Here is a 72,089-nt window from a genome sequence, read left to right as displayed (position 1 = left end):
CGTAGCCGATGCATGTCCCAGACATGTCTTAAACTGGCTTATGTCTCCAGGCCCAAGCATGTCCCAAACATGTCTTGCACTAGCACTCGTCTCAATGCCGATGCCATGTCCCAAACATGGTCTTACACTGCCTCTCATAATGTGGTTGATGCATGTCCCAGACATGTCTTACACTAGCTCACACAAGTGACCCAAATGTCATGGCATGAATATCTGATTTATGTCCTAAGGTTCAATCGGGAATTCTACTATCTCTATTCTTATCACATTTTCTCATTTCCACAATCAAGAAATTTATGCTATAGTAATTTAAATACAAATAAAATACATATAGTAGTAATGTAGTTGTACTATTTACAAGCAACTTACCTTGGATTACAGAATGTGGCAACTAGTCGATTTAGTCGATTTGCTTGGCTTTCCCCCAGTCTAAATTTGGATTCGGTATTTCTTGATCTATAATAGCAAAATGAACTTATTTAGACTCTAAATAAAATTAGGCAATCAAAATTTCACTTCTTCGGTGAAATGACCATTTTGCCCCTAGACTTTGACAAAATAACCATTTTACCCCTAGGTTCGAAAATCTATTTTTATCGAATTTCTTCGCATCTTAAGCTTATCCGAACCTTTTTTACTCTTATAGAAACTCCAAATTCCCACTATTTCACATATTTAACATCTATTTTACAACTTATGCAAAATGGTCCTTTTAGGTGTTTTCATGAAAAATCCTTTCACAAAAGTTGTTTATCACCCAACTAAGCTTCATATTCTTCCATAAAATTTCAGAAAACACCCTAAATTATCTCATGGAAAAACCCTATACTTCCAACCATTTTTCAAAATAGTCCCCTCATTTGAAAGCTTATGATATAAGGGTTCTAAAAATGCAAAAATCATCAACAAAGGGTATGAAAATCACTTACTTGTGAGAGGAATAAGTTGCTGAAATTTTTGAAGCTTAAAACCCTTAACAATGGCTGAAAAATCGATGGAAATGAAGAGAGAATGAAAGAAAAAGATGATAGCTAGGCTTAGGTATTATTATATTACACCTTATGTCATAAAAATTACCTAATGTTGACTTTTCCACATTTTATCTCCATGGCCAGCCAAGCTATCACAGTAGAGTCTAATTGCCCTTTAAAGACCCCAAATATTTATTCTCTAGCTATTTGACACCTTTAGCTATCAATATAGGACTTTTGCATTTTATGCGATTTAGTCCTTTCTCGCAATTGGACTCGCAAACGTTAAAATTACTTCACCAAATTTTTCATGCACTATTAAAAACATGCTGTAACATCTAAATAATTATAAAATAATTTATTCGGCTCTGGATTTGTGGTCCCGAGACCACTATTCCGACTAGCCCCAAATTCGGGCTGTTACACCTTATATATTAACAATATTATGAAAAATTCTTCTTGGGCATCATTGTACATTGTATTGATGACTTGGTGATAATCCTTCACTTGCTTGGTGATTTCCACCTATTGGGCCATTTTAACACTATCAAGCTTACTAAGAGGGCCTTCTACCTTATCTAAGGCTTCATTTATCTTCTTTAACCCCTCAACTTCTTAGCAAAATGTAGCCGTTTTCCCTTTAATGTTGTCACCTTCTATTTAGTAGTTTTTTCTCCCCCCTAAAAAAAACTTTGACCTTTTTTTGTTAAGTAGCCAGCTCTATCCCCAACTCCACCATGATCATATTCTCTGTTGCTAGTTTCCCAATGAGATCAACAAAAAAAGCTAATTTGGCCTTTAAGATCCTTGCAGTCATAGGGTCTTCCTAAAGCTTGGCATAGGATTTCTCTTGTTCTTTAAAAATTAGTTTTAACTTTTAGATGATGGTTATCAAACGCAAAAAGTACCATCAAAGCCTTAGACAATAAAAAAACTCTCACTCGTACCAAGGTTCTGTCGGGCTAGCGACCAAAGTTCCTCAATCTCAATTTTTCTATCATTATTCACCAGATTTTAATTATGATGATAGGATCCAAAGAAAACTTATTAGTACAAAAATGCCTATATTAGGGAAAAGGCACCTTAAAATCCTTCTTCCTTAACTTCTTCTTCTTCTTCTTTTGGCCTTGTAAACTTCCAACTACTATCAAAGTCTTTATGGCACTTTTAACGTAATTGGACCCTGGGATAGCTACAAGGAGCAAAAATTGAGGAGAGGGGAGAAGAAATTTGAGCAGTTGATATAGTGATGCTAGAAAGAGAGTTTTCAGACATGGAAGTCAATGTTCCTATGTTGGTGTAGTAATGTAATAACCTTAACAAACTTTTTTTCCTCTTCAAGGATCTAGCCCTTTAATCATCCAATTATGCCAAAATTTTATGCTAGTTAAACCTACAAGAAGCCATTCCTACAAAGAGAGTATAAAAGGGATGAGTTTATCATAGATAAAAGCTACTATTGTAGTTTAAACATTAGATTTCCCAGTTTTTAAGGATTTCTTCAAAATATCAGTAGTTAAAGAACCCATGCCCTTACTAGCATGTAAAGAGTCACCTCTAGATCTGTATAATTATAAATTTCCTAGTATGAATCATTTTACCCATCAATAAGAGGACATATCTAAGACATTAACTTAATTTTAGCTAACCTATTTGTTTTGGGGATGCTAGTGGAAATAACCGAAAGTGCCAAGCTAGCCACATTTTTTTAAGGTCTTTTGCAAACTAAGGTCAAATATTTTACTTTTAAAGGAAGCTTATATTGGGACATTTACAATTCCCCTTTGCTTTTTGGAGGCCATCCTTTGTAGACCTTTAGGCTCTTCCTCTCTATCTATTAGCATCCTACCCAACTCATTAGTAACTCCCAAGAGCCAACCTTTAGTTTTTGCGGGCCACACCATTAAGTTTATTTGGTATTTGAAACATTTAACATTAGTAGGAACTACGTTATTGTGACTATTTCCCTCAAAACAATGAACCTAAATGAGGTTTAGACCCAATAGCTTGGAAACAGAAAAATAATAACCCTATTTATAGTGATTAAACTAATATATGGAAACCTCATCCTCTAGGTTTGGTCTCTAGGTTAGCTTCTAAGTACTGGACTTCTTCCACACCATTGGGTAGGAGAAGACACCTAGTTAGTCTTCTACATAAATGTATTAGCCTTTCTCTTAGTGCTAGTTATTTGCGTACCAATAATGGATACACCAATGCCTTTATTTTTTTTAAATAGTAGTCTCTACTGGCTCTACTTATGGGAGAATTGCTCAAAATAAAGATTCTTAAAGCCACTAAAGCGTGGCTTGTAACACCCCTTACCCGTATCCGACAATGGGACAGATTTCATGGCGTTACTGGACTTAAACATAAACATTCATACAAAATCGGGTCATAATATTTTTCATTCAAATTGATTTCATTCATACATATACAAATTGTCCCTTATATGGGCCTACGAGGCCCAAATCGTAGGTGGGAGTGGTTCGGGACTAAATCGAAAACTTTTGGAACCTTTTCAACACTTAGAAAATTTTCTTGTTTTGGATAGTCAAACGCTCGTGTGGGTATGCCATGTGGTCACACATGCTCGTGTGGCTTGAGACACACCCGTGCCCTTAGCCCGTGTAAGTATCTAACTATGACATCATCAAGCAAATAAGGTCACACAGCCAAGTCATATGCCAGTTTACTTAGGCCGTGTGGTGGATTAAATTCCAAAAATTAAGTGCAGACTTCACATGGCCTAGGCAAACGCTCATGTCCTAAGGCCGTGTCATTCACACGTCTGTGTCTCTGCCCATGTGTTTACTACTGCGCATTCTATTTTGCATAATTAGGGTGCAGGGGACACACGGCCGAATCACATGCCCATGGGGCAGACCATGTGTCACACACGACCTAGACACATGCCCGTGTGTCTAACTGTATGGATAATTTCTAGGCTATTTTCCAAGCCATTTGCCACCCTTAAGCACTCACATACTTAAATCCACTTCATAACATACAATATGGGACATTTAGTCACTTAAGCACACACACTCATGGCTAAATTATTACTTAAAAATGGCAACATATCATCTATCCCAACTATCCTGCTTTCATTTGGCATTCCACACCAATTTCATATTTGTTTGTCATCCTTGCTAACTTATTATCAAGTTATACATTTGTACCACATCTATTGCTTACACATTAACCATATTTCATACACTTAACATACATGCCATCCATCACACTCATTAACCATAAGCAACTATAGCCACATTAAAGCATAAACACATTTGCATGCGTGCATCAATATATACAAAACAATCATAATACCATCATGAGCCAACATATTTGGCTTATTAATATGACACAAAACAAAAAGACCAAGTTTCTATACATGACATATCCAAAATAATGAAACTAACTATACCTAAATGTTTAATTGATAGTGTGATTGTGTCTCCGACGTCCTCTAATTCCCGAGCTGACTTGGTGGAACTATAAGAGATGGAAAGGAAAGGGGGTAAGCATAAAGCTTAGTAAGTTCACATGCAAATAAAATGCAACTTACACAAGTAATAATCATATATATATATATATATCATATAATGAACATAATCTTGCATTTTATCAATTCTTATAAATTTATTCTTCTCATATACATATACACATGTTCTTAACACGAGCTTATCGTATTTCATGTCATTCACATGAGTTTGATGTACATACCGGTGCCCACTTACACATAATAACTTACTTTCTTGTCATAATGCAATTGTCAAGATTACTCATTGAATTTCTCTTGAACCACCTGTTGGACACTCGGAATACTATTGGATACATCGGAAGCTTGCACCTAAGTGCCTCATATGTAGCCATTGCTACTTCATATCTCAGATCACATGTTGCTCGTTTACGAGCTACTTACGGGTCTGCTCGTGCAAGCTGTCAGGTATCCACAACACATGCCGGACGACCTCGCCATTAATAGCATATACAAGACTAGTACCCAGACTACAAAACATGTGTCATACATATTATGAACTCAGACCATAACTCAATGAGTTCGGATATCACATATATCATGAACTCAGACACAACTCAATGAGTTCAGATTGCATAATTCCTAGTGACATGCCACTTGTATCCTAAACTATTCCTAAGGTTCAAACGGGTTTCTTCGATACCACATTTCCATTGAGCTTGCTCGTAATATCAATTCCAATACTCATAGCAATAGTCACATACTCATGGAATAGTCAAAGCATCAATCATGATAATATTTAGGCAATAAACACGTGATACAACATCATATCAATTATGTAAGTACTTACCATACATGAAATATTAAAGCATTTAAAGTATGGTACATGTTGCATAATTTTGCAAATGAACTTACCTCGATATAGAATGATAGAAACGAGCCTAATCCTCGTAAACTTTGTTTTTCCTTCGATCAAGACCCAAATCATGTTTTTCTTGATCTATAATGTCAAATTTAACTCGTTCAATACACACATTAATCATATCGACTCATAACACAAGCTTAGGTAAAATTACCTTTTTACCCCTAACTTTTCACTTATTTACACTTTAGGCCCTAGGCTCGTAAAATGAAATGCATGCAATTTCTTGGTTACCCAAGCCTAATCGATTCATATTCCATCTCATATCACCCCATATTTTCCTTTATTTCACATTTCTACTACTCATTTTCACACTTTTACGAATTCCTTTTTAGGTGTTTTCACTAAAAATCACTTAGCAAAAGATTTTTATCACACATCAAACATTTATATTCCTCCATTAAACATCAAAATACAACCATTTCACACATGGGTAAATTTTCATACATGAACCCTAGCTCAAAATAATGGTAGAAATAGCTAGATCGATTGATGACAACTTCAAAAATGTAAAGAACATTAAAAACGGGGCTAGTGAGCACTTACAATTGAGCTTGAAAAATGAACAAAACCCTAGCTACGGCTCCTTAAAAATTTCGGCTAAGGTGGGAGAAGATGGACAAGATTTTTGCTGGATTTTTCCCTTTTTATTCTTTTATTAACCAAATGACCAAAATGCCCTTAAGGCATTTTTTCCTATTTTTCCTATACATGCCCATTGTTCTCCAAAATTTTAGAACTTGGTCTAATTGCTATTCAAGGACCTCTAATTAATAATCCAATACAATTTTATGCTTAAAGCTTCTAGAACACAAGTTTTGCAACTTATTCAATTTAGTCCCTAAAGTCAAATTGGACATCTTAGGCATAGAATTTCTTCATGAAAATCTTACACAAGTATGCAATCATATCATGGACCATCAAATAATCATAAAATAATTATTTCTATTTCAAATTTATGGTCTCGAAACCAATGTTTTGGATAGATCGTAATTCGGGATGTTACATGGCTTCTCCCTATTGATGCAATAGTCCAAAAAGAAAGCCACTAGTTGGAACCAAGAACCTCAAAACAATTGCCCTGATGATATATTGAATGAAGCCAAGACCCTTGTAAACCAAGGATGTAAGGGCAAGTAAAAACCCAACTCAAAAATATAGAAGGGCAAAAATATACCCATTCTATTACCTATCACATCACTTAATTAGTTTTCACTATTTCTGTTTGAGAATCTATATTAGAATTTAGGACCTTTGATCTCCCTCAACCTGAAAATTTGTGGAATGTCCTTTTCCATGGTAAAACAGAGAACTCGATCACTAACAATAGAAAAGATTCAAAGGATGACATATGTGTTGAGATCTAGTGCCCTAAGTGTAGTATTTTCGTTCATATGTACTCATATTTTTTTTTGAACTAATTGGTTTAATACATGTTTTTTAATTTCCCAAAATAAATTTTATTTATTAAATTAATTTAAATTAATTAAAATTTCCAATTAAATAAATTTCTCAACCCAATTGTAATTTTGTTAAAATAATGACAACTTTATTGTAAAAGAATCTATGAGAAAATATATTTAATTTCTACATTCAATGAATTTCATAATGACCAATTAATTTAATTTCATTTTGAACTTCAATTATTTAATTAAATAATGATTCAAAAAAACTTAAATTAATTCTTAGGTCTTTTCCATACTTAGTGAGAAACCACATTCATTTTCGAATGTAACCCATTTCTCTAACTTTATTATTTCTATCCATTTCTGTTCATTTTATTCAACATGCAATTCATTTATGGTTTCAAAAAGTTAGAAGAGGGATTGATTGGACATATGTGATTAGGGCTCAAATGATTTATAATTAAGGTTGTTATAATACTTTAATGGGATGACTTTATGACTAAATAATGTTGAAATTAATAGGTGAAAAGTCGAAACTTAATTACAAATTATTTGAGCCCTAATTATATATATCTAATCGATCCCTCCATTAGCTCGAGATAACCAGAAATGAATTGCATGTAAGAACCAATAATATGAAATGAATGAAAATGATGAAGTAAGAGGAATATATCACATGTATAGCTATCCGCAGTGAATGTGTTTTCTCACTAAGTTCAAGAGATGACTTAGTAATTAATTTAAGGTTTTTGAATTATTATTTAATTAATTATAATTAAATAATTGAAGTTCTAATATGGAATTAAATTCATTAGTCATTATGAATATGTTGAATAAGGAAATTGAATATATTTCCTTATAGATTCTATTACGATAAAATTATTTTGATGATATGAACATATATATGGGACGAGTATCATTTGGTAAGGGTACAAATGAGTAAGTTATGCTTGTAAGACTTTGATGATAATTAAGTTGAATTGCATGATGTTAATTGTATGATACATGTATGTTAATGTTTCCATTTTATTTACATGTGAACTTTCTAAGCTATCAAGCTTACTCCCTTTCCTTTCCCTTATTTTATAGTGTACCAAGCCAGTTCGATCGAGAATTCGTCAGAGATCCATTCAAAGTATCTACAACAATTATTTTGGTACCAATGATTTTAAGAACTTTAAGTTATGGCATGTATAGGGGACTTGGTTATTTTGTTATGTGTCATAAGTGATTTGGTCAAAAGAAATAGTTGTAATGGTTGATAATTCATTTTATAAGGCCATGAAAATTGGCTTATATTTGGTCATATTGGCCATTGATATATTCATTTTGATAATGTCTATCATGAATGTGAAGATGGCATGAATGGAAAAGAAAGCTATGTGATGTTTATGCATGATAGATGTTAGTACTTGTGTGATGTGATAATGTCTTAGTTGTGATGGTTTTGATGCTTGTATATGCTTGTATTGGTGTGGAGTGATGTTGTGTAGGTTGGTACAGGTAAGGATGACAAAATGGCTTGGTAAATAGCCTTATTATTGTCTACACGTGTAGATATACCTGCATGTGTCTAGGCCGTGTGTGACACATAGTCAACCCTTTTGGGCGTATGTTCTGACCGTGTGTCCCCTGTACCTTAGTTTTTCAACAGAATGTTCAGTATCGAGCACACGGGCATGAGACACGGCCGTGTGTCTCGGCTGTAAGAAGGACATGACCCCAGGACATGGGCGTGTGAAGTCTGCACATATTTTGTGAAAATTTATGAGAATAAATCGACTACATGGCCTAAGCACAAGAGCGTGTGCCTTGGCCATGTGACCACATTTTGTGCATGACATCATAAAGAGAGAGTTACAAGGGCTAGGGACACGGACGTGTCCCTTACCACACGATCGTGTGCCTTGGTTTACACGGGCGTGAGAACTTGTTTTCATGAAAAAATTTCTAAGTCTTCTAAATGTTCCCAAAGTTCTCGGTTTAGTCTCGAACCACTCCCAATGTATGTTTTAGGCCTCGCAAGCTCGTTTTAGGGACGATATGAATATATTAGAAAGGTTTTAATTTTTAATAGAAATTTATGTCTCGGTTTTGTATGATTACTTGTGTATAAGTCTGGTAATGCCTCGAACCTTATTCTAGCATCGAATACGGGTAAGGGGTGTTACATTTAGTGGTATCGGAGCTACAATCTAGTAGATTCTTGGACTAACATAGCGTGTATGCGAGTCTGGCTATACATGCCATAAATAAACTGTGATAGTGTGATGACTCTTGACAATTTTAAAATGTGTTTTCATATAGTAATGGATCCCGATCGAATGATGGTTGATGATATGGAAAGTAATGCATCAGCTCTCGCTCAAGGGGCAGTGCAGTCTAAAAATAGACCTCCCATGGTTAGTCAGGGAGGAGGAGAAGGGGCTAGGGAAGCTTTCCTACACATGATGAATGAATGGTATACGAAGTTCGTTCGAACGAATCCGAATGCTCAACCTCCTCCACCCCGACCTATTCCTCAACCAGTTCTAGTAGTATCTCAAGGTATGGACTTCATGAGATTGAATAGGCCTCCGGTTGATAAAATCTGAAAGCACGGAGCCGAAGAATTTCGAGCCAATGCTGATGATGATGCTGAAAAAACTGAGTTCTGGCTAGAGAATACTATAAGGGTATTTGATGAACTATTTTGTACACTTGATGAATGTCTGAAATGTATTATATCTTTATTAAGAGATACAGCTTATCACTGGTGGAATACACTTGTATTTGTGGTACCGCGAGATAGGGTCACGTGAGAATTCTTTCAAAAGGAGTTCAATAAGAAATATATTAGCCAGAGATTTATCGATCAGAAGCGTAAGAAATTCCTTCAGCTGAAGCAGGGTCGAATGTCAATTACTAAGTACGAAAGAGAGTTCATTAGACTCAGCAAGTATGCTAGAGAGTGTGTATACTCCAAGGCTATTATGTGTAAAAGATTTAGAGATGGGCTGAATGAGGATATTCGGCTATTGGTTAAAATCTTAGAACTGAAAGAATTTGTGATATTAGTTGATCGGGCCTGTAAAGCCGAAGAACTAAGTAAAGAGAAAAGAAAAGCCGAGTCTGAGGCTAGAGACACAAGAAAGAGGCTGATGAGTAAATCATTTCAATCCCAGTCAAAGAAATTTAGAGAAACGCATTCCCGCTCAAATGTATTAGTTGAGTATTCGTATGGAAATCGGGGAAAGTAATATTCAAGTTCTAAAGCCCCAGCTACATTCATGGCTAGTGTGGAAAATGTTCGATCTAATAGACCTGAATGTTAGCATTGTGGCAGACGTCACCCCAGTAAGTGCTGGATGAATGATCGTGCATGTTTCAAGTGTGGTTCTCAAGAACATTTTATCCGAGATTGCCTTGAGATGGTTGAAAAAGAAAAGTTTCAGAGTATGAAGACGAGTAATACTGCTTCTAGAGGGAGGCCACCAAGAAATACTGGGAATGGAACTAGCAGTAAAGGTGTGACGAAAGATACAGCAGTGAGATCCGAGGGTAGGGCTTCTGCTAGAGCCTATGCCATTCGTACTCACGAAAAGGTGACATCTCCTGATGTGATTACTGGTACTTTTTCTTTCTATGATACTAATGTTATTGCATTGATTGATCCTGGATCTACCCATTCTTATGTATGTGTACATTTGGTATCTAGTAACAATATGCCTATTGAGTCCACCCAGTTTATGATTAAAGTGTCAAACCCCTTAGGCAAGCACGTGTTAGTTGACAGGGTATGTAAGAATTGTCCTTTGATGATCAAAGGTCACTATTTTCCAGCTGAGTTGATGTTGTTACCATTAGATGAGTTTGATGTTGTATTGGGTATGAACTGGTTGACAGTGCACGATGCTATAGTGAATTGCAGACTGAAAATTATTGAATTGAAATGTGAAAATGGTGAAATTCTTCGGATTGATTCAAATGATCTGGGTAAATTACCAGTTATAATTTCTTTGATGTCTGCTCAGAGATAGGTGAGGAAATGTTGTGAGGCCTATCTTGCTTATGTTTTGAATATGAAATTGTCTAAAATGGAAATTGAATCAGTGCCTGTAGTTTGTGAATATCCGGATGTTTTTCTTGAAGAGTTACCAAGGTTACCTCCGATTAGAGAGGTTGAGTTAAGTATTGATTTAGTTCCCGAAACTACACCGATCTCGATAGCTCCTTATAGGATGGCTCTTACTGAATTAAAAGAATTGAAAGCTCAGTTGCAAGAATTGACAAATAAGAGTTTTGCAAGACCGAGTTATTCTCCCTAGGCTGCATCGGTATTATTTGTAAAGAAGAAAGGCGGTTCTATGAGACTTTGTATAGATTACCGACAGCTCAATAAAGTAACCATAAAGAACAAGTATCCATTGCTGAGAATAGATGACTTGTTTCATCAATTGAAAGGAGCAACCATATTTTCCAAGATTGATTTGAGATTTAGGTATTATCAGTTGAGAGTTAAAGAGTCAGATGTGCCAAAAACTACTTTTAGAACAAGGTACAGACACTATGAATTCCTTGTTATGCCATTCGGATTAACTAATGCTCCTGTTGTTTTTATAGACTTGATGAATCGGATCTTTAGACAATATTTGGACAAGTTTGTAGTTGTTTTCATTGATGATATTCTGATTTATTCTCGTGATGAGTCCGAGCATGCCGAGCATTTGAGAACTATTTTGCAAACTTTGAGAGACAAACGATTGTATGCTAAGTCTAGTAAAAGTGAGTTTCAGATTTTTGGGACACATTGTTTTAGGTGATGGTATTCGAGTGGATCCGAGTAAGATTTCAGCTATTGTTGAATGGAAACCGTCGAGGAATGTGTCTGAGGTTAAAATTTTTTTGGACTTAGCCAGATATTACCGACAGTTTGTTAAAGGATTTTTGATGATTGCTACTCCGATAACCAAATTGTTGCAAAAAGATGTCAAGTTTGAATTGTTTGAAAAATGTCAGCAAAGTTTTGAGCAGTTGAAAGCTTTATTGACCAAGGCACCGGTTTTAGTGCAACCTAAATCGGAAAAAGAGGTTGTGGTTTACAGTGACGCATCTTTGAATGTATTAGGATGTGTATTAATGCAAGAGGGCAAAGTGATAGCCTATGCCTCGAGGTAGTTGAAATCGCATGAGAAGAATTATCCAACTCATGATTTAAAATTGACTGTCATTGTGTTTGCTTTGAATATTTGGATACACCATTTGTACGGTGAAAAGTGTCATGTTTTTACTGATTACAAAAGCTTGAAGTATTTGATGACTCAAAAGGATCTGAACTTACGACAACAGAAATGGCTTGAGCTATTGAAAGATTACGAGTTGGTGATTGACTACCATCCTTAAAAGGCGAATGTAGTCGCTAATGTTTTGATTAGAAAATCTCTGTTTTCCTGTAGAGCTATGAATACGAGATTGACTTTATCCGAGAATTGTTCAATTTTAACTAAGTTGAGAGGTAGACCGATGTTTCATCAACAAATTTGTGAAGCTTAGAAATGTGACAGTGAATTGCAAACAAAAAGAGTTCAAAGTGAATTAGATGGTGATTCAGATTTTGAGATTGGTTCAGATGGTTATTTGATATTTCGGGATAAAAGCTGTGTACTGAAGAATGATGGGCTTATTCAGAAAATTTTTTATAAGGCACATAATGGTTGTTTGTCTATTCATCCGGGCAGTACGAAAATGTGTCATGATTTGAAGAGGTTGTATTGGTTCATCTAGGCAGTAAGAAAATGTGTCATGATTTGAAGAGGTTGTATTGGTGGTCGGGATTGAAAAGAGATATTGCTGAGTTTGTGTCGAAATATCTAATTTGTCAGCAAGTGAAAGCCGAACACCAAGTACCCTCGGACTTACTTTAACCTATGATGGTTCCCGAGTGGAAATGGGATAGAATCACGATGAATTTTGTGATGGGATTGTCTTTGACTCCGAAAAAGAAAGATGTCATTTGGGTTGTTGTTGATAGATTGACAAAGTCAGCTCATTTTATACCGGTACGTACCGATTATTTACTTAATAAGTTAGTTGAGTTATACATTGCAGAGATTGTGAAACTACATGGGGTGCCTATTTCGATTATTTTGGATAAAGATCCGAGGTTTACGTCGAGATTTCAAAAAAAGTTGCAAGAAGTTTTAGGTACAAAATTGAATTTTAGTACTGCTTTCCATCCGTAAACCGACGGTCAATCCGAGAGGGTAATTCAGATTCTTGATGACATGCTTCGATGTTGTGTGTTAGAATTTGAAGGTAGTTGGGAAAAGTACCTACCGTTGGTTGAATTTACCTACAACAATAGCTTTCAGTCGAGTATTAAGATGGCACTTTATGAAGCACTGTATGGCCGCAAGTGCCGAATGCCTTTGTATTGGACCGAGCTTAGTGAAAAACTGATCCACGGGTTGATTTGATTAGAGAAACCGAAGAAAAAGTGAAGGTAATCCGTGACTGCTTGAAATCAGCTTCAGATCGACAAAAGTCATATGCGGATTTGAAAACAAAAGAGATTGAGTTTCAAGTTGGGGATAAAGTATTACTAAAAGTATCTCCGTGGAAGAAAGTACTTAAATTTGGTCGTAAGGGCAAGTTGAGTCCACGTTTCATTAGGTCATATGAGGTTATTGAAAGAATAGGGCTAGTGGCTTATCGATTGGCTTTACCGAAAGAGTTGGAAATGATTCATAATGTGTTTTACATGTCAATGTTGCACCATTATTGGTCTAATCCTTCACATGTGATTTCTTCGACTGAGATTGAGATTCGACAAGATATGACATACGGAGAGGAACCGATCAAAGTGTTAGCCCGGGAAGTAAAGCAATTGAGGAATAAAAGTATTGCCCTTGTGAAAGTTATGTGGAAAAAACATAGAATTGAAGAGGCTACGTGGGAACCTGAGGAAGCCATGAGAAAACAGTACCCAAATATATTTATCTGTAAGATTTCCGGGGACGAAAATCCCTAAGGGGGGAGAGTTGTAACAGCCTGATTTTGGAGCTAATCGAAATAGTGGTTTCGGGACCATGAATCTGACATAGTAAAACTTGTTTTTATTAGATTTTCATGGTCTACAATTTCACAGAATGACTTCGTGAAAATTTCGTTTGAAAATTGACATTTGGGCACTCAATTTAGTCAAAAAGACTAAATCGTAAAAAGTGTAAAAGTTGAGTTCTACATGTTAAAGGTGTCCAATTGATATGAGAATTTAAATTAAAGGTCCTTAGATGGTAATTAGACCATTTGTTAAGTTAGTGGAGAAAAATGGACATGAAGAGATAAAATTTCAAAGAAAGGTAAAAGTGGCATTTTGGTCATTTGGTAGATAAATTAATAAAAATGAAAAATAAAGTCAAATTTGTGTCCATCTTCTTCTTTATTGGTTGAAATTGCTAAGGACACCCTAGCTAGGGTTTCTTCAACTTTCAAACTTGATAGTAAGTGCATCCTAGCCCCATTTTTAATGTTCTTTACATTTTTAAAGTCCTCGTAACCCGATTTACCTATTTCTACCATTATTTTGAAGTAAGGTTCATATTCAAAAATTTACCCATGTGTGACATGCATGTATTTTGATGTTTAATGGTAGAAAATGAAAGTTTGATGTGTAATAAACAACTTTTACTAAATGATTTTCCATGAAAACACCTAAAAGGGGCTTATTTGTAAAAAGTTGTAAAATCTTTAGTAAAAATATGATTTGATGAAAAATGTGGGCTGATATGAACATATATATAGGTGGGCTAGGCTTGGGTAACAAAAAAAGTGAATGCATTTCATTTTATGAGCTTAAGGACAAAAATGTAAATATGTCAAAGTTTAGGAGCAATGACGTAAATTTACCATAGTATGATTTTTGGGCTGATTTGAGCAATGTGATAATTAAATAAGCTAAATTTTCTATTATAGATAAAGAAAAACGAAGTACGGACCTTGATCGGGGGAAAACAAAGTATACAACAATTAGGTCCTTTTCGTCACTTTTTGCATCGAGGTAAGTTCGTGTGTAAATAGATGCAATGTTATACTTGTATTTTTATATGTTTTATATTTGCATGAATTGTATAAATGTCAATATGGATACGATCGACGATGATGTGACAAGCGAAGAAATCCTGTTTGAACATTAGGAATAGAATAGGATAATAGTGACATGTCACTAGAGACCCATGTGTTAAATATGTGGTTATGTGATCCGGGTGTTGGTCCCGTATGTCTACCAGTGGCTGGGTAGTCCGGGATGTGTTGCGGATACCTGACAACTTGTGTGAGCAGCATTGTGTAGTGACGTCTTGACCTACAGCTTGTGTGAGTAGACCCTTGATTAGCTCGAGAGCGAGCCCTTTTGTATTATGAGATATGAGGTAGCAATGGCTACGTACATGACACTTATGTGCAAAACGTTCTGAGTATCCGATTAGTATTCCAAGTGTTCAACGGGTATGCTAAGATGAGAAAGTATGTGACTATGTTACGAGTAGTACAGGTATGTACGTAAAATTCTAAGGTAATGAGCTCAGTATATGATGATCATTTGGTAAGGGTATAAATGCGTAAGTTATGCTTGTAAGACTTTGATGATAATTAAGTTGAATTGCATGATGTTAATTGTATGATACATGTATGTTAATGTTGCCATTTTATTTACATGTGAACTTATTAAGCTATCAAGCTTACTCCCTTTCTTTTCCCTTATTTTATAGTGTACCAAGCCAGCTTGAGATCGGGGATTCGTCAGAGATCCATTCACACTATCTACAACAATTATTTTGGTACCAATAATTTTAAGTACTTTGAGTTACGGCATGTATAGGGGACTTGGTTATTTTGTTATGTGTCATAAGTGATTTGGTCAAAAGAAATAGTTGTAATGGTTGATAATTCATTTTGTAAGGCCATGGAAATTGGCTTATATTTGGTCATATTGGCTATTGATATATTCATTTTGATAATGCTTATCATGAATGTGAAGATGGCATGAATGGAAAAGAAAGCTATGTGATATTTCTGTATGATAGATGTTGGTACTTGTGTGATGTGATAATTTCTTGGTTGTGATGGTTTTGACGCTTGTATATGCTTGTATTGGTGTGAAGTGATGTTGTGTAGGTTGGTACAGGTAAGGATGACAAAATGACTTGGTAAATATCTTTATTATTGTCTACACGGGTAGACATATGGACGTGTGTCTAAGCCGTATGTGACACACAGTCAGCCCTTTTGGGCGTGTGTTCCGACCATGTGTCCCCTGTACCTTAGTTTTTCAATAGAATGTTCATTATCGAGCACATGGGCATGAGACACGGCCATATGTCTCGACGTGTGAAGGACATGGCCCCGGGACATAGACATGTGCCTAGGGCGTGTGAAGTCTTCACCTTTTTTGTGAAAAATTATGAAAAATAAATCGACTACACGACCTAAGCTCACGGGCGTGTGCCTTGGCCGTGTGACCACTTTTTGTGCATGACGTCATAAACGGAGAGTTACATGGGCTAGGGACACGGCCGTGTGACCCTGTTTTCATGAAAAATTTTCTAAGTCTTCTAAATGTTTCTAAAGTTTTCAGTTTAGTCCCGAACCACTCCAATATATGTTTTGGGCCTCGTAGGCTTGTTTTAGGGACGATATGAATGTATTCGAAAGGTTTTAATTTTTGATAGAAATTTATGTCTCGGTTTTGTATGATTGCTTGTGTATAAGTCCAGTAATGCCTCGAACCTTGTTCCGGCGTCAAATACGGGTATGGGGTGTTGCACGAATGGTTATAATATTTATGTTGATGATAAATGTTATGTTATACGTGTGTATATATGAGAGTCAAATTTTGAGGCTTTACGACCTTCACCTCCTCTCCTGCATGTCTTATACAATGGAATTCACAAGATTTATATTGATTAAGTTCACAAGTGTGAAACTGAAAAGTTCAGCAGCTGAATGATTAATAATGTGGTCAGAACTTAGAATGGATTAGCAAGTAAAGATAGTTCTAGAAGAGATATCAGATTATTCTGAAGATTATTCGGGATACGCAATGTCGATATTAAGGAAGAAGTTATTCACGAGTAATCTATTTATAAAGGTATGGTATTTAAAGAATAGGCTAATCAAAATTTCTTCTGAATTTATTTCTTTAATGATTGGGATAATGTGGGATAATTGATGACTATAGTAGTCAATGGGAAAGTGTTGAAATTGCAAAGATATTTGAATGCAGCTATTATAGTTGACTATTTTTATAGTGATCTCCTATGGGTATTCTATATGTTCTTTTAACTTCAGATGTATATGTAACTGTTCATTTTCAGATGTGATTCTTATCATATGGAAAGAGAAAGGCTAGTCTGGTTAATTTATGATTAGTATTGCTCTGTATTTCTTTAGGATTCTATTCTATTATGTTAGGTAGAAGATTTAATGATAAAAATCATCTGATGCTATTTTCTACTTTTACTGGTTGAAGCTTGGAATTTCATATATGCAATTTACATTGTCTCTATCACGACTGTTTCTAGCAAGTATGAACGATATTTTTCTTCTGGACTTTCTTTGGGATACCATCGATCTCTTTATCATTCAAAGTGGTTTTTATTCTCAGAATCTCAGTATAGCTTCACATTTTGGATTTCATTATCTTGGTTTTCCTCTTCTATTTTGGAGTGCACTATTGAAGTTGAGATATTGTTTTATTTATATGGTTGAAATGTCGGTCCTATTATAGCACTATGGTTTTTAATCTATTTAAAGGTTGTGGTTTTGGTATATTACAAAGCTTGATGTTAATAATTGAAGTAGCTTTATTATACATAATCCCTCTCTAGCTTTCGTGAAGGGGTTAACATCGGTAAAAGTGTAGATGGTGAAAGATCGAGCTCAAACTGGTATATTGGTTTTCATTTATCAGATAATCCCAAATTATGTCAACAAGTCAATAACGGGATGTCATAATTTGTTTGAGTTAATGCAGCTTGTGGTAATTTTCGGTTGGTATTTTGAGAGAATTATGATATATGATATATCTAGATTGTCTTGACAACAAGAAGAAGGGATTTTTCTAAAAAGTTATTATCTGATAGATAAAATCGACTCAATTATTCTAATCAGAGTGGGTTATTCATTTGAAAGGTTAATTAAGTTATACGTATTTAAGTTTATCTTCAGGTTCAAGAATAAATTTTGTGCATTTATGGGTAATAGACGGACAGTCTGAATGAGAGATTCAAATTCTAGAAAACTTGATACAAAAATATATCTATTATGTCCGTTTTAATCAGGAAATGTTATTATGGGTTAAAATTGTTCTGATTATTGAAGTTATCACACTTGTGTAAAATGATATTGCTGGACACTTTTCAAGAAAAGGGAAACAAATATCAATTGAAAGTTACAGATACAAATATGTTCGAAGCATTAGTGAGAGTTTGATAATTCGAGTTTCTTGGTTATGATTCGCTAGACGATTAATCACTTTGAATTTCTTGGTAATTGTACTGCTAATGATAAAGTTGTGACATGAGAATATCATAGCCGTTCAGTTAAATTTGGTATTATATCAAATTCTGATGTGACTTCTGATACGAGTTCTGGATCAAAATAAGTTATGATGGACTTATATGTGGTTTATTAGTAAGAAGATGATAGAAAGACTCAACTTGATGGCTTGTAACAGGTAACAAATTTCGAGGACGAATTTTTTTTTAGGGGGAGAGAGTTGTAACAGCCTGATTTTTAGTGATGTCGGAAATAGTAGTTCGAAACCACCAAATCCGGAAAATAATTTTGTAAATATTATTATTTAATATTTACAGGTCAAATATGGTTTTAGAAAGGTTTTTGAATTAGTAATTTGTGTTTTATAAATATTTATTCGGTTAAGTAGATTTAGAAAATGAGGTGTCAGGACCTTGTTTCTATAAACTGAGCCATAAATGTTTTTATAAATATTTATGGAGTGTCATTAAGGTAGTATTAAAGTTTCGTTGAAAAATTTTATCGTTTTGGCAGTCAATTAATTAAAAAAGACTAAATTGAAAAATGCATAAAACTTGCTGATTATAATAATAAAGCGACTAAATGACTTGATTAATAAATAAGGAGGGACTTAACTGATAAATATGCCTAAATTAATGGATGAGGCGGCATATGAATAAAAAATGATAAAATAAAAGAAACAATGGCAAATTTGTAATTATAATGAAATCAAGTAAGACAAATTGAAATTTAAAAAGCATTCTAGGCTTTTCTTCTCCAAATTCGGTTGAAAAACAGAGAAGGGGGAGAGCTCAAGCTGGTTTTCATATTTTTTGCTGTAGGTAAGTTCAGTTTAGCCCCGTTTTCAATAATTTTTATGTTTTTGAGATTGTTACAATTAAGTCCAATTAAAACTTACCTTTGTTTTTGATTTGGTTAAAGATTTTGGATGTTGTCATTGATGAATATATATGATTCTTGATGTTAAATTATGAATTTTAGATATTAGTTGTTAATTAAAAGTATTTTATTAAGTGATTTTTGATGAATTTCCCAATTAGGGACTAAATTATTAAAATGGTAAAAATACAAGAGTTTGTTATGAATTTACTGCAAAATTGGGCTGTATTGAATGCCATAAATATTTTTATAGCTTGAATTTGTATTAAAAATGGTTAATTTGTATGTTTTGGGCTCAGGGACTAAATTGAATAACAGTAAAAACTTTAGAGGCAATTTTGTAAAAATTTCAAAAATGAAAAAATTGCATAAAATGAATTTTTTTGTATAAATTAATATATTAAATGAAATTATTAATTTAGATTAAGATTGGGTGAAAAATTGAGGAAAATAAAAAATTATCAAAATGCCCCTAAATCTTGGTGTAAAATAAAAAATTATCAAAATGCCCCTAAATCTTGGTGTTTCTGCAATTTAGCCAGGTAAGCTCGTATAGTTAAACGTTAATGTTTATTTATTAAATGGATGAATGGTATTATGTATTTATTCATATCTATTGTTGAAAATAAAATTATTGTTAAATCATGAAATTGAATTAAATGTTCAAAGCGAATGGAATGCGGGATTGAGTACAATCATTTCATGGTAAAGGATGAATTGACGAATAAGACCATGGTGGGAACATGGCATTGTTTATATGTAAGACCATAGCTGGGCTATGACATTTTAATGAAAAGACCATAACTGGGTTATGACATCTTAAACGTAAGGCCATGGTTAGACTATGATAGTATTTATATGTAAAACCATAGCTGGGCTATGGCATTCTGATGATAAGACCATAACTGGGTTACGGCACTACGTATGTAAGACCATGGAAGGACCACGGTAATGCATGTGTAAGACTATAGTTGGACTATGGCACAAGGAAAACGATGTACTGATATTCGTAAGCCGTTCTCCGATTCAGAAAGACTTGGTAAGTGACATGAAATTAATATTGAAAGACTTTGGTTATTTTTAGTATTGATCTAAAATAAGTGTATCCATCGATATTTAAGTGATTCAACGGGAAAAGTTCTGATATAAGATAACATGAGTTTGAAATGAATATTTTATATACGTGCCTGAAGGAATAATGGTTGTATGTGAAGATATTATATATATTTAAGGCTTGATTTTTACTTGTTTTGGATGTTATAATATAGCTTGTTTACATTTATAATGATAGCTGTAGATACACGCCTTGTTGGATGAGAAAAATGACTTGTAAAATAGTCTATTTTCATTCACACAGGAAGAGACACGGGCGTGACACACGGCCAGGTGACACAGTCGTGTGTAACATCTTGAATTAGGGTCTAGTCAGAACAGTGGTTTCGAGACCACAAATCTAAAATAGAAATAATTATTTTATGATTATTTGATGGTCTATGTTATGATTGCATGTTTGTGTTAAATTTTTATGAAGAGATTCTATGCCTAAAGTGTCCAATTTGACTTTAGGGACTAAATTGAATAAGTTGTAAAACTTGTGTTCTAGAAGCTTCAAGCATGAAATTACATTGGATCATTAATTAGAGGTCCTTAAATAGCAATTTGACTAGGTTCTAAAATTTTGGACAAAAATGGGCATGAATAGGAAAAATTAAAAAGAAAGGCCTTAAGGGCATTTTTGTCATTTGGTTAATAAAAGAATAAAATGGGAAAATCAAGTAAAAAATGGTGTCCATCTTCTCCAAGGGGTGTCAAAAATTTCATGCTCTCCATAGGTAGGGTTTTGAACATTTCAAGCTTGATTGTAAGTGCTCCCTGGCCCCCTTTTTAATGTTCTTTATGTTTTTGAATTCCTTGAAGCATTATCTAGCCATTTCTACTATTATTTTAAATTAGGGTTCATGTTCAAAAGCTTACCCACGTGTAACATGCATGTATTTTGATGTTTAATGGAAGATTATGAAAGTTTGATGTGTAATGAACATCTTTTACTAAGTGATTTTTAGTGAAAACATCTAAAAAGGACTTGTTTGTAAAAGGTGTAAAAATGAGTAGTAAAAATGTCAAATAAAGGAAAATGTGGGTCGATATGAGCATGGTATAGGTTCAAATAGGCTTGGATAACCAAGAAAATGCATGCATTTCATTCTACGAGCCTAGGGACTAAAGTGTAAATAAGTGAAAAGTTAGGGGTAAAAGATAATTTTACCAAAGTATGTGTTACGGGTCAATTTGAACAATGTATGTATTAAACAAGTTAAATTTGGCATTATAGATTAAGAAAAACGTGATTCGGGTCTTGATCGGGAGAAAAACAAAGTTTACGAGGATTAGGCTCGTTTCTATCATTTTGTACCGAGGTAAGTTCATTTGCAAATTATGCAAAATGTACCATACTTTAAATGTTTTAATATTGCATGTATGGTAAGTATATATATAATTAATGTGATGTTTTACCATGAGTTAATGCTTAAATTTTATTATGAATTATGCTTTGATTATTCCACGAGTATGTGATTGGTGGTATGGATATTGAAATCGACATTATGAGCAAGCTCAACAGAAATGTGGTATCAAAGAATCTCATTTGAACTTTATGAATAGTTTAGGATACATGTAACATGTCACTAGGAACTATGTGATCTAAGCTTATGAGTTGTGGTCTGAGTTCATGATATATGTTACACATGTTTTGGTGTTCCGGGTACTGGTCTTGTATGTTCTACCGGTGGCTGGGTAGTCCAGCATGTGTTGCGGATACCTGACAGCTTGTGTGAGCAGCCCGTGTAGCTACATCCTGACCGTCAGCTTGTGAGAGCAGACCTGTGAGTAGCTCGAAAGCGAGCAACATGTGATATGTGATATAAGGTAGCGTTGGCTACATATGGGGCACTTATGTGCAAGATTCCGATGTATGCGACGGTATTCCAAGTGTTCAATGGGTAGTTCAAAGAGAAGTTCCATGGGTAATCTTAATGAACACGTCAAAGATGAGAAAGTAAGTATTATGTGCAAGTTGGTACAAGCATGTACATAAACTCATGATTAAAGAACTCGGTATGCTATGAACATGTGGTAAGAATGCATATGAGAAAGTTATGCTTACGAGACTTGATGACATTTATGAAACTTTGCCTTATGTTAATTATATGATTTATGTTGCTTATTATTTGCATGTGAACTTTCTAAGCTTTAAAGCTTACCCCCCTTTCCTTTCTTTTTATAGTGTCCCCAAGCTAGCTCGGGGATTGAAGGATGTCAAAGTTTTTGATCACACAATCAATTGGAAAATTTGGTATAGTTAGATTCAACATTTTGAATATGGCATATATAGAGACTTGGTCTTTTTGTTAAGTGTCACATTGATTAGCCAAATGTGTTGGCTCTTGATGGTATTGTGATTCATTTTGTATATGGCCATGAGAGGTGGCTTATATTGATTATTTGGGTTGTAACCTTAATCATTTGTGCATGCATACAAATATGTTATGCTTGATGTGGTTGCTTGTGGTTGATTATGTTAATGAGTGTAATGGATGGCATGTATATTTAATGTATGAAATATGATTAGTGAGTATGACAATAAATGTGGTATAATGATGAATAGATATGAAATTGGTGTGGAATGCCATATGAAAGCCTAATGGTTTAAGTATGTGATATATTGACACTACCAAGATATAAATTAACCATGTATGTGAATGCTTGAGTAACTTAAAGGTGCCATGTTGCATGCCACGAAGATAGTGTAGGTAAGTGAGTGTTTAAGGGTCGCAAATGGCTTGGAAAATAGCCTAGAAATTGTTCTCACGGTTGGACACACATGCATGTGTCTAGGCCGTGTGTGACACATGGTTTGCCCCATGGGCGTGTGGTCTGGCTGTGTCCCAAGCTACACGGATGTGTATGACCATACGACCTACCCACACGGGCGTGTGACTCTCCAAAACAAGAAAATTTTCTAAGTGTCAAAAAAGATTCCGAAAGTTCTTAGTTTAGTCCCAAACTGCTCTCGGTGTAAGTTTTGGGCCTCGTAGGCCCTTATAAGGGAAAATTTGCATGTAATTGAAAAGTTTTAAATTGGGATGAAATTTTCTGGCTCGGTTTTGTATGCTTGTTTACGTTTAAGTCTAGTAATGCCTCGAACCCTATTCTGGCGTTGGATACGGGTAAGGCGTGTTACACCGTGTGTCCCTTGTATCTTTTAAACGAATGCAAGTCAGTGAGTTACACGGCCTTAGACACGGGCGTGTCTCTTGACCGTGTGAGTCACACGGCTTGTTCACATGGCCGTGTGGCCCCTACAGTGTTGAAAATATTAAATGTTTTCGAAAAATTTTCTAAGCTTTCGATCTAGTCCCGATTTATTTGTGATGTATAATTTGGGCCTCAAGGGCTCGTGTAAAGGACAATATGTATGATTTTGATTGTTTTTTTGACATGAATGATATATGATATGAAATGTTTGCATTTTCTGTCTGTTTGATTTGTAAACTCCGGTAACACTCCGTAATTCTGTTTCGACAACGGATTTGAGTTAGGGGTGTTGCAGAACCTCACATCGGTATTCCAAACAACATCAATCTCCACCAAACCAAAGAAATTACACTCTATTGCCCTAACATCCTAATCTAAGAAAAGTTCACTTTATAAAATTCTCTTTGACTAGGGGACAATTGTTATATATTATACTTAGACACCTCCCACACTACTAGAATACTTCTTGTATGAAGGCATCCTAAACCATTATGAATGCATTAATGGAAGGAGCATTACCATCATGCCACCAAAGACAACCATCACATCAAATATCCAATATCATTAATGTTTTCAACTCTCCAAGCTCACTAATCTAGTGTCATGGGTTTAGACTTTCAATCTCACAATCCGTACAATCTTAGGAGATTCCTTCACTTCAAATGCGCCTAAGTCAGCCTAACTCTTGCAAAATTCCTCAAAGGCACCAAAATTATAGTGGAAGCAAACTCACAACGAAAGAAAGCACAAAAGAGCAGAATAACCATAGAAAAATAGTGCACGAGAGGTATTTGAATAAATGCTCTCAATATATTCTTTCTCTCAAAGAATAATGGATACAATGGTTAAGAGTGTAAATGAACCAGGCTTAAATAAACAAGGCTATGTTCGTGTTCTTTGGTTTATTTTTGAAGTTGTTCATTTTCAATTCGTGTTCCTTTAAATTTTTAATATCATGTTCGAACTCGGTTCGTTTATTATTTGGTGTGTTCAAGCTCTATTCGTTTAGCTTTCGCGAACATGTTCGTTTATGTTCGTGAATGTTAACTAAACAAACAAACAAAAAATTTAAATTAAATAAAACCAACTAAATAAAACTTACATTTCAACATGACAATTGTTGAGTTCTAAATTTGAAGGAGGTATTTGTAATATCATAAAAAATTAAGTTGCAAACAAGTAATTTGATCAATACAAAACAAAACATATTACAAGAGAAGCAATTCAAAAAGATAACACCAAAAATGCTACAGTAAAAACCAACTAGAAAGGTTGACAACATAAATAACACATTCCCTTACAATGAATCCAATGAAACCACATCTTGAAAACACCAAATCAGAAAATCTATGAGTTTCACCCATCAAATTCAATAAGGCAACAACATAAAAACTTGAAAATTACTAGATAACGTACCTTTGAAATCCTTCAAAATTCTAACTTCAAAGTAAAGAAATTTCTTTCATTTCTACTTTAATCTACATAAAAAATTAAAATTCGATAAAAAAATTAAATAATATTTCAAATATTAAATAAATAGAACAAATACTTAAAATTACTCACTTTGGCTTTCTTTTTCAACCTATAAAAGTTTTGATACCAATCGGAACCGCAAAATAACATTTGCATTGTATCAGTTCTTAAAGATGAACGATATGCATCGATCACTCTACCACCACTAAAAGTAGATTCTGAAGCCACTGTGGTAATAGGAATACACAAGATTTCACAAGTCATTTTTGATAAAATTTGAAACTTGAGGTTATTAACCTTCCACCACTCTAAGGCATCAAAATCACCATAGTTTTCCTTACAAATGAACACTCTTTCTTCCAAGTTTATATCTAGTTCAGACTTAACATTGTTGACTATGTCAACACACCTAATATATCTCTCAAAATTGGACCTCCCAGTCATAACTTTTCTTTTACCTATTCTACTAGTGGTAGAAGCATTGTTGACACCACTTTCTTGCACATCATTTTCCATTTATGTGCCAACATTAGCTGTTGCTATTCATCCACATATTCCCTATAAATCTCATATAGACTATCACACACAATGTTAATTTGTCAAGGAGTTTCCTCTTCAAAATAAATAACCCAAAAATTGAAGTCAATCAATTTCATCTTATTCCTAGGATTTAGTATAGCAGTGATAGAAATAAGAAAATTACATTCACCCCAATATTTATCAAATTTCTTTTCATTTTATCAGCCATTTGTCTTATCCAAAGTTCCCCACTCAAAGATTTCTCTATTAATAACACTTTGATACTCCAAAGTTTAGGAAGAAACAAATTTGAAGTTGGATATTCAGAACCTAATATTTATAAAGGAAATATCATGTATTAAATTAAATTAAATAAATGAAAATTAATAAATAATGAAATAAAATTAGATATATTTAAATTGTTTACTTGAGATAATGTTGGTAACCTTATTAAAAAGTGCCAAGAAAGAATAAACTTCCTCAACCCTCACCCATCTTCATCACTTGGCAAATACTTATAACTTGCATCTCATTGAGCATACTGCGGAAATACGTCCTTAAACTCGAATACACATGACATCATAGCATATGTTGCATTCCACCATGTACAACAATCTAGAATCAGCCATTTGTTTGGCAACTAAAGTTATTTAACAATATCACTGAACATAGTCAAACGCACAGTGGATGCTATGATATGCTTCACACTTTCCTTTACATTATCAATTACATCTTCAATTTTGAAAAGACCATCATGCACCAATAGATTCAAGATGTGTGCATAGCAACGGATATGAAACAATTTCTTATTCAAAAGAAGCCTTTTATGAAATGAAAGGCTATCTTTCAACATCCTTACAGCTGCATTATTGTAAGAAGCATTGTCCATGAAAATTGAGCACACTTTTCCTTCAACACCCTTGTCTTGTAAACATTTGTACAATGCGCCATATACAAGAACTCCACTATGCAGAGGAGGCACATCAACAAAGTTCAAAACTTTTTTTTGTAAATTCCAATCCGAGTCCACAAAATGAGCTGTTAAGACCATGCCTTGAACAAAGTGAATAAATCATACTCAATAAATGCAAAAGGAAACTCATGAACCATTATCATGTTAGAAACAACTTTCCTGATCTTTGCTTGGTCATATTTCCAAGTCTGGATACCACTTGCACTATCAGATCTAGGTGCTTGTAGTGGTAGAAAAAGATTGCCTTGTCCCTTTAAAGATACTTGACGTTTCACACAACAAGCTAAATGCCTTTTATATTGTGTAGTTGTACCATCTTGGTTCTTGGCAAGTTTAATCTTTCAGTGATTACATTGCACTTTTTCGATCCTATCAGCAAGCTTAACTATGGCCAGTTCCTTCCAAACAATTGATGTCTTCTTTCTATTTCTCATTGTATAAGTGGCAACTTCAATATCATCCAAACACCCAGCCCCATCAGATGTTGGTCTTTTATGAGTAGTATCCTGAGCATTGAAAATTCCATTTCCTTCAATGACAACCACCAATGATGATGAACCAGTACATAAATAAGAATAATGACCTTGTTCTAAGTTATAAGACATACTTAAAAATTAAAACTTAAATCATTATTAATGAATAACACCAAATATAATGAACAAGCTTTATAAAAGCAATAATACACATAGGCTAAACAAGTAATAGATCACCATTTCAAATAATTTTCTTTTACCATTAATAATATGAAATATCTTTAAAAATCATCTAAGTAGGAACAACAATAATGTGCATCAGGTTTAAAGCTGTAACACCCAAAACCCGGCCTAGACGTTATAGCTGAATCAAGCGGTGTCACATTGGAGTGCTTTTCGAAAACTTGCTTTTGTTGATGAAACCTGTTTGGAAATTTAGGGCCTCTTTGTTAGATCTCAAATCATTCTAGCTATTTGTTATTCATTTTAAATTGTCATTACTTTTTAAACTCTGTTTGTTGCGGAAGCATTTCAAAAGTGTTGCAAAAATGTAGTGTTTTTAAAACAGTTCTAATTTTGGAAAATCGCATTCTACGTTCAACATATATAAATCATAATAAACAAAAAAACCCAAATTAAAAACAAACAAAATTAGAGAGGTCTTATTACATAATTCAAAACCCAAAACGAAATCTAATAGCAAATAAAAGAAAACAAAAACAATAGTGTGGCCATATCTGAGTCCCTCGCAGCATCGATCCGCCTAAGGATTACCTGAACAGTTAAGACAAATAGGTGAGTTTACGAAAACTCATTGTGTAATCCCAATATCAAACAAACAATGAATAACATAGTCTGGGCCTAAGCCTAGATCAGTAACAGTCTGGGCCTAAGCCCATTACAGAATAGTAACAGTGTGGGCCTTAGCCCAATGCAGTAACAATGCAATCAAAATAATGCAACCTGTCCCAATCCAGCCAACACACCGCTCCATACCACCAACACACCATGTGCGGACAAAGTCGACCCACCTAGCCAACGCACCAATATCGCAGCAAATGTGCCAGTAATAATATCGCAACAAAGCTGCCAGTAACAGTAACGCAGCAGAGCTGCCAGTAATAATATCAGTATATGACACAAAGCCATGAGTAGCGGCACGAAGCCGTCAGTAGCGACACAAAGCCATTAATAGTGGCCCAAAGACATCAGTAGCGGCATAAAGCCATCAGTAGGTCCACAGTTGTCTTGTGCGACCCATGTAACCTTAGGTCCACAATCGTCTTGTGCGGCCCGTGCGACTATATCAGTATACTTCCTCCATAACAGTATCCCAACCCCATGCACAAGGTCATGTCATAAATCATACGTGTATACAGAATGTCATACTCAGAAAGAACAGTTATATCGTCGCACAAATCAGTCATTTACCCTCGAGGGGTAAAATAGTCATTTTATCCAATAGGGGTATTTTGGTTATTTTACCTGCTTTGGGGTCCAGGTACCCTTTTTGATCCATCAGAAGGTCTACAATCGCCTCGATCGACTCGTGTAACCTTAACGATCCTAACAGAGTAAATAGGCCCAAGTAGGCCTACACGCCCATGTGGCCTATCAAGCCCAAAAATTACCACGACTGTGCGAACCACACAGCCCAGTCCAATAATTACCATATATTGTGGAATTTATCCGTGTAGAGCCCACAAGCCTATTCGGCCCACATAGCCCGTTTCGGTCCATCGTGGCCCAGAACGGCCTAAACCCATAGGAATGCCTATGGTGGCCTCTACAGTCTTACGCCCATGATTCGTGGGCTTGGCTTACCACATGTGCGTTCGCACACCTATGTGGCCAAAAGGCCATTCTTTCGGCTTTTCGACTTTTCAATTTTTCGGCTTTTGCCGATCTACAGTCTATTCAGTGTGTGAATACACACCTGATCACAAGGATGCAACAATACCACGAGTATTCTAACCTATTTCACAAAAGCTATCGTTAGATGTCTAGCAAATGAGTTTGAGCAAGCCTTAATCAAATTCCTTTCACCACAAGATTACCTTCCACTTGCTAGACCGGCCAATGGAAGTTTGTCTACCACTTCACTGCAAGAGCCCAATCCCTAGGCCTTAATAGTTGTCTACATTCTAATAAAACCTTATCAACCACCACAAAAGAAAATAGTTGAACTAGAAGAGCAATCGTTTACCAAAACGTAGGATCTAAATTAGAAGAGAAGTAGATTCGACTCACACCACACAAGAGCTGAAAGTACCCAAAAGATAGGGGCATTGAATCCTAACAGCAAAATAGCCACAAAGGGAGATATTAGATATCAGTGCGACAGAAGAGAGAAAGAGAGAGAGAGGAAAAATATACATACCCTCACACCTGATTAGTCGAACTTCACAAGTCCACAACTGAAAGTTTAGAAGAAGAAAATAGAGTATTCGGCTACAATGCAAAAATGAAGAGAAGGGAAAAAGAGTAAGAACAATCGATTACGGTTACAATGTAGAAAGGAATGGAAACCAAATAATACAGAAGACTCGAATGAGAGGAAATAGAAAAAAAAAAGAAGGGATACGGCTAGAGTAAAACCGATTTGAGAAGAAGAAGAAAACCAATGATATTCGGCAATAGGTTGAGGAGGGAAGAGTGTTCGGTCAGAAGAAAGCCCCAAAATGAAACACTAAAGCACCCAAATGGTTACCAAAAGAATACGGCTGACAAACAAGTAACTAAACTTATGAGCGATCGACACAAAAGAGGAGAAGCTACCGCCAAAAGAGAGCAAAAACTGGCAAATTCGACAATAAAAGCCTATGACCAAATTTTTCATCATGGGCAATCCCATTTTCGGCCAACTACTATCACCACCCTCAAACTGCCTTAATCCTCTTCTAAAATCTCTCCATAATCCTCTCATTGATTTTCTTCCCAATCCTCTCCATGATTCTCTCCACAAATCACTCCAATGCCCCATTCAAACTCTATTCAAACTCTCATGACCAATTCAACCTCAGAGTTTCAAACCAACTCCACCACCTACCCAGCTCAACAGTAAAATAAATTCTCCACTGTGCAACCTAATACTCGAACTCAAGTCCCCCAGCAAAAGCAACACTCCATCTTGCCACTAGACCACACGCTTATTTGTGTCATATATTACCTAATTTAATTAAAGAAACCTACTATCTAGAACCAAGGGCCCTATTCACTTAAAATTAAAATTTCTGCTAAAGCCCAAGTTTGAACTCAAAACCTCTCAAACACTTCCCAGAGCACTTAACCACTGAAAAAAACATGCGTTTGTGTCATTTCCTTGCACAACTAAATACTTACGTGCAGTCTCCTAGTTGTTCCCATGCTCAAGGCCCATTCCTTCTAGGCCCAAATTGTGGGCGTTACAAAAGCAATATTTCATAAAGCTAAATTTTGATATAATAATAGCAAAATAATAGTTATGAAATTATAATTCCAACTTGAAAGGTCTCAACCTTAATTTATACTAAAATAAATTGATTAAACAAGATAAAAGAGAATGATATACCACAAATAAAGATCTGAAAATGTCTCCCTCGAACTCTTTGTGGCCTCACTGAACATCATTTTTGGAGAGACTGTTAGAAAGAGTTGGATCTTAAGAGGATATGCATATTGCTAATATATGAAACAAAAAAAGGAAAAGAAAACTCTTTTGCATATCATTGGGAAATAAAAATCGAGTATTTGTGATGACTGATAAAGTTGAATGATGAATCTATTAAGAGATGCAGCAAATTCTTTGATCTTTGATTAAAAAAAAGTCTCAGACTGATGAAGTTGAACAATAAAATCTATCAAAGGATGCAACAAAATCTTAATATAAATTCTTTATAAATGATTAATACATTAAATTTTTAAAAAAAAACAGCAGACTGTAATTAAGAGATGGGCAAAAAGATCCCATCTGACCAAGCAAGAGTCAAGAGAGTAGGCTTAATACATGGGTCAAAACAACAACAGGCTATAAGAATGTTATTAAAAAAATGATCATATCAAGTTGAGAGACCATAACTTTCACTGAATTTACTATGGTTTTTTGGTTATGAATTTCAAAGATGACAATATCATTTTGTATTAAAAAAATTATAAAAAGTCTCCTACTTCGATCATGTCATAATAATCATGCATAAATGTAAAAACTCTGACCATTGAAAGAAATGTAAGAAGAAAAATTTTGACAATTTTTCTTGGATAACACTTACACCACTAATTAATGAATAAACCATAATCAAAATAGACTAAACATCAATTCTCTATGCATCTATTTCATTTATCTTTCTCTTACTTTGTTTAAACTTATTGTTTCAATCCAAAAAATACCCCTAAAGCCTCCCTCCATCCCCACCTTCACTCCTTTTAATTGACCACCTCCACCTCCTTGAAACTCTCGTTCACCGTTCCACCTTCACTCCCGTTTACTTGACTACATTCTTTATATGTAGCTTGAAAGTTGTTTTTAAGCTTTAACCGCCCATTTATCTCTTTAATATATTAAGAGATAAAGTTTAGATTCGTACTTAGAGAAGCAAACACCGTAGCGCATGGACTGACTCGGGAAGGCAAGAGGTTTGAAACAGCCAGATACTAGATAAAAGAAGCCCCAATGAGAGTAAAAGAACTGGTGATGGAGGGAAGAAGGCAAATACAAATGGGAGGAAATGATGGAATTATTAAGTAAAGACGGGATAAAACAAGAAGTTACAAAAAGCTCGGGAGTGCCAAATCGGCAATAGAAAAACAATCAAGACCAAAAGGAGATCATCAGAGTGGAAGGTTGCAAAAGTTGAAAGTTACTGGAAATAATCACTGATTGAGTCGGTTGTAGGAAGAAATGAGAACTGTTCAGTTACCCTCTATTGAAGACTTAGGTGTTTTGTTATTTTTATTTTAGGTTTTCTTTTATTATTTGTTTGATTTAACTCGTGTGGCTGTTAGATTTCTCAATTAGGGTGAGCCAATTAAGTGAGTTTGCATTTATTGCTTCGATAGAGGGTGTAAAAAAAGTTTCTTTTATTAGTGAATCAGTTGATTATCAATAGTGATTGCAAATATAATATATATCCTAAATTAATAAGTTGAAATTCAAATATAAAAATAGAGGGGATATTATTTTAATATTTTTATAAGAAAATATCATTAATAAATAAATGAGTCATAAACAAGTCAATAAACAAGCTTATAAACGAGCCAATAAATAAGCTTTTAAATGAGCTTGTTCGTGAACATAAATGAACCAAACACACTTTTGTTCGTGTTAGTTCGTTTATGAAACGAATATAAAAATTTTGTTCATACTCGTTTATTTAGCTTAATAAACGAACATAAATGAATATTATACAAACGGTTCATGAATAGTTCATCGAACTTTCTATTCATTTACACCCCTAACAATGGGTGATTTACAAATGAGGGGGAGACTATTTATTTATAGTTGTGCTCCCCAAATCCAATGGTCTAGCTAAATTTACACTGACGGACAAGATGAAGCATATCCCTACAATTAAGGGATTTACAAGATTACACAATCAAATCTAATCTAATCTTATCAGATTTTATTCCCTCCAATCTTCTAAGATTAATTTTCCTTTTCACCAAGGTACCCTAATTTTCCATATCTACTTCATTGGGCCACTTAAGCTTCAAAAAGACAAGTTTCTTTATGAATTATTTGAATTAGGCCAGTTCTCGTGGCTCAAGTGAGCCCCATCTAATCGATAGACCTCTATGGGACTCATTTTGTGTAATAGTCACAGGTTTCAAACAATGGCCGGTGACACTAGAGGGTGGTCACATCTAGCCCATACCTTAATTTTGGCCTATGTCGGGCTCTCTTAGAAAGGTAATCATAAGATAAGAGACATGTTTTAAGCTCTCATCCATATATAAATATCCCTTCCTAGAGGAAGGGTGGGTAAGAAAAAGAAACATAGTATTGATACTTTGCTCAAATCCAACATTTGCCTTCTCAAACCCTCATTTGAATAGTCCTTCGCATCACCTACAATGTGAATCACCCTCATTTTAATGGCTCTTTGTGCCGCCTTACACTGTGAACCACCCCCATTATATCATTTAACATTTTTTTTTAACATTAGTAATTATAAGGAAAAAAATATTAGTTGAGTTAAAAGTTTCTTTAAAATAAAATATATATACCTTAAGGGTGTGTTTGAGTGAGAAATTTGTAGGAAAGATTTCATTTGTATCAAGGTTATTAAAGTTTAAAATGAATTTATTTGTATAGGAGATATATTAAAGAATTTTAAAATTTGTCAATAATTTGGAAGGGATTCTAATAGCTCAATTCTATTTCTAAACTCCACTCAAATAGGTAGTTTTCAAAATTCATCAAGAATTTTATTTGATTTAATGCACATGGGCCTTCTATAATATAATTTTGTTGATACATATAAGATAATAAATTTAAATTTCAAATTTCATTTTATTTAATTATAATATATAATTTTAAATTTAATTTTATGAAAACTATTTATAAAATTTTAAAATATTATTTATATTATAATTTTTTAAAAATTGTAAAATTTTAATAATCTAATTTTTCTAAATCAAATATTTATCCAAACAAAACAATTACCAATTTTAACTTTTCTGAATGGATGAATTCTAAAATTTTAACATTTTAGAAATCTCAAAAGTAAACGCACTCTAAATTTACATATTAATTATATATATATATATATATATTCATCTTTCATGTTTATTATATTATTTATTTATTTGTTAAACCTGTGGTTTTCGTATCATAATATTATTACATTTATTACTGAGTCTAAAAAGAAGTTTTAAATTATTAAATAAAAAATTCATTTTCATTAAATTCAACGGGCTGGGTCAAATTAATTTTCCAGAAGTAGCAAGAGGTTTGGCAATCAGTTGCCTTTGCAAGAAAAGGAAGTTTTGATTTTGTCCAATATAATCCTCTAACTGCTAACCAGACAAACAACTTAACTACCATAGCCCTACCTATATACCCAAACCATTCATTTTCATTCGGTACTACACAAATTCAAATTGAATAACAAATTAAATTTTATTTCTAAATTAACATAACAACAATCCCTTCTTAATTTTAATTAATCATCATGATATTATACATAATTTTAATTGGTATAATAATAAATTTAATTTAATTCAAAATAAATATTAATAAAATGTATAAATATTATAAGTTAAATTTATTAAGTCAAGATGAAATTAATAAATATATAAATTTTAAGAAAATATATACAAGTACTCGCTTTCGAACAAATTAATTTATGAAGGATTAAAGTTTATTTGAGAATTTTAAATAACAAAATGTTGGATTGTTGCAATGACGAAAGTTTGCCATCACACTTGGTTTAAAAGATTTAAAAGGTTGTAGTTAGCGTTATTGAACCGGTCACGGAACTTGCTAGGTCAACTAACGTTAAAAATGCAAATAGCATGACAACCCTGAAACCTTTCCTAACACGTTTGTGGACCAACGTTTAGATGTCTACGCAAATGAGAATGAATTCATCCATTCATTTTTGTTATATTTGAATTACATGATGCTATATCATTTAAAATGATCTTTTTAAATTTTAAATAACATATCATTATCGAATTTAATCATATAACTATATTCATTATACAGTATCAGATTTTAAGATTAAATTTTGGGATGTTTAGTAAAATTTTTAAAAATTAAGAATTTAATAAAATTAAAAAACAAACAACTAGGATCTAATTAAGTTTTTAAGCAATTAATAAGAATTTTCAAAAATTTTAAGAGTTTGAAGAGAAACCATAATTCCTAAATTTTTGAGGAACCAAAATTTCCTAAACTTTTATAACCATCCGCTTAAATTAATTTAATTCCTCTATAATATCAATAGAGAAAATAAATATTTATATCAAACAAATAGTCAAATAATTCTTTATTTGCTGAAAAGTCAAAACAATTTTTCTTTTTCCTGAAAAACAAAGTGCATGATTTACAAGAAATGTAATATATATTATCCCTTCAAAAAAAAAAAACAAAAAAGAAAAAGAAATTTTCATATTTCTACCCATAACCTTCAAGTCTTAAATTATTGAATCAATAACCTCTATATTGTTAAATTGAAAAAAATCACATTTAAATTTGTTCAAATTTACATCCTCTTAATTAATATAAGAACAGCTGAATTAAAACTTAATTAATTATTATTAATAAAATTAAAAAAAAAATCTATGAGTGGAGATGATAGGAAAGTTAAGAAAAGAAAAGAAGTTAATGCAAATTTGCAATAATACCAAACCAAGCTTGCCTATAGAGTTATGGAGCTTTATTATTATTATTATTGAATACAAACAAAGAAGAAAAGGGCAGAATATTGTCCTATTTAATGCTGAACTGTATTTGAAGTCCATTAATGTATATATGTTATATGTCAATATCAATCTTAAAATTTTATTAAACTATATGTCTTCGTTAATCCTTAAGTATGTTGAATGTTAGTTAAACAGATACACCTAAAAAAAAAAAAAACCCCTTAAATTAGTCAATATGCTGTGAACAAAAACCTCCAAAATCCCAGGGTCCGAAGAAAAATTCTAAAAATAACACACTGTCAGTTTGTTTCTATGGCCCCAAATTAGTGAGCCATATATGAAGCAAATTCTTATAAGATATATTTAGAACAGCATTTAACAAGTGTGGAAATGAATGGCATTTCAACGTTTCTCACATTATCTTGTTTTTCTTCCTTCCTTTTACTTGTTTCTTTAAAATGACCATGTGCTTTGATGTGATGCCTTTGTTGGGTCCGCAGTTAATGAGGTTGTTTGAGAGTGAGTTGGAAAGCTTAATACCAGTTGATGGTAGAACTCACATATCTTTAAAAAGACTGTTTAATTGATTCAAAACATAAAATTTACAAACAAATTTGATGTAATTCAATAACACAATAATTAAGTTTTAAGAGTACACTGATGTGCACGAGAATTGAGTCTGAAAGATTAATGTAGTGTAGATTAGTATATTTTGTATATAAAAAGCAAATCACTTAACTGATAACACTTATATTTAGTCAAGCTACAAATAATTTAACAGATTGAAGTTAAATCTAAATTCATTGAACCATTTTTTTAACTATTTTGATTAAGTGAAATCCACTTTTACTCAACTTATTATTATTATTATTATTTTTGCTAGTTGAAATCCTATAAATAGGTTAGTTCACTTTTTATAACGAATAATTTATTGAACTTTAAGATATACGCTATACAATAAAAAATATTATTAAGAACAATGTATAACACGTCAAACTGTTCAACTCATATTTTGGAAGTGCAATATTTGCCCCAACATGTGAACAATTTGATGGATATATATATCCACAAATAATATGACCTGAAAGCAAGATTCATTTATGAGCTTGTTAAGGGAAACTGTTAAATAAAGCCCGGATTAGCTATTGTTTTGAAAACTTATATACAAAAGAATGTGGATAAACAGGGAAAAGGGGAAGTGGTAATACCTTAGCGAAGCTGGATGGGCCACTATTTGCAATATTTGGTCCAGTGACTGTCAGTCATTTCTATCTATCTTTTGTTTTTCTTCAATTTTCATCCAAAGGTACTTAATGGGTTTTCTTCAACTTTTGTTTTGATACTTGTTTGGTTGAGCTCAAGCCACTCCATTGTTTATACAGTAGACATGAAAATGGTGATTGCAAATAGGTATAGTCGTTAACATCTGGCTTGGTACTGTGTTTTCTTTTAAAACATTTTTAATATACTCAAAAGTTGACACCCATGATCAAATAAAACTAATAAATTTTAATTTAATCCTCTAATGGCGATTGAAATATATTAAATGCAAACAAAAGAACAAATGGACAGAATAATATTCCTTGTAATGTTAACTGTATTTGAAGTCCCTCAATGATGTGAATACATTCATTACCAGTAGAAACCAAAAACACCCAAACTATGGGGAGAAGGAAAAATTCTAAAACTACTCAGTTTCATAAAACAACTCAGTGTCAGTTTGTTTCTATGGCCTTAAATGAAGCAAATTCCTAATACATTTATGGAAATTAATGGCATTTCAACATTTTAGGAAGGAAGCTTTTCTCACCTCTTCTTGTTTTTCTTCCTTCCCTTTAATTGTCTCTCTAAAATTTTAATCCTCTGATCCATGGTCGAAGACGACGAAATTTTTTTATGCGATGCTTTTGTTGGTTCATCAGGTGGTGAGGTAGACTGATGTGATGCTGTTCTTTCGGGTTGTTTGAAAGCTGAATACAGATTGATAGAAGGCCGCGGTGTGGTACCAGCCGGAGGCTTAGGTATTAGCGGAACACCTAAAGCTGCCTTCACCCCAGGAGCCTTAAGCACTGCAAAAGTAAAATTTTGAATGGAAAATATACAAAGAACTACAGAGAAATCTTGATAAAGCCTAAAATTGATCGGAAATGTAAAGTTTTAAGGACTTACCTAGTCCATAGGCGAGGGAAAATACATTTGATGTAATCCAATAACAGAAAATGGCCTGTGGACACAAATGAGATGGAAGTTAACATCATTGTCATCGTCGTCATCATCATTATATATCAGCAAATAATATCGTCCTCCTTTTTGGGTTTGGCTAAAAATTTCAGGATTTATATGAGATACAAAGAGCTCCCAAAGAACTTGTTAGAGTAGGCAATGCAAATCAATTTTATGACCTTGTTAAAGGAAACTAGAATGTAAACCCAGATTATTTGTATGGCAAGTAAAATTCTTAAAATATTGTTTTGACAACTGATATTCGAAAGAAAGTGCAGAAACTGGAAAATGGAAGTGGAAATACCTTTGAGAAATTCATGGTCAATGGAACCGATAGAGCAGCAAAGACTCTAGCAACATTTTTTGTAGTTCCAGAAGAAGGATTCCCCTCCGTACCTTCTAGCATGTTGCACTGAGGGCATCAAGCATTTAATTAAAACCGAGTCGATGATAGAAAGGCATAACCTATACCTCTCAATGCATTCCTTTTATCTACAAAAATGGAAGCTTACCTCCACTGTTATCCAAAATGTCAGAGCCGTCAAAACTGGAAAGATGCATAAACTATCTGGTGTACTGAGATCTATAAACCAATAAGCTCCACCGGATTTAAATGATGGCATTTTCTCAGCCATATTGGAAATCTGAGGGTGAAAGACAAGTCTAAATCTGAATGTAATACATTCAATTCTACAACCAAACTAGTAATCCTTACAGAACCTTTAGAAAAAACGATTTATCTTACGCCTAAAAAAAAGCTGATAAAGATTGGCATCTGAATAAAGAACCCTTTCAGTGGAGTAAAAGGAGTTACACCATATCTGCAATTATTAAAATGAAAAAACATTTAAATGATTTTAGTGATTCAATCATGGAACCAAGGGCTATGCAACATGCACTCTAAACAGGAAAATGAGCTGTCCTACTGGAAAAGTTCTTACTCCTTGAAAAGCTTTTGCATTTCATTTTGACCTTCAGCTACTGCCTGGGGATCCATACCCTGCAGAAAATAGGTAGAAATTTTTAAGTTTTATTTCAAGCTATTATAAAAGAAACAAGAACATCCATGGAATCTGAAAATGCTCTAGGATTATGCACAAAATCAGATACCGGAATGCTATCCACAAAGTAGATTATTCAAAATAATAACACAAATCACAGAAAAAGCTGGCACCAGACCGTTCTTTGCATGCGCTCCTTGATTTCCTCCAATTGTGGCCTAAGTAACTGCAGGATAAAGACAGCAGAGAAAAATTCAAATGAACAGATTTTCCCATTAATGAAGGTATGAAAAATAAAAAAGAACAGTCTCTAAGCTACAAAACTGAAGTCACATTCGAGGAGAAAGAATATCTTAGAGAGAAAATAAGTTTCCTTTCTTTGTTCTTACACCTGTCAAAATTCAGTAATAATCAACGGATACTATTGCATTCATACTAGGAAAAGTTGAATTTTTTTTTGTGGCAAAAATGTACAGATCATGCAGAGGCATATTATATCTTCTAGAATTAGATGAATAAGATAGGGTTGTTCAGTTCTTTCTTTTCCCATTTTACCACTAACAAGGTACAAAGGCAAGATACCACATGCTGATATCATCCAAATGCGAATCATCCAGTATTTGCATATTATCAAGTTGTGGCTTCATATACATGGTAATCACAAAAGTAATGTCTTGTACATAGACTTCGGGCTATGAATAAAATAAGTGAAGAACAAAGGGCATGCTACAAGGTAAAAGAACATGACAAGAAAAAGAAGCAGAAACATCACACACCGTCATTTTTGCAGTAGCTTTAAGTTGACTTATCAAAAATGGAAGAGTTAAACCTCGAACCAAAAGTGTTGTCACAACTATGGAACTCCACCTGAAACAAATAGGAAGCCTAAGAAGTCACAAGATACATATCGCATAAGACACACCACGCAGATTCTCATTAAGATTTATTTGTCATCATGTTGCATGCAATAAATTTAATTCAACCATGTGCAAGAGATAATAGCAAACTGGTTTGACTAGAATCTGACAGATTACATATATTGGAGAATGGAGATCAGTGTTTCATAGATCGAAGTCCTTATATTTATAGCACTGATAGTTTATGCTTGCCACCCTTTTGGCCATTTGAAATATAGATCAGGTAGATAGTTTAAATCATCAGATTTAAATCCAATTCATAGTTCATTCCATTCGTTCTTGGTACATTTACATAAATACAAAAAACCTAAATAATTAGAAGCAGGAATTACCAGTTCAAGCCAGTAGAAGAATGAACTGCATCGATAACGTACTGTACGGCAGCAATGGGTAACCAAGAATCAGCAGCAGCAACAGCAACCTCATTCACAGCAGGAAACTGCGAAGCCACTGCTTCAAAAGAACTATCCTTAAGAGTTTCCGAAATATCGGTCATAAGCCCAATCCTATCTGCCCCATCAGTCATAAACTCAATCTCATCTGCCCCATCATTATCTTTAGTTGACATATAACGAAAAAACGACACACCAGTGCTAGGAATGAGAGATAGTTTGGAACATCTTCTATCTTGAAACAACACACCAAAACCTGATGATGAATTACTAAACCCAGTTCCAAAAGATCTTTGTTGAAACAAATTGCTAGGTTTTGGCTGGGAGTAGGACTCGTTTAAAGGATGATTTTTACGGTCATCTTCATGGACAATGTAGGCAAATGACGGTTGATATAGTCTAGCTATTAGGGTTGCTCTCCTGGAAAGGCTACGCCTAAACGCCATTGGTACAAAGAATAGAAATTCCTCTAACAAAAGAAAGGGTACGATCAAATTAAAACCATTAACAAGGCAAGATAAATGCAGCTAAAATATATTAAAAACCAAAGCCTCGAGGTTCATTTCTAACAAATAGAACTAAATCACTAAGAAGAGGCCATACAGTGAGATTTTCTGAAGCTAAAATCTGGGAGTTCAAAGAGAGTACCGCAAGTAAGAAGCAAAAACTCAGGGTTTCATTCACATCACAGTGCTGAGTTCGAAAGAGCAAAAGTCTTGTTAGGTGCAGAAACCAACAAGGTGCACTTCGAAACTCGAAACAGAACAGGGATCAACTCCCCTGTATTTCTCCGTACAGCTCTTTTGTTGCCCTCAGTACCTGTTTTTAATTTTTTCGTGTAAATTTCATCCGTTTGTGGCGAATAGAATGGGCCACCATTGAGAATACTGGGTCTAGCTTAGCCCACTTGGAGACTTACAGTCATTCCCACTATTTTTTTCCTTGGGTTTATTCATGATTTGACCCTTGAATTATCCCGTTTTTATACATTGATACCTAAATATTTTTTATCCCATTTTAGTGCTTGTTACTCAATTGTACTTTTTACCCCTGAAGCTATTGATGTTGAAAAAGTAGTGGCCAATGAAAACACATCACATAATCTATGCCAACTTCGATAGTATTCACTATCGTTGACCAAAGATTCTATAAGGAGGATCCTCAGGGAAACCAAAGAGGTGACTTAGCCTCCCAAAACTTTTGGGAATTACCATTAAGCCCTTTAAGTTTTAATTAAGCCTCCCAATATTCTGTAAAATCTCCTCAAGACTCTTTAATATTTATTTTATGAATTTTAATTAATTCTCCCAAAATTTTTAAAAATTCTTATTAAGTTTTTATAATTTTTAATTGAAGTTGTCAAAATTTTGAAAATGTTCATTAAGCCCTCTAAAATTCTAAAAATTTAAATAGCTTCCAAAACATAATGCGTATCTTGATTCTTAATATATCATTCTATAATCATACTAATTCATAATATCTTTAATTATATTTATATGAATGCAAGAGAAAGATGTTAGTTTTAACACTTTAATTTGCATTGGTTGTCTGCAATTTAGTAATTGTGGAGAATGGAAATACAAAATCAGAGAACCAATGTAAAATCATAAAACAGAGGGGATGTTGTGACATTTTAATTTCAGCCACTCATTGATGCAAAGGGCATGAAAACAATGCTCACAGTTTGGAATGGTACTTAACTTTTCATTATCTTGGTATTCCCAAAGACATGTTGAGCAAATGTTATCACTAGGCCTTGGTAATTGCCGGGTTTCACTAAGCAAAATCACCGGATAGGCATCAATACTTGGTCCATCAAGTCCTTTGTAATAATTGTTAAGACTTCCTTCCGAGTTGTAACACAAGCCCTATGATGCATAACAGGGGTATTCCCTCTCTGAAAATTATACCCATTTTAGCACTTCTTGCCATACCAGAGCTCCGATGTCACTCTTGAACATGCAATTCCCACCGCTGTGTTCACAAGACGTGCAATCGGGTTCATGCCATGTCAATCTCATACCATACTTAGGATCCGAAGCAGGTACTAAAAAGCTAGCTATCTTCCTACACGTCCATAATAGAGATGCGTACATATCAAGACGATTTATGGAATGGCCACCACAGAGAAAGTTTCGCCACTAAGACAAGAAATGTACCTTAATTGGGGAAGTTTGTTTTGATATTGCACCATTTGAGCAATTTTGAAACACATAGTTTTCAGCATATTGAGGCTCAAAAGGAGTACCAGAGGGGTTCATACCCTTAAGGAGATGCCTTGGGAGGCAATAATTAGGGTCATTGATACAAATAATCGATATTTTCGACTATGAATTGACCAGAAAATGGAAGGGTGAGAACTGCTTTAGTTTGATTTTTGCATAAGAGATCAAAACGGGGATGAAGATCAGGTTGGTTGCTAAGACGAAAAGGGAAGCGAATCCGTTGATCACCACAAGAAACAGGGCAAATTCCAGGACTTGTTGACGGTTGAAAAGAGAGGAAAACGAAGGAGAAGAGTACGAAGAAGAAGATTTGAAAAATACGGAAATTTTGTTTGCTTTTCAAGCTTTCATGAATGGTAAATACAAACAGAAACGTTAGAAGATGTCAATTTTTGCTTTAAAGAAAAATGAGACATAGGACAAGAAGAAGAGTTCAAAGATATCATTTTCATGCTTATTGTGAACTCGGCAGGCAAAAGAATATACTATCTATGATGTTTTCTTTGAAATTTCCTTGAAATAGTAATAATTTAAAATGGTTCTTGGTATATTAGTAACTAACATTTGTATTAATGAGTGAATGGTGATCAACTAGACAAAATTGAAGTAGAACTCGAATAACTTTTGAATACTAATATTTCATTTACACCTTAATTGTGATAGATAGAAATTTAATAAAGAATTTTAACAAGGTTAACAATTTTTAAAATATAATTTAAGGTTTTAATTAGAATAAAATATTTAGACTAACTAATGACATTGCAAAAGTTGAGGTATCAAATTATGATAAATATTAAAGCATAAATATTAAATCTCAAATTTGAACAGAGAATAGTAACCACAACTTAAATTTGTCTATTGCTATATAATCTTAAAACAAGTAGAGGATCAAAATTGAAATTTAACAATTATCTTATATAATATAAATTGTAGATTTTGGTATTTGGACCTTTTCATTAACCAACTAGATAAATCCAATTTCAGAAATTCTAGATTTTGGTATTGGAAGTGATAAACCGTAATATATATATTACCCCATGCTTGGCATATTTATGAATAATTTTTCCTTGGTTTTATTGAATTCGATGCTCCTAATCCTTTAAATTCATGTTTTATACTTAGGCAAGCATTGGAAGGCAAAAAGAGCAAGAAACAGGCCAAAAAGGGACAAAATGGGCCTAATTCAGCATGGCACACGGCCTAGGCATTTCCACACAGGTGATCCACACGCCCGTGTGTGACACACGGGTAAACCACACGCCCATGTCTCATGACCGTGGCAACAAAAAACCAAGTCAGAATTACATACGGCCTGAGCACCTTCACACGGGCGTGGCACATGGCCGTGTCCCTATCGAGCCTAAGTCTAATTCTACTTGGAAAAGGCCAATTTTGGGCTAATTTGGGCAGTCCAAAGTCTATTTAAAGACCCTAGAAGAGGATTAAAGGGAACACGCAGAGTTGAAGGTAGAAAATACTCAAGGACAGCCATCAGAATCACCTCAGATGCAGGATCTACATCAAGACTGAAGATTTCTATCCAATTTCCTAGAAGTTCTTTGGGTTTCTTTATGCTTTTTTGTTTTTCAAACTTTGAGATGTTTTCCATTATTGTTATGAACTAAACTCCCTAAATACCTAAGGGAGATAAAACCTAAGATGGATCTTATTATTATTTGAGTTATGATAAATACTTGTTCTTATTCTTAATTGTGAGATTAGCCCTTGCTTTAATATTCCAGGATATTAATTCAGGTTTTTGATGTGCTTATTCAGTGGAGCAAAAGTCCCTATTTAAGAGTAGATCATTCATAATTAAGCGGAGTTGCATGCAATCCTAGAGATAGGACGACATAAATCTACCGGATTAGAGTCAAATCTAATAAAGGAGTCCATAGATCGAGTTAATGAGGCAATAGGGGTTTTAATTAGAAAGAGATTTCGATTAATCAACCTAGAGTCAGTTGTTTTTAGTCTCGAAAGAGAATTTAACATAAATCAGGAATTTCTACCGATTAAATCAAGTGAATAAATCGTCTAATTCAAAGGTAATAAATGAAGTCTAGGTGGATTCTTCCTTGGGTATTGTCTTCTCCATCGGTTTTCTAAAAAGTATTTTCCAACTTTAATCTCTGTCGCAATCTTAGTTAATTAGATAATTAGTTTTAAATAAAACGTTCTCTTAATTTTTAGGCTAGATAATAAAAAATATAGTAATTACTAGTACTTTTAGTCCTCGTGGATACGATATTTTCGGTCTCACCATAACTATACTACTGTTCGATAGGTGCGCTTGCCTTAGTCAAATTTTTAGTTAGTTTTACGACCATCAAGTTTTTGGCGCCGTTGCCGGGGACTAAGATATTAGGAACGTTTAATTTTTATTACTTTAGCCATTTTTAATTATTGCAATTTAATTTTGTTTTTTACTAATTTTTCTTTTCTTTACATCCGGCAGGTTTTTATAGTTTATGACTAGAAGAAACCCGTCAGGACCTCTACTTTTCGACAGTGAAATTGAGAGCACAGCTCACAGAAACCGAAGAGAAATAAGGCGAAGCCTACAATACATAGAGGAAAGGAGAGAGGACGATATCCATACTACGACCGAGGAGATGGCTGATAATCAGAATAATCCGCTACCTCCTGTGGTTGCTGCAAATCCAGTAGATCAAAATCTTGCTCCTCGTACTATGTATGATTATACTAAACCTACTTTAACAGGAACTGAATTGAGTATAGTTAGACCTACTATCGCTGCAAATAATTTTGAACTGAAACCTAACACGATCCAAATGATACAATAGTTTGTTCAGTTTGATGGTTTGCAGGACGAGGATCCAAACACTCATTTAGCAATTTTTTTGGAATTCTGCGACACCTTTAAGATCAATGGCATTTCTGACGATTTCATTCGCCTCCGAGTGTTTCCCTTTTCATTAAGGAATAAAGCTAAACAGTGGTTGAACTCATTACCTCAAGGGTCAATCACCACTTGGGAACAAATGACCGAAAAATTTTTGTTTAAATATTTTTCACCGGCTAAAATGGATAAATTACGGAATGATATCTCTTCTTTTGTGCAGATGGATTTAGAAACACTTTATGATTCATGGGAGAGATACAAAGATCTATTGAGAATATGCCCTCACCATGGATTATCCCTTTGGCTACAAGTTCAAACTTTCCATAACGGGTTAAATCCTTCGACTAGACAAATGATCGACGCAGCTGCTGGTGGAACTATCAATAACAAAACACCCGAAGATGCTTATGAGTTCATAGAAGAGATGTCACTGAATAATTATCAGTGGCAAGTCATGAGGACAAAGCCGACAAAAGCAGCTGAAATTTTTAACGTCGATTCGATTGCTATGCTTTCCAATCAGGTAGAACTTTTGAATAGAAAAATTGATGGTTTACTTGGTTCTACGCAAGTACATCCAGTAATGCAGTGCGATGCAAATGGAAGTGGATTAAACAATTTAGAATATCCACCCTATTGCCCCAACATGGAGAACGAGCAATTGAACTATATGGGTAATAATCCTTGACCTCAAAATTATCCTTGTAGTAACACTTACAATGTAGGTTGGAGGAACCACCCAAATTTCTCATGAGGAGGCCAAGGAAATCAACGACCACCACCCCCTTTAGGCTTCCAACAACAACCTTACCAGTAAGAGAAAAAGTCGAACCTTGAGGAGATGATGACAAAGTTTATTTTAGTAGCGGAAACCCATTTTTAGAACACTGAAACTGCACTTAAAAATTAGCAAGCAACAATTCAAGGACTCAAGAATCAAATTGGACAACTGGCTAAGATGATTTCAGAAAGACCACCAGGGAGTCTACCTAGTAACACCGAACCCAATCCAAAAGAGCATGTGAAATCAGTTACACTAAGGAGTGAGAAAGTGTTAGCCGAATCTGAAAAGAAGCCACCATAAGAAGCTGAAAGAAACGAAGGAGAGGAGGTAAGACAACAATGAAAATTCAGTACCGAAGGAGTATAGACCACCAATCCCATATCCAGCAAAGTTGAAGAAAGACCGTATGGATGCACAATTCAGTAAATTTCTTGAACTCTTTAAACAATTGCATATTAACTTACCCTTTGTTGAAGCTATCTCGCAGATGCCTACATACGCAAAATTTTTGAAGGAACTTTTGACAAACAAAAGGAAGTTTGAAGAATTGTCCACAGTAGAACTAAACGAGGAATGCTCGGCCATACTCTAGAATAAACTGCCAACCAAGCTGAAGGATCCAAGAAGTTTTACTATTCCCTGCTTAATTGGTAGTTTAAATGTTGAAAAGGCCCTGGCTGATCTAGGGGCAAGTATTAATCTAATGCCTTACAAAATGTTCAAGCAACTTGGTCTTGGGGAACCGAAACCCACTAAGATGAATATTCAACTAGCTGATAGATCTGTTAAACATCCTAAGGGTATTATAGAGGATGTGTTTGTAAAAGTAGATAAATTTATATTCCTTGTTGACTTTGTTGTGCTTGACATGGATGAGGATGTTGAGGTGCCTTTAATTTTAGGTCGTCCATTTTTAGCCACTGCTCAGGCTGTTATTGATGTGGGTGATGGTAAACTTGTGCTTAGGGTAGGTGACAAAGAGATTATTTTTAAAATATATGATGCCATGAGATTTTCTAGGGAACAGGATGATTCATGTTATTTTATTAACTCTATTAATCATGCTCCTCAAGATTTTTTATAGGAAATCGTACATAAGGACACATTGGAATTGTGTCTTGCCTAAGAAAATGAGGTAAATGACGATGATTCTACGATAGGTAAGATAAAAGCTGAGTTAAATGCCGATGAGCCCTCATTGAGACATAAGAGCTATGAAGATATTGAGGTAAACAATAAATTAAAGTTAAAACCCTCTGTTGAAGAACCTCCTAAATTGGAATTAAAGCAACTACCAAATCACTTAGAATATGCATTTCTTGGAAATAATTCTACATTACCAGTGATTATTACTTTAGATTTACAGCCAACTGAAAAGGACGAGTTACTCCAAGTGTTGAAGGAGCACAAAAGAGCCATAGCTTGGAAAATTTTTGACATAAGAGGGATCAGTCCTTCTTTTTACACACATAAAATTTTAATAGGAGATGAATATAAACCTTGTGTGCAAGCTCAAAGACGACTGAATCCTAATATGAAATAAGTTGTAAAAGCAGAGGTAATTAAACTCCTAGATGCTGAAATTATTTATCCTATTTCTAATAGCTCTTGGGTAAGTCCTGTGCAAGTTGTTCCTAAGAAAGGAGGCATGACTGTTATAGCCAATGAGAAGAAAGAATTAATTCCAATACGAATAGTCACGGGATAGAGAGTCTGCATTGACTATAGGAAATTGAACGATGCCACAAGAAAAGATCACTTTCCCCTACCATTCATTGATCAAATGTTGGAAAGATTATCTGGGCTTATGTATTATTGCTTTGTAGATGGACTTTCTAGTTACTTCCAAATCCCAATAGCTCCTGAGGACCAAGAGAAAACGATATTTACATGCCCATACGATACGTTTGCTTATCGACGAATGCCTTTTAGTTTATGTAATGCTCCTGTTACTTTTCAGCAATGCATGCTGGTAATTTTTGATGAACTCGTAGAAGACATTATGAAGGTATTTATGGACTACTTCTCGGTATTCGGTAACTCTTTCCATCTTTGCCTTAAAAATTTAAAATAAGTTCTAATGAGATGTGAGGAAATGAATCTTGTGCTAAATTTGGAAAAATATCATTTCATGGTTCGTGAAGGGATTGTATTAGGACAATAAATTTCTAGTAAAGGGATCGAGGTTGATAAAGTGAAAATCGAAACTATTGAGAAACTACCTCCCCCTAGTTCAGTTAAGGCTATTAGAAGCTTTTTAGGACATGCAGGATTTTATAGAAGATTCATTAAAGATTTTTCTAATATAGCGAAGCCTTTAACGAATTTACTAGAAAAAGATGTACCTTTCAATTTCAGTCAGGAATGCTTAGAAGCATTTAACACTCTGAAGGATAAATTAATTAATTCCTCGATTGTAGTTACACCTGATTGGAATTTACCCTTTGAACTAATGTGTGATGCGAGTGATTTTATAGTAGGCACGGTTCTTGGACAGCGAAGAGACAAGCACTTTCAACTGATCTATTATGCTAGCAAAACTTTGACAGCCGTGCAAGAAAATTACACGACGACTGAGAAAGAATTGTTGGCTGTGGTTTTTGTATTCGATAAATTTAGACCATATTTAATATTATGTAAAGTTGTCGTTTACACTGACCATTCAGCACTTCGATACCTACTTACTAAAACAGATGAAAAACATTGACTAATAAGATGGATTTTGTTGTTGCAGGAATTTGATCTAGAAATTCAAGATAAAAAGGGAGAAGAAAATTTTGCAGCAGATCATATATCTAGATTAGAAAACTTACATCTCAAGGGATTTGACGAGCACGAGATAAATGACATATTCCCTGAAGAACAGCTCTTCGCCATATCTGACTCTGAGGTACATTGGTTTGCAGACATTGCAAATTATTTAGCTGCTAACGTTACACCAAAAGGTTTAACACATCAGCAAAAGAAACGATTCTTCAATGATATTAAAAACTATTTTTGGAAAGATCCTTTTCTGTTTCGTATATGTGCAGATCAAGTTATTAAAAGATGCATCACGAAGTAAGAAGTAATAAAAATATTGGAACATTGCCACTCAGGACCAACTGGAGGACATTACAGTTGGAGTAGGACAACACATAAAACGCTTGAATCAGGTTTTTATTGGCCCACACTATTTAAAGATGCCAACATGTATGTTACTTCTTGTGATAAATGCCAACGAACAGGTAATATCTCTAAACATGACGAAATGCCTCAAATGTACATACTTTCATATAAAATATTTGATATATGGGGTATTGATTTCATGTGTCCATTCCCTAGCTCATTTGGGAATAAATACATATTAGTAGCCGTTGATTATATGTCTAAATGGGTGGAAGCCCAGGCCTTACCTATTAATGATGCTAGAGTAGTGGTGAAGTTCCTTAAAAAGCTTTTCTCTCGATTTAGAGCACCTAGAACAATTATCAGTGATAGGGGCACTCATTTCTGTAATGCTCAATTCGATAAAACCCTTAAGAAATATGGAGTTTACCATAAAACAGCTACCCCTTACCATCCTCAAACTAGTGGACAAGTCGAAGTCGCCAACCGAGAACTTAAACGCATCTTAGAAAAGACTGTAAAGTCAAATAGGCAGGATTGGGAATAGAAACTAGATGATGCCTTATGGGCCTATAGAATGGCTTTTAAGACCCCCATAGGAACGTCTCCTTACAGACTTGTTTATGGGAAGAGTTGTCATTTACCGTTTGAACTAGAACACAAAGCATTCTGGGCTATAAAATTTCTGAACTTTGATATCAAACTCGCAGGTGAAAAGAGATTGATGCAACTGAACGAGTTAGAGGAATGGCAAGCTAATGCCTATGAGAACTCACGATTATACAAGGAAGCAATGAAGCGCCGCCATGATACTCATTTAAAGCAGCACAAGTAATTTGAAGTTGGAGATCTTGTCCTGTTATACAACTCAAGGCTCAAATTGTTCCCTGAAAAGCTTAAATCATGATGGTCAGGTCCTTTTGTAGTCCAAAATATCTTTCCATATGACACGGTAAAGGTAAGTCACCCAACCCAAGGCACTTGTAAGGTAAATGGACATCATCTTAAACTTTATAACGATAAGGATTTTAAAGACAATGGAGAGGAGCTACGGCTCCGCGAACCTGCCTAACATTCCCACAAGGTAAAGTCGAGCTTAGACTTTAAATAAGCGCTTCTTGAGAGGCAACCCGAGCACTAACCCCACTAAAAACTTAGTTTATTTTTCCTTTTGTTTTACAGTCTAACTGCAGGTATTCTTGGCACACACGGCCTAGCACACAGGTGTGCTTTAGACCGTGGGATCTCCACGAGCAAGAAACACGGGCGTGGCCATGGCCGTGCTAAAACAGGACAAACATTTTTCCCAAGACAGAATGACACACGAGCTGCAATAAATAGCCACGGCCGTGCGACATGGCAGTGTGCACCATACAGTTAAAGGACACGGGTGTGTCCCAGACCGTGTTGAAACTACACTTTAATTTCCCAAACAAATCAACAGAGCCACGGGCTGCAATAAAGCTCCACGGCTGTGCGAGGCGACAGTGGGAGCCACACGACCTTTAAAACGGGCGTGCCCGAGGCCGTGTGAGAACTTGCCTAAAGATCGAAACATTTAACGAAGTCAGAATAGAATACATGCTGATGCCACGGTCGTGCTTGAAGGCCGTGCACAATCCTGATTAATTGACACGGGCGTGTTGGACTTACCACAAGCGTGGACAAAACGAAGGGAGCTCCACATGGCCGTGCGATGTGGCCGTGTGGGCCACACGGCCTAGACACACGGGCGTGTCCATGGGCCATGTGCAACGCTGACTTAAATCATCAGTTGATAAGCACAACTCATGAACGCGGGCGTGGTATATCGAATACAGGTGTGGGAGAAACGAACAAATGTGTACACGGCCGTGCGATGACGAGCGTGTCTAAGGACTGTATGCGACACTGACTGCGAGTTCACAAAAAACACGGGCTGGGAGCATACCACACGGGCGTGGGCCACGGCCGTGTAGCTTAAAACGGGGCCTACACGACTGTGGCCCCCTTTTATTTCCCCCTAATCCTAATTTCTTCTTATTTTCCTTCACTATTCATCATCTTCTCCAACCAGCCACCCTCTTTCTCCTTCCTTTTCTTAACTTTTCTTTCGTTTTTCTCTTTTCCCTTCTTCTTCCCACTACTTCCTTATTTTGTTTACCCCCATCTTTTTTCTCCATTTTTCTTTCTCCTTTCTCTTATTTCCCCATTCTTTTTCCCCTTCCCCTCCGACCACCACGCGTTACTGCACTACTCTATTGACCCCACCACTCCCGGTTTCCTTCCTTGCACTTCTAAACTTTTATACTATTTTACTCATTTATTTTATTTAATTTGTTGACTATTATTACCTATATTTCTTTATCACTATTCTATATCATTTTTATCTACCAATACTTTACTGTCATTTGTGATTCTTGCTTAGTTTCAATTTTTATTGATTTGCTGCTTAAGAACGTTTTGAACATTTGCTATATGTTGCATAGTTTTTTTCTTTTTCGGGTCATTTGCTTTGATTAAGTTAATTCGTATCAGGCTTATACATATTTAGTACTCCATTAGTTAGTTCTCCACTAGTCATTATGATTCTACTTCTCTCGTTTGCCTAATTATGTTGCATTTAGATGTTTGTTCTTACTTGCTTGGTTTTCATGTTGGCTCAAGTCATGTGTTTTTGTTTGTAGACATCATGACGAACCCAAAAGGTAAGAAATCTGTGGTTCCTGCCTCGAAAAAGTGAAAAGGAGCGACATCTTCCTCGGGTCTCACCACCGAGATATAACATCAATTCCTCCAATTTCCACCAAGGCCCTAGGAGGAATTATTTCAAATGCTACGTGCCCGACCCCTTGGTGTGGGGCGTTGCGTCGATTGGGCCGCACTAGAGCAGGTCCATCCTTTGCCACCACTCCATGGGACTGCTTCTTTGATATCATCGTGCCAATGTATTTGGAGTTCACCTTGGAGCTTGGCTCGACCTTCCAGTTACAGACAGTAATGACAGAGCATGATGACCCAGGAGTAGTCCAATTCTGCCTTGGCGGTCTAGTACGGCAGCTGAGTGTTCTAGAATTTGGAGTTGCCTTAGGACTCTATACAGACGAATTCATAGAGGCTGACAATTTTCCCCACCTCCACCGCTATATCCATCGTTCACCTTCATCATTTTGGATAGACCTCATGCCTACTACAGGCATTTATGATCCTAGCCGTTCAAAGGTATCAGCTTTAGCTCCAGCTTTGCGCTATCTCCACGCCCTTTTGGCACATACATTAATGAGGAGGCGAGAGAGCATTGGCGTCGTCAACACTCACGACGCATACTTCCTGTGGAGCATGAGACAGGGGTATATTTTTTATCTCGCATACTTCGTCACCCTTGCCTCTCGCCATTATACAGAACAACACCGAAAGAGAGTCATCAGCATAGGCCCACATGTGACCCGTCTAGCGCGATATTTTGGGCTCCTGAATACAGTGGCCCAGTCTTCATCCCTTACTCTCATTGGCTAGATGTTCCCATAGGGCATCAAAAGTATGCTCCATATGTGAATGATTGAATGTCGTCGTAGATTTGACCTTTCTCAGTACCGACTTACACGAGCTACCGATGAGGATGACACCGAGGATATTCCTGATGATATCCTTGCATTTCAGGAGGACCTACCTTCTCAGCCGCCACCGAGTCACCGACCAGTTTATGCTGCAGCTTTACTGTCTGACGTCTTTGACCACCTTCATTGCTTTGAGCAATATTGCACTCAACGATTCGACAGCATCGAGGTACTCTACAACAAATTTGCCAACATTTTTACATATCGCCTCCAGCACCACCACCTTAGGATCCAGCTGTTGATGAGGACTTTTGAGTCCATTTATTTTTCGATTTGTTTTTCTTTTTATTTTCTTTTTATTTTTGTCTTTATTTATCATTTTATTAAAAGACTTTTATTAGTATAATTTGAATTTCCTTTTATCTAGTTATTTCATTATTACCAACCATAATATCCCTATCGATTTAAATCCCCTAAACATTATTGATGGCATCGCAGTTTTACAAGGTTCAGTCGATAGGTGCTACTAAGGAATAAACAAACAATCTTCCATGACTGTCATGTCCTGCTCGACCACGACCATAGCCACCACGACACCGACCACCACGATAACCTCTTCGTTAGGCACTGTGATTGTGGAACCCAACCTCTACATACACATCACTTTCAATGTCTCTAAACCCGTTTCCGCTCTTTCAAGGATTATATCCAAAAATTCAGGGCAGTTTCACTTCTCTCACTCTTTTCTGATATTATGATTATATTACTATTATCTATCTTTGTACATTGAGGACAATGTACATATTAAGTGTAAGGAGATTAATTATGTGATTATCAGAAAATCCCTGAATTTTTATCTCGTTCTCAAATAATTTTCTCTTATCATTATTGGAGTGAATTCGGATTGATTTATGATTTTGATTGATATGTTTTAAATTAAATCATAGGTAACCGTGCATTGATTGTTTAAACTTTAAGACATTAGGGGATCAAGCATGATAAGTTGACTTTTGAGAATTAAACTTGCTAGGTTTTTCCCTGAATTGAGGTATTATCTTGAAGTTTTGAATTTATAAGATTGGCATCAAATACCCATAATTTTCGTGAGATTTTGAGCCTTTTAGAGCATATATCTTTCTTGATCACTAATTTTATTGGTTATAATGTATCAACATTGATTTGTTATTTTAGAACTTGCATCAATTATACATGTCAAGACCACACCTTTGATTTGATATACTAAAATGATAAAGGCACTTAGGTTTTAACCCATTTACCCCATAAAAAGCCTACCCACATAGTTGACCCCTAGTAAACCCCTTCGAACCTTAACTATTGTTTCTTGATTTTCCCTATTCGTTAAGAATTTCTCCCTTCTCATTGACTCTTTTTTATCGAGATTTGATTTGACTAGTTACCTAACTATGTTCGTTCATTCCAGTTGCTGAATTATTTCTTATTATGTACTTTCCATTTAACTACTTGTTTTTGTTCTTATTTAAAAAAAACCATATATTTATATACATTCAATTACATATTGCTCTAAAGAGCTTGGATAAGTCAGTCATTATATTGAGAGAAAAGCTCACTTCATTAGTTTTGGTTAGTGTTAATTCTGGCACTTGTCGAATTCAGTGATTAGCTTTATTTTTTTCTAAGTTTGGTAACCTATTAAATTAATCTCGATTCTAACCCTCTTTTTTAGCCTTTATCCACACCTTTAACCCAAGCCCCATTACAACCCGATTAAAAACCTTTTGATTTGTGTATCATCTCATTATAGTAGTGGAGATTTGATTTTCATGCAAGCCTATGGTAATAAATTTTCATGTCTGACTATTGAATGCTTAAGTATTGAACCTTAAACACTTAGAGTGATTTGAGTGAATCTTTAGTGAGGATGTCAACCCTTGTCGATTTGGAATTAAAGGTAATTACTTAGATCAAGGGGGATACCTACGATTTCATGATTGAAATGTTCAATTTGAATTGTTTGAAGCTTTAATGTTCTTTTAGTTAAGCTCTTAATGTATGATTACTTGTGAATTATTTTGAACATTATTGATGAGAATTATAAGTTGAGAAGAATTTATTTTAATTGTGAGTTGGGGATTTTGCTTGAGGACAAGCAAATGCTTAAGTGTGGGGATATTTGATAAACCGTAATATATACATATTTTTACCCTATGTTTGGCATATTTATGGATGATTTTTCCTTGGTTTCATTGAATTCGACGCTCCTAATCCTTTAAATTCATGTTTTATACTTAGGCAAGCATTGGAAGGCAAAAAGAGTAATAAACGGGCCAAAAATGGACAAAATTGGCCTAATTCAGCATGGCACACGGCCTAGACATTTCCACACAGGTGATCCATACGCCCGTGTGTGACACACGAGTAGACCACATGCTCGTGTGTCATGGTCGTGTCGACACAAAACTAAGTCAGAATTACACACGGCCTAAGCACCTTCACACGGACGTGGCACACGGTCATGTCCTTGTCAAGCCTAAGTCTAATTCTACTCAGAAAAGACAAATTTTGGGCTAATTTGGGCATTCCAAAGTCTATTTAAAGACCCTAGAAGAGGATTAAAGGGGACATGCAGAGTTAAAGGCAGAAAATACTCAAGGACAGCCATCAGAATCACCTTAGAGGCAGGATCTACATCAAGACTTAAGATTTCCATCCAATTTCCTAGAAGTTCTTTGGGTTTCTTTATGCTTTGTTGTTTTGTAATCTTTGAGATGTTTTCTATTATTATTATGAACTAAGCTCCCTAAATACCTAAGGGAGATTAAACCTAAGACGGATCTTATTATTATTTGACTTATATGATAAATATTTGTTCTTATTCTTAATTGTGAGATTAACCCTTGCTTTAATATTCCAGGATATTAATTCAGGTTTTTAATGTGCTTATTCAGTAGAGCAAAAGTCCCTGTTTAAGAGTAGATCATTCATAATTAAGCGAAGTTGCATGCAATCCTAGAGATAGGACGACGTAAATCTGCCGGATTAGAGTCAAATCTAATAAGGGAGTCTATAGATCTAGTTAATACGGCAATAGGGGTTTTAATTAGAAAGAGGTTTCGATTAATCAACCTAGAGTCAGTTATTTTTAGTCTCAAAAGAGATATTAACATAAATCAGGGATTTCTACGAATTAAGTCAAGTGAATAAATCGTCTAATTTAAACGTAATAAGTGAAGTCTAGGTGGATTCTTCCTTCGGTATTGCCTTCTCCATCGATTTTTTAAAAGTTATTTTCCAACTTTAATCTCTGTCACAATCTTAGTTAATTAGATAATTAGTTTTAAATAAAATATTCTCTTAATTTTTGGGCTAGATAATAAAAAGATAGTAATTACTAGTACTTTTAGTCCTCGTGGATACGATATTTTCGGTCTCACCACAACTATACTGCTGTTCGATAGGTGCGCTTACCTTAGTCGAATTTTTAGTTAGTTTTACGACCATCAGGAAGTATTTTTCCATAAATCCAATTGCCTTACTTCACATGTATACACAAAGTTGCAACATGCTATAAAATTGTAACTGCTTTCAACATTAATGTGATGGCAAGTTCTTTAGGATGAGATGAATCATTTTATTACCTACTTGCAATAGTATATCATGTTTGAAGTCTTGGCGATGTCATTTTTCCAATGAATCGGAAGTAGCAAAAGATCTTGATGATCTACTAGCAGCATATGAGAAGTACCTCCACTCTCTTGTCCAAAAATCATTCATGGGTGAAAGATTTCAAACCCTTTAGAAGTCACTGTCTGTCCTTTTTGACCTTATATTGCAATTTAGATTTCATGCAAATCGGTTATATGAAGGAATCCTTGAGTTACAAGTGAGGGTTTCTTAATTCAGTTGCTTGTTTAGCAACTTGTAGATTTGAAATTCCTCATTTTCCAGGTAGATTTCACTGAATTTTATACTCGACAACATGTTACCATGTAAAGCTATCAATACGTATGGGTTTAAGGAGTTGCTGCTTATATTTGAGACATAAATGTAGTTATTCAATTCACTAATTTCGTTTTCACAATGCTCCCACTTGAATGAACAATCTCTTGGACACCTGGTGAACATTTAGTCGACTGACCAATTTGTACAACATCTCTTTATTTTTAGGTAAGACAACTTGTACTCTTCTGTCAATTGTGTTCTATATTTTTACAGGTATCCGACCCTGTATGTTATATTTCAGATGTCTTTCAGATGGCTTGTTTGGAATGTTGCATTTGATTTAAAGGTATTCTTATGATTTTGTTTATGGTGTTTATGTAGTACTGTACAAGTTCTGGATATGATAGTCCAAGGTTATTGGTGTTTTCTTACAACTCTTATAGCTGATATGTCCAAAGGTTGTATATTTGTACCATATTTCTATATTTGTTAATTAATGAGCAATTCATGGTATATGATTGATTTTTATCTCTCTTATTCTACCTTAACCATTTCTTATGCTATACCTTTGGAGACTTTATTGTAGCACTAAGATGTGGCTTTTATCTGGTTTTTGATGTAAAGCTTGGTGCTTTTTATTTATTTATTTATATTGGTTACAAGTTTGGCTCGCAATGCAATGCAAAGTGCATGGCTCAATGCATGTGAACAAGAAAGTTTTACTCTTTTTCATAATTTTCTACTATAAGGGACCATTAATCTACTTTTAATACCTATCTATTTTCATGTTCCTTTTCAATTTCTACATAGGATAGAAATCAGCAGGTACTAGAGTTTTGAAGTTCAAAGTATGACTAGCAATCTGAAGAACCTTTTACAATTTTATTTTTAGGTAGTAGGAAATTAATAATATTTAAATGTAACTAGGATTTTATTGTCTTGAGAAGGATGTCATATGTTTTTGTTCATTATTTTACTGTGTTCTGCTGTGGAACACAAATAGATTATATGTTTAGTAGTTTTGGATTATTTAAACAATACTTATGTCATGTGAACCTATTCTTCAACGATGATCTTAATTTTGTATGTTCCCCCCCAAAACTACTTTAGCTGCAAATGGCTTTTCAAAAGAGCAAAATCTACATTACCAATGATGCTAATAACATCAGGTGGTTGGGTTTTTACCATGTCAAAGTGAAAATTCTTATTCTCATGGCTTATCATTATGGTTTCATCCATTGATAAGCAATAATTTTCAAATTTGAGATGCCAAGGCAGTCAATGGTGTATAAGGTGAATTGAAATCCTTCATCCCTTCTACTTGCTCCTATTCCTGCCCCACTAATCTAATTGGTCTATGTGTCATATTGAATTTTATATTTTTACTTCTTGTTAACGTTGTGAACTCTTGTTCTTCTCCTCCTTAAATTTTATTTACTTTTTTCTTTCTTTTTTTTTTCCTACCAACTATTTGTTCTCTGATTTCTCACGGTCAAGTGTATTATTCAAGGAGATAGTACTGATTTATTTATTTATTTATTTTTATGGTTGTTTTCAAGTTCTTATTTGAGTAGAATTTCTTGCATATTCTTTCAAGTTTTGACCTTCTAATTTCTAATTTTGTATGTTTTTATATTGGAGTAAGTGTGATTCTATTTTCTACTGTTTTGGTTGTATTGGCACTGCAACAAGGAATTTATGTTGCTTGACTTGTGTATCCTAATTTCTTCTTTCCGGGTTTACATGTTGTGGCCATGTGATAACACTTCATCTTGGTATTCTCAGAAATTAAGAGGGCATTCTGCATTGGATTATTCAAAAGTACACATAATTTGGAATCGTAGTACGAATACATGAAACTTGGAGAAATAAGATGGGAAATTCGATTTATATACATATATTACATGGTAGAGATTAAGCATCGTGAAAATTTAATCAGCTAACTAACAAACCAAATCATGAATTATTGCAGACTTCTACTTGGTGGGAAGAGGACGTTCAATTGGAGGTATCTTCCGCATGGCGTAGTTGAGTAGTTGGATGATAGCTAAACACAATAATGGGCAAATTACCAATAAAAGCCCCATTTTTTTTAAATTTACCGAAATGGGCCAGGTCAGAAATTATTAACCGAAATGGGCCAGTTTTTACAAAACGCGTCCACGTCGGTAGCGTTGTCGAGGAAGCGAACGCTTCCTCAAGGAAGCGCTTTGCCTAAGTGGACAGAAACGCTTCCTTGAGGGCGCGCTTTCTGTCCACGTAGGCAAAGTGCTTCCTTGAGGAAGCGTTTTCCCCATGTTTGAACAGTAGCAACGGCTACTTTTTTTACCGTTGGTAACCCCCCAACGGTCCAAAAAAAATTATAAAACCCCCCACCCCTTTCATTTTTTTTCACACTTAAATCCTTTCAATCTTCAATCTTTCAATATTCTCTCAAATTCCTCTCAAATCTTTCAAATTTCTCTTAAATTCCTCTCAAAACTCTCGTTAATTTTTTTCAAAAAAGCTCTAATTTTATTTTTTCTAGATTTATTTTTTAAAATAAAAAAATTTGATTGTGTTAACAATGGCCGGAGAATTAATTCGCTTTGATGATAAACACATATCCGTTGAACAAATACAAATGGTAAGTGTTAAATTTAATAGTTAAATATTATTTAAGATTTCTGTCATTTATGCAAATTTAAATAATTCTTATTTTATTATTTCTTATAAAAGTCTGTAGATCGGATATTGCAATGCTATATCCATAACATGACTGGTCCTCCATCACCGTTGATAGAGGATTACCTACGGGAAGCGGGTTTTTGGCACGTGGCGATGATAGGCCGGGGGTGCAAGTTGGACCCGAAACTTATTAGTGCGTTGATAGAAAGGTGGAGACCCGAGACGCACACATTTCATCTTCCATGTGGAGAGTGCATTATCACTTTGGAAGACGTGTATTTGCAATTAGAATTGCCAGTGGACGGGGACGCAGTCACTGGGTCCGTTCATTCTGCTGATTGGGGAGCGGTATGCTACGAGCTTTTGGGTGCTATTCCGTACAATATTAACGGAGGTCGGATCGAGATGAGCTGGTTACGAGACACATTTCCGGAGCCGGATGATGATTCTACCGAACTAGAAAAAATTCGATATGCTCAAGCATACATTCTTCAAATAATTGGAGGTTATCTGATGCCGGACTTGTCACAAAACCTTGTACATCTGAGATGGCTACTGAAACTCGTTGATTTTAGAGCAGCTAGTGAATTTAGTTGGGGGTCTGCCGTGTTGGCAACACTGTACCGAGAGATGTGTGGGGCTACGCGACCGAATAAAGTGAAAATCGGAGGTTGCCTATCACTACTGCAATCATGGGCACGGTTTCGCTTTCCATTTTTACGTCCTCGAGTGGACCACCCATATACATTCCCACTCATAACGAGGTAAATTTTATATTAGATTTTACAATTATTATGTAGATTTAAAATATAATCGTATGCTAAAAATTTATTTAATTAGGTGGAACCATTTGGCAAGTTATGTTCGATTACCTACCTGTCTTGAAGATATACGGCTTCTATTAGATCAACGATCGAAAGCATAAGTAAGTATTAAAAATATATATATACATACATAATAAAATAGTGGATTCGTATTTAGTATTTAGTATTTAGTATTTTTTATTTAACTAATATTTCCATCATTTTTATATAGTTTCAATGGACACCATACGAGGATCCGCAATTGGGCGATAATTCGGATGAATACTTGCAAAATCTGAACGCTTGGCACGTGAAGGTCCCATTGGTCAACTTTGCTATTGTGGAGATGCACCAATCAGACAGAGTATTATGGCAATTTGGATTCCGGCAACCGATTCCTGTGGCACCTGAGGTGTTGGATGATCATCACAAAATCGACTTACGGCAATTGCATTCAGATTGGCCGAGATTCTGGTCACACTATATCCAAATGAGGGAAGATCAGTATGATTATATACCTACTTGGGAACCGATCATCATTCCAGAGTTGGTGTGCGTGCCGGAATACATGCCATAGTTTAGGATCCATAGCAAGCCATATTTACTGTCAGAAGAGGAGAGGTAGCGACAATTGCGTGTCCAAAGGGAACGACGTGGCCCTTTAAATCCAAAAAAAAAGGGACGACGACGCAGGCCCATCAACAGCGCCCACACAATCACCCGGCCCAGCAACAGGACCTACACAGTCATCGGGCCCAACAGTTCAACCATCGACACCCACAACACAGCCTCTTCAGATGATGCCAAGTACGTATCCTAGCCCTTATATGTTTCCTTTTTCTAGTCCTATGGCAGGTTGGAATGCATGGCCCGGTTCATCTCCATTTCCAATTACTCCGAGTGGACCGCTGATCTATAGGCAGCCATCGCACGAGGGATCGCAGGAGGAGCCGTCGGGGAACTCTTCTTTTTACCAATCCCCATCACCTTATGGGTTTCAAACACCTCCGCCATTAATGATGCAAACACCTCTACAGTCACTATTCTATCAAGGCGGGTCATCCTCCCAACACCCACAACCAGAATCCTCACCGGAGTAAGCACAACCACCGCCAGAAGCTGGACAAAGGAGGAATCCAACGCGTAACCGTCGACGACCTCCATGTGGCACTGAATCCGACCGGCACGGACATTGATTTTTATTTTAATATATTTGTACAAACATTTTGAATCTTTTATATTATTTCATGTAATTAGATAAAAGGTTGTTTTAAATAAAGTAATTGTAATTCACTTTTATATTTTTTAATAAAATGGAAATTATTTTAAATAAGGCAACATTTTGAATATTTTTATATTATTTCATGTAATTAAATAAAAGGTTATTTTAAATAAAGTAATTATAATTTACTTTATATTTTTAATAAAATGGAAATTATTTTAAATAAGGCAACATTTTGAATATTTTTATATTATTTCATGTAATTAGATAAAAGGTTGTTTTAAATAAAGTAATTGTAATTTACTTTTATATTTTTAATAAAATGGAAATTATTTTAAATAAGGCAACATTTTGAATATTTTATATTATTTCATGTAATTAGATAAAGGTTGTTTTAAATAAAGTAACTGTAATTTACTTTTATATTTTTAATAAAATGGAAATTATTTTAAATAAGGCAACATTTTGAATATTTTATATTATTTCATGTGATAATATAAAAGGTTGTTTTAAATAAAGTAATTATAATTTACTTTTATATTTTTAATAAAATAAAATTATTTTAAATAAAGCAATATTTTGAATATTTTATATTATTTCATGTAATAAAATATAAATTATACAACATATTGACAATTACAACAACTATCAACTATTGCGATTTGGACATGATCTACTTGTATGGCCTGGGTTCCTACACCATCCACATAACTTCTGTTGATTGGTTGTTTCTCAGATATCCATATTGTTGCGTATTCTAGTTGAGCAAGGTCGACCCTTTGGTTTACGCCGCAACTCTTTATCTGGCAACAGCTTAAACGGAGCAAGCGATACAGAAGGCCACTTACGCTCATCTGGGACTGGTGGGAATATGTGTCTCCACACATTGTACATGTATTCCAATTTGTACACGTCGTCGACATAGCTCATGGGATCCAGACGAAGATTTTGACAAGTTGCAATTACATGAGCGCATGGATAACGAAGTGCGTCAAACCTCCCGCAATCGCAAGTCCTATTTCTTAAGTGTACACGATATTGCCCGCCAGTAATACCTTGGTGCGGTTTGCCAAACTCTGTCACACGAAACCATAAGTTGTCTCGATCGTGACACACTGTGTGCATAGTGTTCGCCTGTGCCTTCGCTTTGTTAATTTCTTGCAATACCTTTGCGCACCATACATTGCCTCCCTGCATTTGGCCTGCATAACTCGCTGCTTGTTTCGGAAATAGTGCCGCTAAACGAAAATATGTCTCTCGCACAACTGATGTTATCGGTAAATGATGTGTTCCTTTCAGAACATAATTTATACATTCGGCCAAGTTTGAGGTCATGTGACCATATCGTAGGCCGCCGTCGTATGCTTGTGTCCACTGTTCGAAAGGTATATTACATAGGTAGTCATAGCCCTCTTCGTTAACTGAATGGAAAACTGCCAACATCTCATGAAAACGGTCCTTACTTATCTCATAGCCTGCCAATATAAGTTGATAGCGAAAATTACATACCACTTTTCCATTTAAAATAAATTTAATATTCCAAACGAAATTATATTAATAGAGATAAAGTTAAATACCCATGTTGGCCACTTGCCGTCGTTCACCTTTAGATGGATATTGCCTGTAGTAGTTGGAAGCAATGTGCCTTAGGCAGTACCGATGGTGTGTGCAATTCCATAGGCTTTCCTGTCGCTCAATTGCAACTAATATCCCGGTGCCTCGATCCGATATAACGCATATATCAGGTTGGGGGCAAACATGCATCCTTAACCTAGAAAGAAAGAAATCCCAGTCATCAGCTGACTCCCCCGGTGTTATTGCAAATGCAATTGGAAGGATTCTTCCACTACCATCCTGTGCGACTGCTAGCAATAGCCGATGGGTATATCTATCGTACATAAAGGTACCGTCAATTTGTACCAATGGCTTACAATATGCAAATGCGTCTCGGCATTGCTTAAAGCTCCAGAAGAGACGTTTAAATACTTGGCATCCACGGAGCAATCAGTCGTTGTAGTATGCAGGTTCTGTTTGAAGGTCTGTTATGCAACCTGGGATGTATCTCTCTAGCACTTGACACCACTGCCATATTTCATTATATGAAGCGTCCCACCCACTATGCATCTTCTCCAAAGCCTTCTGCTTAGCTATCCAAGCCTTGCGAGAAGAGGGCGTGTACCCCATTTGATTCTGAATATTGGCAATTAAGACCGCATTTGAAGCCCTAGGATCTGCCTTCACCGTGGGTAGTATTAAGCTAGCTAACATAGCTGAATCCATCTTGGGATGATCTTGTGAAATACCTTTCAACGAAGTACGTTAAATAATGTAACATTACATAATAACAGTATTATTCAAAAACCTTAAATACTATACCTGCAACACATGTATGTGGACCTTTATACTTTTTTATCTCCCATAACCCTGTCATTTTCCTCAATGAGGCGTAGATTTTCCATGAACAACTTCTGTCTTTCGCCTCAAACTTATTGGATTTAGATTTAACTACGTGGTAGTTAACACCGTTATTGATGCTATGTTGTTTCAATGCACCAAGAAAACTATCCTTATTGGAAAACTCCTTACCAACTTCAAATTCACTCGAATCCAATAAGGAACTTGTATGATCACGTGTTCTATGTGGTAGATCTGGAAACTCCAATGTATCATCTGCAGATAGATCAACATTATGCATGTGGGCTGGAGGCGAGTATGCCCAATCGTGGATCTTCTTCTTCATCGAACCCCTTCAACATCTTGAGTTCAGTTGGAATAGGCTCCGGTTCAGAAAATAATCCAACTTCTGTACCATCGTGGCCGGGCTCTCGAGGTGGATCCACATCGGACTCATCATCTAACCCACCATCATCTGCGACGTATGAGGTCCCCTTACCAGTGGATGTCATAGGGAGTACATCATCTCTTCTTCTGGGCATTTCATAACGTCTCCAATTAGATGTAGATTGCCAAGCACTATAAGTTGATGTTATTCCCCAGTACGTATTTCCAGCATCAAACATCGAGCCACTTAGGTACATGTCCCATCTACTAACAAAGTGTCGTGCAGGGGCTGTGTATTCCATACTGCTACCAAAAACTGGCGGTTCTGTGTTATGTAACCCACTAACAGAGTGTCGGGCAGGGGTCTTGTATTCATCTCGAACAGCAGCCGCAAATGTATCATTTGGTGATGCAAATTGTACATATAACTCAATATATGGTGCTCCACTAGCAAGATGAGTCTGCACCATTGCCTCCAAGCTAAGAGCACCTTTGATGTCGAACGAGTCATATGTTACTGGATCAATAGAAGTACAAAATCGATACCTAATAGACAACACTTTCATTGGCGTCGCTCCGAATATTTTACGCCTAATCCTTTTACGAAGTTCTGTCAAATCTATGTTCTGGTTGAAAACCAGTCGTATTGTATTCTCTGAAAAAAAACAACATCGTTCTCGGTGTGACGAACCTCACCATCATAGTAAATAACAGCCCTAATGCGTTCACTCATCTTTAATTTTTATCCTTCTTAGCCTCTCTATTTTTTTTTTTGCTGTAAGTTATGCAACCTGAGAACAAAATTTGGCTCATTTATAGCCCAAGTTATTTCAGAAACCACTGTAGCAAAAGAGCGTCCACGTGGGAGCTTCTTTCAGTACTTTTGCTGAAAATGCATCCTGCTTGAAACGTTTTTGACATTATTTATGCAGACACGTCTTCTCAAAATTATTTTTTTAAAGACCACTGTAGCAAAAGAGCATCCACGTGGGAGCTTCTTCCAGTAATTTTGCTGAAAATGCATCCTACTTGAAGCGTTTTTACCACTATTTGCGCAGACACGTCTTCTCAAAATTATTTTTTCAGAGACTACTGTAGCAAAAGAGCGTCCACGTGGAAGCTTCTTTTAGTACTTTTGTTGACAATGCATCCTGCTTGAAGCATTTTTACACTATTTGCACAGACACGTCTTCTCAAAATTTTTTTTTCAGATACTACTGTAGCAAAAGAGCGTCCACGTGGGAGCTTCTTTCAAGATTTTTTTTCGACAATGCATCCTGCTTGAAGCGTTTTGACACTATTTATGCAGAACCGTCTTCTCAAATTTATTTTTCAGAGACCATTTGTAGCAAAAAGCGTCCACGTAGAAGCTTTTTTAGATTAACAAATAATTTAATTAAGTTACCCTAAATCCCAAACCCTAATTTATTTGATTTTTTTTCTTAAATACCCTAAAGCCTTAAACCCTAAAATCCTAATCTAATTTTTTTAAATTTATGATTAATTTACTCAAATAACCCTAAACCCTAATTTATTTGATTTTTCCTTAAAACCATAAACACTAAACCATAATATAATTTTTAAAATTAGTAATTAATTTAATTAACAAACACTAAACCTTAATTTATTTAATTTTTTCTTTAAAACCCTAAAATTTAAAAACCTAAAATTCTTAAAACCTTAACCCTAATTGCAGAAAACCCTAATAAAAACACGGGGAAAACACTTCCTCAAGGAAGCGCTTTGCCTACGTGAATGACAGCGCCCTCAAGGAAGTTTACGTCGACGTAAACAAGCGCTTCTTGAAAGCTGCTTCTTTTTCCCCTGACAACACGCTGACGTGGACGCGTTTTGTAAAAACTGGCCCATTCCGGTTAATAATTTCTGACCTGGCCCATTTCGGTAAATTTAAAAAAAACGGGGCTTTTATTGGTAATTTGCCCCACAATAATACATCTGCGCATAAATGGAAAAATTCGATGATGTACAGAACAAATTTTCCTTATATATTTCTTTTAAACCTTTTCGTTCACATTTCCCTGTAACCAAGCCCCTTTTTTACATGAATCAGAGTAAGTAACATAGAATTTGTTTTTCGCGTTTCTTGTTATCTCCTTGATTAAGACAGTAATGAGGAAGAAAAGTAAAATTTAAGGTTGTTCATATCGCTTGTTAATAAACTGCAATCTATGTAATGTTAAATTTGAATTTTTTTCTAATGAAACAACATTTTATGCTATAAACTTAACCTCCAATTCTAGCAGATATAGTGCAAGTGGTTGTGATTTGAAGGTTTAAATATCATAATAAACCATGCAAATACACTACTCTAACCATATGTTTGTTGTGTGTCAACTATCATGGAGATAACTTGAGAAGCAGTGGATTCAAATAATAGTGTATTATTTTAAAATGTAGTAAATAAGATAGTTTAAATATTTTAATATAATTTAATATAAAATAATTATATTAAGAATGTTATTAAATATATTTAATAATAATATTATTAAAATTTAATAACAATAATCATCTCCTAAAAATATTTCTGCTAAAGGTATTCTAGTCATTTTAGCTTTTTTCTTTATGCTATTACAAATTTATTCCATTCAACCAAATACAAGAATACGATTGCAGTTCTATTCCATTGGATTCAACCAAACAATTAAATTACTGATTACAACTCTATTCCGTTACAATTACATTCTATTACAACTCTATTTCATTATAGCTATATTCCATCAAATGAATCAGTCAATTTATATATAATTTCAAGCTAGTATGGACACTCGATATCGATATCTCTAATTATATTTACGTAAATGCAAGGAAAATACCTTAGTTTGAACACTTTATGTATTGGGCCAAATCTGTCCAGGCCCAACAACCTAAACCCTAGCCCAAACACAAAAAAAAAAAGCAAAGAAAGAAAATCAGATTTTTCTAAAACCCTAGCCGCCGTACCAGCAGGCCCATCCTGCTGCCACCACCAACTCTCTGCCATCCCTACAAAACAAACCAAGAAGAGCAGATAAACACAACACGCAAACAGTAGCAGAAACATTTTTTATATTTGTAATCGGCTTTAAAAGGCCGAATGATGAATGTAAAAAATGGGGGAAAGAATCGATTGTATTTTAGGGGGGATTTTTCTAAAAAAAATTGTATTGAACACAAAAAAGAAATAAAAAAGAAAGAAAGTCAGTTTCAAAAAGGTGATTTCCGACTTAAATTTTCTGTAGTTTTGAGTTTTCTTGAGTTTTATTTTCCTTTTGGACTTTCGTTTTCGCATTTAAAAGTAGAAAAGACAAGGAGAACGAAGTTTTACCTTGTAAATATGCTGTGAAACCTCTTCTCTTCGCCGAGATCGAAGTATAAAGAGGATCTTAAGGCTGAAAGAGAAGAGCCCTCAGGCTTAAGCATGTTGGTCGCCGTTCACGGTGGTAGATCGGCACTTAAGAGGGAAGCATAGGGTTTGGCTGAGGGAAATGAAATGGGGAGGTTAGGGTTGTATTTTTGGTTCAGCCAAATGAAGCAGGGGAAAGACTTGAGGTTTTTTTTTTCTTTGATTTGTTCTTAAGTGGCTGAATGTATTTTAGGGTTTTAGGCTTGATTTTGTTCAGCTAATGAAACGACACCGTTTGGTGATAGGGTATAATTCCAAATGGGTCCCTATGATGTGGTGTGTACTTTAATTTGGTCCTTATACGTTTATTTCTTAGTCTTTTTACCTCTGATTTTATTTTTGTTTTGATTGAGTCCCTATTTCATCCAATTTTAACATTTTTTTTATTTATTTATTCGTTTAATTTATTATTCTTTATTAAATTATTTCTTATTTATATTAAGTTATTTTATTATATATTTTAATATATATATATATTATCTTTTATGTATTATTTATTTTAAACCCTTTTAAATAAGATTTAAAATTTGTTGTGCCTTTTATTTTTATTTTATTTTATTTATGCTAAAAGGAGTCATTTTATTTTCTAAGATTATTATTTATTTAAAAGGTATGATTTATTTTATACTAATATATATATATATATATATATATATATCTATATATCTATATATATATATTATCAATCTTAAAATTGGCCATAAATTGTTTTGTTATTTATTTTCATATCATTTTTATATATATTCTTAGTTTACTTTTACATCCGATTTTTTCCCTTATATAAGGTTTTGTTTGATTTCTTATTTTTATCCTATTTATGTATATATTTTAATATCACATTATTCATATATTTTATATTATCCCATGAAAATACTTTCAATACTACATTATGCATATAATTTTGTCTATATTATGTATATACTTTTAATACTCAATACTATTATTATGAATATGTTCTTGGTATATGTATGTATATATATATATATTTCTTTATTCATATATTATTATCATTATTTTCCACTTTATATTACACTATTTTTATTTTTGTACATACTTTTAATATCATTATTATATATAAATTTTCAATATATATATGTGTATATTTATGTAATATTTTTTTCAATATTATTGTTTCTAGTGTGTATATATTATGTATATATTTTAATACTACATATACATTTTATTTCTATTATTACGTATATATTTTAATACATATATGTATATATTTATATATCGTTATTATTAGTTATTTTTATTATTACTATTTTCAATAAATATTGTACATATATTTTTAATCTAGTATTATATGTTTTATATATATGTTCCTACTATTTCATATTTACATTATTACTATCATGTTTAATACCATATGTTATTATCGTTTTATACTATTATTATTATTATTATCATTCTAGTTATCATTGCCATTTTGTTCTTCCATGTTTTATTCATTTTTATTTATTCGTTAACTTACTTATGTATTCGATCATTTCATTTTCCTCATGTATTTGTTTATATTTACATATTACTAGCCTTGCTATTATTTCACCTCTTATAATTGCTCATATTATTGTTATTGACACTATCGCACTTATTATTACGTATTAGCACCATAATTTGCTTTTATGTTTTACTATAAATCACGTTAAATTTTTACTCACTACATTAAAAAATTCTTTCATAAAAGTAATATTCCGTATTTGGTAATTCGAAACAATCGTGCCCTAACTCACTGGGTTTCGATTTCTTCTCATTTTACCTAAATAACGGAATATTATTTTTAATCAATACGAGTTTTAAAAAAAAGCTTATTTTAGGAGATACGAGGTGTGGTGCCCTAACTTACTGGGTATGACATTTTGTTACCTCGAAATAAGGTCTTTCGCAAATAAAGGCAATATTTGGTGTTCGAAAATTCGAGAAAACGTGCCCTAACTTACTGGGTTTCGATTTTCCTCGTTCACCCTAGCTAACCGAATATCTTTTTCAAAAAGGTTAAAATACATGAATTTTAAATAAAGGCAAGCTCATTCTCAAAGTTCGAGATGACGTGTCCTAACTTAGTGGGCGTGACATTTTATTACTTCGAGATGAGAGAGTCCTTAACATCCGTTTTAATTTATTCGATCATTTTTAAATCAGCATTAATACAAAGAGGGATCGTATTTTAAATTCTTTCAAGTTTTCAAATCTTCGACACTAAGACACTAATTAATCAACTAGGTACCAATTATGGGTGTATCGAGGGTGCTAATCCTTCCTTGTGCGTAACTGACTCCCGAACCTATTTTCTTGATTTGCGTGGACCAAAATCGTTGTTTAAATAAATCAAACCATTTATTAAAAACAACCAATTTTATGAGGTGACCCGATCACACCTCATCAAAAAAGATTGGTGGCGACTCCTTTATTCATTTTCATTTTCAAAATTTAAGCCGATTCTAGTTTTTCAAAAAATGGTTACTATAGCTTGGCGACTCCACTGGGGACACCAAATAAGAGAGTCAAGCCACAAGTTGATTAACTTTTGTCTTTTTGTCAAAAATTGAAAATTTGGTTTTGATATACGATCCCTTCATTGCATTTCACCCGTTTTTCGTACGGTTTTCATCTTTTTATTCCTATTTTCTTTAATCGCTTCAAGTTTTTATGCATATATCCTCTCGCATTGCATTGCATGACCGTTGTGGTCACACCCTTTAGGTGGGAGTGAGAAACTATTCCTTCGTGAGGTTTTCACCTCGGTACAGGATAGCGGATCACTTTCGGGATATATCCGTACCTATGTCAATCGTGAGATTTTCATCTCCGTGCAGCCATAGGGAAATGTATTCCCCTGAACTGAACTTGGTCTGTATGAGCCTATAATAGGTGAAGATCGAGGAATCTGCTGGTTCAGGTACCCTTACTCTAGAACCAAACCACATATAGAGAGACCTAGGAGCCCACCCTAGGTAGAGCCACTCCGAACCCCTAGTGGTCACCAAAATTGCTTTATTTGTTATTTATTTATCCTGTACTAATATGTTTTGTTTTTGTTTTGTTTATAATTACATTGCATTACATCATCATAGGAATGAGGTGTTGATTCATATTTGATTGCTAAATAGAACAGCTTGTCATAAGAAAACGAATTTTTTGATAAAGTGGATTATAACACGATTGTCTAAATATGGTCCAAGTAAACACAATGAAAGAAAGCTGATAGTCCGTGAAGAAATACAAGACTTTGCTTCATTGCCTGAGGATGCAAGCCGACAAAGATTATTCAAGAGTCACTACGTCTTAAAAGAACTGACGAGTATCACAGGGACAAGTGATCAATGAGTCGCGGCCTCGATCAAGCAAAAAGGAGTTAATATAGACATCTCTTGGGGAATTTGCAAGACTCGACTATAAGATCCGGATATGAAGAGGAAGTTAGGTGTCTTCACTTGGAATATAGGAGAAAGGCCGTATATGTAGTCCGTTTATGTAAAAGAATTTGTTTTCTAGAAAAGTTGTTCTAATGAAATTGAATTCAAAATCAATACCTTTCTTTCTTTTGCATTCATTTCATGCATTTGCATTGCATTGCATTATTTGCATTGCATTGCATTATTTGCATTAGACTTTCCTTAAAAGAACCCTAATTAGGTGAAATTATTTCAGTTAACCTAGGAACCAACAAAAGTCAAGCGAATAGGCATCTTTACGGTATAAGGAAAAGGATAAAAGATATGGATCAAAGATTGAAAAGACTGGAACAAATTCAAAAAGAGATGTAAGACCAGTTACAACTGCAAATGCAAGAGCAACTGGTGAAGATCCAGCAAGATATAAGGGACCAAATGCTAGAGTCCCAATATGATGAATCAGTTGTCCCAATTACTGACTAAGGGGCTAGGAAAAGGAAAAAAACTCCATGATCAATGCTGGGGAGGACAATGAGGAGCCTCTGTACCCTCCGGGTTTTACCCCGATAAAAGATCAGACATGTCCGCAAGATGTACCAATTGCTATCAGATCACAACAACATCAGACCGGTACCTCGGCACCCACGAATTACCCGACGGGCTCAGGTTCCAATCCAAGGATCAGTCCAACCAATCATGAAGTTCCTGATCTAGACGAAATGGAAGGAATAGAAAAAGCAAAGGTTGAACTGGAAAGACAACTCAAAGATCGATACAAGTGGTTGGAAGAAAAACTTAGAATGATGGAGAATGCTAATTACCATCGCGAGGTTGACGCTAAAGATCTCAGCTTGGTCCCAGATTTGGTACTCCCGCCGAAACTCAAGACTCCAGAATTTGAAAAGTATAATGGGACTAGTTGTCCTGAAGCTCACATCACGATGTTCTACCGAAAAATGACAGGTTACATTGATAACAATCAACTGTTAATTCATTGCTTCCAAGATAGTCTGATTGGGTCAGCTGCCAAATGGTACAACCAATTAAGTCGAGCCAAAATTCATTCATGGAAGGACTTGGCACAGGCTTTCATGAAGTAATATGGCCACGTGACAGACATGGCGCCTGACAAAATTACATTACAGAATATGAAAAAGAAGCAAAGTGAGAGCTTTAGGTAATATGCCCAAAGATGAAGAGAGGTAGTGACGCAAGTCCATCCACCTCTTCTAGAGAAAAAAACTACGTTGCTTTTCATCAACACTCTGAAAGCCCCGTTCATTACCCATATGTTGGGAAGCGCTACCCTGAGCTTCTCAGACATAGTAATGTCCGGCGAGATGATTGAAAACGCAATCAGAAGCGGGAAGATAGATGCAAGAGAAAGTGCTAAGAGGTCAACCCCAAATAGAAATGAAAATGAAGTGAATCATATGAGCAAAGGATACCCCAAATTGGTCAACATAGGCCAGCCGAGGCAGGAATCCAACTCGAGGCCAAATACAGAAAGGCTCCAGTTTACACCTATCCCGATGTCATATAAGGAATTGTATCAGAAT

At 34.8% G+C, this 72,089-nt stretch overlaps 3 protein-coding genes, 1 long non-coding RNA gene and 1 other non-coding gene across 6 annotated transcripts; 1 reads left to right on the top strand and 4 right to left on the bottom strand.

Moving 5' to 3' along the window:
* Nucleotides 1-9,086: 9,086 nt before the first annotated feature.
* On the top strand, nucleotides 9,087-10,796 carry LOC108468612 (uncharacterized). Its single transcript, XM_017769494.1, has 4 exons — nucleotides 9,087-9,238; nucleotides 9,617-10,012; nucleotides 10,103-10,386; nucleotides 10,531-10,796. The coding sequence occupies exons 1-4, from the start codon at nucleotides 9,087-9,089 to the stop codon at nucleotides 10,794-10,796; spliced, it is 1,098 nt and encodes a 365-aa protein (XP_017624983.1).
* Nucleotides 10,797-27,517: 16,721 nt separating this feature from the next.
* LOC128296149 (uncharacterized) lies at nucleotides 27,518-31,915 on the bottom strand. The gene is made up of 3 exons (XR_008286747.1): nucleotides 31,274-31,915; nucleotides 30,494-30,541; nucleotides 27,518-27,717 (listed from the first exon to the last, which is right to left on the bottom strand). It is a non-coding gene; the product is annotated as an uncharacterized LOC128296149 (long non-coding RNA).
* Nucleotides 31,916-36,865: 4,950 nt separating this feature from the next.
* LOC108467931 (mitochondrial inner membrane protein OXA1-like) lies at nucleotides 36,866-40,718 on the bottom strand. Of its 2 annotated transcripts, none has more exons than XM_017768760.2 (10): nucleotides 40,423-40,718; nucleotides 39,760-40,288; nucleotides 39,287-39,377; nucleotides 38,689-38,736; nucleotides 38,451-38,509; nucleotides 38,255-38,330; nucleotides 38,022-38,153; nucleotides 37,814-37,921; nucleotides 37,456-37,510; nucleotides 36,866-37,355 (listed from the first exon to the last, which is right to left on the bottom strand). In XM_017768760.2, the coding sequence occupies exons 2-10, from the start codon at nucleotides 40,263-40,265 to the stop codon at nucleotides 37,093-37,095; spliced, it is 1,338 nt and encodes a 445-aa protein (XP_017624249.1). In that variant the 5' UTR covers nucleotides 40,266-40,288; nucleotides 40,423-40,718; the 3' UTR covers nucleotides 36,866-37,092. The 2 variants fall into 2 exon arrangements, with proteins under 2 accessions (XP_017624249.1, XP_017624247.1); XM_017768758.2 differs by having other exon boundaries at nucleotides 40,468-40,711.
* A 4,380-nt stretch (nucleotides 40,719-45,098) lies between these two features.
* On the bottom strand, nucleotides 45,099-45,204 carry LOC128281954 (small nucleolar RNA R71). The gene has a single exon (XR_008272249.1). It is a non-coding gene; the product is annotated as a small nucleolar RNA R71 (small nucleolar RNA).
* A 16,479-nt stretch (nucleotides 45,205-61,683) lies between these two features.
* LOC108468613 (uncharacterized) lies at nucleotides 61,684-62,850 on the bottom strand. Its single transcript, XM_017769495.1, has 2 exons — nucleotides 62,529-62,850; nucleotides 61,684-62,384 (listed from the first exon to the last, which is right to left on the bottom strand). Exons 1-2 carry the CDS (start codon nucleotides 62,848-62,850, stop codon nucleotides 61,684-61,686), a joined length of 1,023 nt encoding a protein of 340 aa, XP_017624984.1.
* Between the last annotated feature and the right edge of the window lie 9,239 nt (nucleotides 62,851-72,089).

Source organism: Gossypium arboreum, chromosome 1, assembly GCF_025698485.1.
Source record: "Gossypium arboreum isolate Shixiya-1 chromosome 1, ASM2569848v2, whole genome shotgun sequence".
Classification (NCBI taxonomy): Eukaryota; Viridiplantae; Streptophyta; class Magnoliopsida; order Malvales; family Malvaceae; genus Gossypium; species Gossypium arboreum.
The sequence above is the reverse complement of the archived record's forward strand: the minus strand, read 5'-3'. Positions and strand labels throughout refer to the sequence as shown.

Bases quoted from the DNA above. Each gene is read 5' to 3' on its own strand.
- LOC108468612 (XM_017769494.1), top strand. From the start codon at position 9,087: ATGGATCCCGATCGAATGATGGTTGATGATATGGAAAGTAATGCATCA. The intron at 9,239-9,616 runs GTATACGAAGTT...GAAATATATTAG, and splicing joins CTACACATGATGAATGAATG to CCAGAGATTTATCGATCAGA. The intron at 10,387-10,530 runs GTACTTTTTCTT...CAAACCCCTTAG, and splicing joins ATCTCCTGATGTGATTACTG to GCAAGCACGTGTTAGTTGAC.
- LOC108467931 (XM_017768760.2), bottom strand. From the start codon at position 40,265: ATGGCGTTTAGGCGTAGCCTTTCCAGGAGAGCAACCCTAATAGCTAGA. The intron at 38,737-39,286 runs GTGTGTGATGTT...TTTATCCTGCAG, and splicing joins AAGCTACTGCAAAAATGACG to TTACTTAGGCCACAATTGGA. The intron at 37,356-37,455 runs GTAAGTCCTTAA...TTACTTTTGCAG, and splicing joins TTCCCTCGCCTATGGACTAG to TGCTTAAGGCTCCTGGGGTG.
- LOC108468613 (XM_017769495.1), bottom strand. From the start codon at position 62,850: ATGTACGATAGATATACCCATCGGCTATTGCTAGCAGTCGCACAGGAT. The intron at 62,385-62,528 runs GTATTTAACTTT...AGATGTTGGCAG, and splicing joins ACGGCAAGTGGCCAACATGG to TTTTCCATTCAGTTAACGAA.